Here is a 72,089-nt window from a genome sequence, read left to right as displayed (position 1 = left end):
ATTCAACAAGATAAATTTATAGTCAATAATTCAGTACCTAAAAGTGTAACCAAATCAAACTAGTTGAGACCTTGGAGTTTAAATTTGGTAATAATAGTCTAGAGAATTGAGTTTGGTGCAGTCCCCAATCCCCTGAATCTTTTGACAGCTCTACTCAAAATTGCACTTCTTGAATCTATTAAAATGGGGGAAATAGCCATGATTGAACAACAATTTAAATACAACAAGGGCAATAACCCAATGAATGAACAACACTTCATTTTGGAAAACAATCCAAGAATATGAGCTAACTAAAAGTATGAACTATGCCTATATAGTTCCTTTGAAGTACAACATTAGATTCAACCCAATACCTCTTCCCAATCAACTATAATATTAGTCTTTAATCCAAATGTCATCTTCACACCCTGTCATCCCTCTCTCATCTGCACACACATCTGAATTCACAAATGAATTTGAACTCCTTTATACAACTTCAAACACTTATTAGATCAACTCAATACTACAACTAATAAAAAAATTACACCAACCAATGAAATTCTATTAATATATAGAACACATATAGAACATATTATAATGTAAAGTAATAAGCCATAATCTAGAATAGATAATCATAATAATCTAAACAATATGTTCCCTAACTAGGTCAACCAACAATGAAATCCCCTTTTATGCCCAACAAGAAAACCAACTTCTAAATTACCAATCCTCAAAACAATCTGCAGAAAGACATTAAAGTGCATCTTCATGAAGTATGTTGAATCATGCATAAAAATTCTTCTCCACCAAAAATCCCTAGACAAAATACTAAACCATTGTCTAAAATAGTTCTCTTTAAGTATCATTAGTAACTAATCTTTAGAAAATCTTCTATATTTTTTTTCAATCAGCTTAGAAATGTGTGTGATGGAAAGTATAGCATGTAATATCTTCACAGAAACTTTCTCTATACTGGTCATCAATATGATTACTATCTAATGAATAGATGTGTTGACATCAATGAAAAAACATTAAAGCCAAAATTAACCAAAAAAAATTCCAAATAAGAATCTCAATAATCTCAATTTCAACATATACTTATTCCTCTATACTTTTGTTTAATTTTTTAGATTTTTAACTTGTATGAATGATCTCTTTAATTCAAAAGGATCATATATATGAAGTATTTGTATATGTATATATTCATTATTTTCATTTTATATATAACTAAATTGTTACTATACTAACTAGATCTTATTATGGACTAGAGGAAATAAAAAATAATTAATTAATAAGAAAAATTTTCAAACTTATTCAATGATATTGAATAACTATTTGGAACGTTTATTATAAATATCACTAATTACAATACAAAATATATCATCTACTACAAATATAAATTATATCTTTAATAATTTAGACATTATTACCATTCTTATTTCCAATAATAAGAAGTTAATATAGAAATTTTAATTTTATTATGAATCAATTTATTTGTCATAATTATCTAATTCTTCTAAAAATACAAATTTGTGATAAAAAATACATATGGTACTTCATGCTTATTTCCTTTTATATTTTACTCCAATATTTCATCTTACTTCTCAATATGGTGTGAATTTCTTCATAAAATTTATTACAGCAGTATTCTTGCTTGTTATGCAAGAAAAATAATTTATCAATTAATATGGGATTCTAAACCTGGCCCTTAAGTGAGGCTAAAAATAAGGGACCTTGTTCCAACCCAATTTTTTCATAAACAAAAAGCTCATTCCATCCCCTGAACAAGATAGAGCGTAGAGAAATCAAAGGGAGTGTAATAAACTATGCTACCATAGTAGCTCCAAATTATAAAAAAATTCCACGTTTAAAGTGGGAATAGTGATAAGTATTAAATATTTACTCATTCGTCTTCCTTTTTTTGCACCAAAATCCATTATCCTTTGGTGACCCTTCACCAAAAATCATTTTTGGTTTCTCTGGAATCTTTCATTTTAACCTTGAAGCTAAAATTTTCTAGCTTGTTGATTTCTCCTCAACCACCTCATTAGACAAATGACTCATTAGGGGGAACAAGCGATACTTCCTAAAGAAGACCCAATGTCTAAGCTTAAATCTTGATCATGCACCATCTCACTTGGATGAGCATAGCATCTTCTATAGTGTTAACTTTCCCCACCATGAGAGAGTCATATGAGTCTTCAAGAGTGGTTTGAGTACTATTACTTGGGTGCTCCTTTCAAAATCAATCTCCACATGCTTTTTTTGGGTCAACATCCAAGATTCTACCATTCTAGCAAGAATCTTCTTTCTTCATTGAATAATAGTGTAGAGAAGCCTCTTTTCACCAAGATTTATAGTTTTCAATATTGCACTTTGAACATTAAGCTATCAAGTGACCTATAAAAAATCACCTACAACAGCTCACCTACAACAACCAAGAGGTAAACTCTCATAGTATAACAAATATTTTAAAGAATGTTTTTAGTCTTCAATAAGATTCTCGCTAATAGATCTTTAGTTATATCCAACTCCACCAAGATACAAGGGTAAGTCATAATAAAAATTTAAAGAACCTTAATCCACCCCCAAAATCTTCCACGTAGAGATTCTCCATGGCTTTGACAAATGACTCAAACTATAGTTGTAAAGGGAGACTCAACAACCTTACCTTGATTGGATTAGTGTTGAATGATCTATTGATGGGAATAAATGAGGGAGGTTTTAATATCAACAAATTTTGTTCACATCTAATGATAGTCACAAAGTATTGTGTTTTTGTCTTGTATATTGTTGAAAACTACCACAAATGATCCCCTTGTACAAGGATGATTTGGATATTACCCACTAAATTGAGACATTGGATATCTTTTAAGGCACATAATAATTCTCTCATAAACTCTAGTTCAATTACAATAATGTAGATATTGTATCTAAGCACAAAATTTAATAAGTGTTTTTGTTTTCAAGTACTATGAATATTAAATGTCCATTTGCAATTTCTCTAATCATCTAACATATAATATAATTGGTTATAGAGCTATTGGATTTATTTTTACTTGTTAAAATGATAAACATGTAATTAAAAAATTTGCAAATAAATAGTAACAACTTTAATAACAAATAACAAAAGATATGCACCTAACAATTTTTTAAATCTTTCAATTAGTATATAAATAGACAACAGCTCCAATATTTTTAAGCAGATAAATAAAATTTCAAATATATCAACCAATACTTCTATTACAAATATCAACCAATACTTCTATTACAAAACTATCATTGATTTTTAAATTCTATTATTCTATGAACTCTTTTATTTATTTAAGAGATAATTTAATATTGTTGGTCACAAACTTAATTAACAAGAGTTCTTGTAGAGAGCTACAGTCCCTGCCTTGAAGTGTTGACAAAAACCACTAAAATTTGAAAGTGATAGTTAGAGCTAGCATCTCTTAGAACAATTTAAAAAAAAAAATTAAACAAAAAGGTTGGAAAATAATATGCTAAATTTTTAGAAGGCATTATTATTACATACATTGTCACATATATAAAACTAAGCACTAGAAACAACCTAGCGTATTTGAAAAAAGAACATGAATCAAATCTTTAGAAATAGATATTACTCAAAGATGCGATTTTCAAATTTATTTGTGTGAAAATGATGCCATGTCTTCGAAAACTATGGAAACAAAATATTGTTATGCAGTGGCAGTTGTATACAGGTTCATATGTACAGTCTACTTTTTGCTGGCTACAAATATGGCTTTATGACTATGTTGAATAGACAAGCTTGCAGGTATGTTTTAATGGCACTAAAGTGAGCAAAATGGTACTGTTTCTCTAATATATTTAGTTGGATTTGAGGGCAGTTCCTCCATCCTTGTAAGCTATTGTTACTGCATTTGTTAGTTGTTCCTGCAATATGTAGAAGTGAGATGGTTAGAAAGAGGCATGATGGCCGCTGGAACTTTGTAATGCTATGAGAGAAGAGTGAGCTGAAAATGAAAGATTTTTTTTGAATTTCAAGTTCAATGCTCTATTATGTGTGTTTCTTCACTTTTTTAGAATTTGTTTTTGATACTTATTTGAACATGTTTGATTTAAGATGGCTTTGGGGTTTTGACTTGCAATCAGAAATCATTAATCAGAGCTTCATTTTTAGTATTTTTATCCATGTGGGTTACAAGAGTATATTGCAGAATCTGTGTTGATATCTATATCTTATTTTAGGCTTTTGCCTATAACTTCCAATTAGAGTAATAAGATGATTCTATCAGTGCATATAGTGAAAGGAACCATATTGGACAGTGGCGGTCAAATATGAACAGATTTGACAAAGAATATGGATAAACAATTATGAATTATATAATATAAAAATTAATTGTTACATATCAGTGAATTGGATAACTTGTGGAAATGGAAAAATTATTAGTTGAATCGTCAACTCTAGGAGTTTCATTTCAGCACAATACCTTCAAACTAAAAATGCTCCAAACTATATATTCGTTTGACTCTCTGCAGAACCCAGTGTCACAAACATTGAGCTGCTTTCTTTGCCAAGTAAATGTAAATTGAGTTAAAAAAGCTCTCTAAAAGTGAAAACATTGAAGATATCATCACCATTGATAGAAAGATAAAAAAGTGACATTTTTGTTGAATTTTCTCACACGTTATTGTTTGCCCCTTGAGCCAAACACTCACCCACCTCTTGACATTTGCAGAACGATCAAAAAATTTAATACGGGTAGGTGAGTTTCAAATTTGGAAAAGAGGGGGAAATGTTTTTGGAAAGGAGACAAAAAAGAATGTATTGATTCATTTTTAGTAGAGGAGATTAGAAAGAGAAGAGATCAGAAGTTGTAGAGAAGGAAGAAGAAGAAAGTAAGCGATCAGTAGATCCATTTGTGTAGAAGACAGAAGGACGTTTGTGTTGTGTTTCCGGTTGCACGTGTTTCCTCTATTTATTCTGTAAGTTTGTAAGTTTGTTATTTGTTGAATTTTTCATGTTAAGTAGTGATTGCTCCAGGCATTATTGTATTTAGCCATTAGAGCTGCAAGTTTAAAGTTTTTTTTAAAGTATTCAAGTTGTATAAAGTTTTAGGGTTATTTTAGAGTTTTCTGGTTGTAGCCGAATGCTCTCACATTTTGTAATGATTTAATCAAAGTTGAATAGAAAGCAAGCAGGCATACTTGAATCCATTGTTCTTCTATTCATTGCATTTGAAAAGTTTATTTAGAAGCTTCATACTTTGACTCTCTGATTTTTATTGGTGAAAATATTCATGTTATAAATTTTCACTCGGTCAAGTCTTGTTGAAGTTTTTATTTCTGTAGTGGCTATCGAGTTCACTCGGTACCTTCTACCGAGCTCCACTCTCCAGTGGCTACCGAGTTCACTCGGCATCCACACTACCAAACTCACTTGGCATCCATTGGTGCCAAGTAGTTCTTCATTTGCCGAGCTCACTCGGCACTCTCCTGCCACTTGGCTCATTAAAGTGTTCATTAAAGTGCTGAGCAAAACTAGCACTCGACAATAGTTAGTGCCGAGTGAAAATATTGAAAATTGTGATTTTAATTTTCTTCACAATTTTGTAGTCTATAGAAAAAGACATGTTTATAATCGTTCATGAGAAGTAATGAGTAAGCTTAAGCATGCGCTTCATCAAATGTTTAACTACACTAACATGGACAGACCAATAACAGGCTTTAAAACTTTGAGGCCAGACACAAACATAAATTATTTCTAACCACTCCTTATAGACCATTGATGCAGATAAATTCGCTTATTGAAACCAATTTTCATTTCTTGAGCAAAATGGGTATATGGAAAGGAATCCAATTTCTCTTCTTCAAAGCCTTAGTGGCACACCTAGTTTTGTAAAAGGTTTTCAATCGTACAAACAGGGAATAATAATTTGAAACACTCCTTATGCACTATTATAGTAGAACAATCTAGTGAATTAAACATCTCTAAAGCGGAAATCAAGTGAACGAAAATGGGTATATACTTTGGTATATAGTTTTGCCTGAAAGTTGTCGTCAAGCAATATATTACTTGATTTAATGTCACGATGGATGATACAGACATGGAATTCCTCGTGGAGATATGCCAGTCCACGAGCAGTGCCCACGATAATCTCGAACTTTTCTTTTCAACTCAAAAGTCTGTTATTTTTACCTACATGTAGAGGAATTGACAACAATTTAACAACCCATCATGTTTGCTGTAACGAATGAAAGAATGAAAAAGAGGAAAGATAGGGAATAGCAAACCGAATAAGATTCTGTCAAGGCTGTTGTTGAGCATGTACTCATAAATCAGGAGTCTTTCTTGGCCTTGTCTGCAACATCCAAGTAAACGCACAAGATTTCTGTGATGGACATTTGAAATGAGTTTCACGTTGTTTTCGAATTTCGAAATTGCACGGGGAGAGTGTCCCAATGTGAGCTTCTTTACCGCCACAACTTTGTCGTTTATCAGCGTACCCTGCAAATGTCATGTAACAGAAGATGATTAATTTGAATGAATCAAAACAGAATGCTAATATGGACAGCTAATAAATAACCAGATACCTTAAATACTTCACCAAACCCCCCTTCTCCAAGTTTATTTGCTTTGTCAAAATTGTTAGTTGCCTTCTTAAGTATCTTGAAGTCGAAATCTAGTTCTGGCCCACGGAGTTCCGCGGCTCATTCAATATCCGCTGTTCCATATCTTTGTTACATTAGTAATAGCCAGGATCGAATTGAGTCGCAAGAGTTGCTTCATAGTCTATATTACTATAACATATTAGGTGTAGCCTTATATGAATTTACCTTTCTTCTGGCTTGACCGCATTATCTGCTTCCCAAAGGAAAGGAGACAAGTTATGAGGCTAAATACGAATACCCCCCCACAGCACCAATTATTATCGCCACTCTTGAACTCGCCTTCTTCTCCTTGCCTGAAAAACGAAATGAAGAGAAGAAAATAATCGTAATTAGGCTAAATGTCTGACAGAAAATCTAAACAAGAGCGATTCAGGTAGTTTTATGAAATTTAATTTCTGAAGTTGAAAGTTGCTTATTTTAAGGAAAGATGCAGTAAAAAACATTAAGAAAACTGGAAACTGTTTAATTGAATATAAACAATCTCTAACCCGTGTGTAAGAAATTTGCAAGCTCAACAGTGGAATTGCTTGGGAAGACGCGAGAACATATACAGAATCTACAAGATCTGTTGCATCCACCTTACTTATTGTTGAAAACCCATTTGGAATGACATCTTTTACCACGGCTGCGAGAGCCGAGTTCAGATTAAAAATACAATTGAGCTACATTCTTTTAGCTTATAATGTCTCTGCACCCTAATTTCTAGCTAGCAACCCTAACTTACACTTCATCGCATTAAGATCTGTAATGACATTTGCCATGTCCAATTATTTGCAGCTAGGAAGAAGACCACCCAAAAATTATACATATTTTTTCTATAGAAATTGAAAAAGACTACCGAGAAAAATTAAAATGGCGATAAAAATTATAAAAAAATACAAAATATTGTTTAATATATTCATCTTTATCAAACATAAGAAAAGAATGACAGATAATTCTAAATGCACGATTTCCAAAACCAGAAAAGAACAAGGGGAAAACTATAGTCTCCTGTCTTACGGCAGGGATTAATAAGAATTACTTATTTTCTATTTACGTAAACCTAGATACTGAACCCAAAAGGAGGCAGCGAAAAGTATACTTTTTAAACTGGATAAACACCCTTGTATACACGTGGCCAATACTTATACAATATTGTAAATACTTCTGCAACAAGTCCATTCTTCAGATTCAACACAATATTGTAAACACGTGGCCATTTGTTGTCCATTTGAGATGGGTATAAATCTACACTTAATCTCAACTACTCAATAGGAGCTTCCCCACCTGCACTTCCTATTTCTCTGTAAACCCATGATTTCTCTAACATTGTTTACAATATTTTCATCACTCATGTGCATTCACATTCTCATCAGTCACTGAGATTCATACCATTTTTGTTGGGTATTTTGGATTTGAAAAGAAAACATTCTTTACAAGAATGAGACTTATGTTCATGAACTCTTTTAGTTCTATATTTAATATAGTGCATAAATTCTTTCATAAGAGAGAATTTAACATGTTTGGTAACAGACTTTATACATAAGAATTATTTTAATTTTTTCACTTGTATATACTTTTATTACAAAAGAAAAGAAAAATGTGATACTGATGACAAAGAAGGCAACTAAAGACATATTCTTTGAGCAAGGTAAACAGTGTAAATATAATAAGTAAAGAAATTGAATCAAAGAAGACAAAACACACAATAACACAAATTTATTTTGGTTTAGCAAAACTTGCCTACATCTACACTCCAGTAGGAATTACTTGTATTAATTAACCGATGTATTACATGCGCTGCACATAGCCATTATATAGAGCTTTGCCAATACAAAAGGTTAAGAGAGAGAACGAAAAGACATATGATTGTCGGGCTTCATATCCCAACAATCTCCCCCATGAAGTCTAACCAATACAGTAGTGTGACATCCCTTGCATCCCATTTGATTTTAGAGAAGAATGAATTCTTGAGACGATCTCAAGGCTACCAAACTTTGCTCCATCACACTCTGAATGAGTCTTCTCCACATTAGATCAGAGTTATAAATATCTCTACGTGGTCCATACATCTACAAATTCTTTGCAAGATTCTCATTTCTCAGTCCATCATTTGACCAAAGACCTATGGCAACACTAGACATTTTACAAACTCAGCGGTCTTATCTTCTCTTGTCCGCTTCCACAATTCTTCCATGACAATTTTCTTATGCATGCCTGTGCACTTAAGAATTGCGCTAAGCTCATATTTAAGAGATTTTAAATCTTTTGGTTCATTTTTAGGCTTGTTTTCCCAGCCATCCCACCAATGCACATGGTGGATTCTTCTGCTCTTAGCAGGCACAACCTCATTTTCTACCGAGCTCAAATTTCCAAAAAATTCGGTCTTCCATCTCTGCTCTAGCCTCACCTCGGCTCTGATACCAATTGTAAATATAATAACAAGCAAAGAAATTGAATCAAAGAAGAAGAAACACACAATAATATAAATTTATCATGGTTTAGCAAAACTTGCCTATGTCCACACTCTAGTAGGGAATTATTTGTAGTAATTAACCGATATCTTACACGGGCTGCACACAGCCATTATAGAACTCTGCAAATATGAAAAGTCAAGAGAGAGAACAAAAAGACATATGACTATTGCACTTCATATCCCAACAAACAGTGCAACATAAAAACAACATATTATTGGATAAATATATGAATCTCATCAGTTCTGTGGCAATTGTTATTGTAATGGAGAGGCATTGTCCACATTGTTTTTGTCTTTAAAAGAAAGAAGAAGAAAAAGAAGAAAGAAGAAAAAAAAGAAGAAGGGCTTTGAGAAGTAGTAACAGACACTAAAACTCACCCCGATTCTCCTCCATTAATATCAATAACTCAACAAGCAAATATGTGTTCCACTGAGCCTCCAATCTTGCATTAAATTCTACTACAAATCCACTTTTGATACTTACATAATATTGTAAATACTTTTCCATTTCTTGTCCATCAGAATAATCAACAATATTACTATTGTTAGATGATTGAGATGGGTATAAACCTGTACTTACCCTCAAATATTCGGCCATGCCTTCCACTAAAGAAATTGTAGCTTCTCCATCTCCATCCCATAAACAAACACGTCCCATTTCTCTGTAAATCAAACCCATGATTTCTCCTTCCAAATCTCCAACATAATCTGCAATATATTCATCACTGATATGAATATCATTCTCCTCACTCACTGCAATTGTTCTATAATTGTCTATAGACAATACTATTTGACTAACTTTCTTTCTTGGGTATTTTGGATTTGAGTAGAGAACATTCTGCACAAAGTCACTGGCCTTTTTTACAAGAATGAGAGGTTTGTCCTCTCCTATGAAGGACTCAACTTCCCTCTTGCCCTTGTTTTTGCAGTGTTTATGATGATTACGTCCACTGCTTTTGCAGCACTTTTGTAGTCTGCCCACATTGCTAGAATTGCTATGGCTGAGAATAGAAGAGTTTGCTTCCATATTGATTTGGAGGAGACCATCTTCATCTTCATGTTGGTATGGTTTTCATGGCCTCTTGTGAAAGCTTGGATTCAATCTATAGATAAAGTTTTTGGCTTTTGGGTTGATTTCTTGAAGCTCTCTTTTGCAGGTTCTTGACTGAAAATAAATTAGGTGTCTGACACCGCTTTAAAACATCTGACATTTACCATGTGGTTGGATGGAGCCATTTGATTGGAGAGTCTAAAATCTAATCCCATAATGAATGATCCATATCAAGTTTAAAATTGGAAGATAATAAAATGTAAAGTTATGAGGTTTCGGGTAAAGAGTTTAATAACGATTTGTTAATGCTTGTTATTCTTATTTTTAAGTTTTGAATTCCTAGATTCTTTTCAAATGAAAACTTCTTCATATGTACATGTCTATTTTAAGTCCATAGGATAGCGTAGCTGGTTTGAATTGTGGATTTGTTCATAAGTTCGACTTTAAGGTTTTGAATTTATCAAATGGGTCTGATAGAGGAGCTTCTTGATTCATCTCTAGAAACTAGTATCACTTCAGCTTGTCACAAAAATGAATGTTAGACTAGATGGTAGGGATAACCTGAATTAAAATAGAAAAAAATGTCTATTCTAATAAATGATTGAATTATAGGCAAGAGCCTACAATGTAAGGGTAAATTGTGAGTTTCTTATGGAAGAGGTCTTGGGTTTGAATCTATTAGACATTAACATATAATAATAATTAATCTTAACAATAATAATAAATAATAGATTTCTTACCTATCAAAAAATAAAAATAAAAATAAAAGATTGAAATATACCATCTGATCTACTAAGTAAAATTGATAGCCTCTATGGAACCTTAAATTTACAATTATAAATTAAACAAGTATATAATGGGCGTTTTGTGTGTCCATCAGAATAGATTAGGTTCGTTTTAAGTTTTTATTTGTCTATCCAACTATTAACACATCTAATCTTTATTTTGCCCTGATCACCTTCTCTCTGTGTTATACAGGTGCCACTCATTAGAACTAGTCATCATTTTATTTTGACTACAAAACTTATAGTATGGATTTTAAGGCGAAAATCCTTCATAGATGACATGTTATGACAGTAACATTTCAGTAGGAATTAATCATGTTATATTATCCTAAATATTGTTTTTGATGGGTACTAATAAAAGGATTCCCATTTATGTAAAAACATTAATAGCTCTTACCAAATTTGATCAATTTCAGTGGACAATCGTTTCACTTTTGAATGCACTATCATTGCTTGGAGGCCTGTATTCTTCTTCTTTATTTCATGAATCATAGAGTAAAAGTATACCAGTCTCTCCTTGAGATCAGCGTAGCCTAGCCTTTCTAAGCTCAATCTAAAACATTTCCTGCACGTGGATGTCCTTAGTTGTTTATATCTAAATGTTTTGGAAGATATATGAGGACCTAGGTATTTATAAGTATATTGAAACAGTTAGCTGTGCTTGAAAATTACAAGCAAAGCAGTACACAATGATTTATCAGTTTTAGACTTTTTGAGTTCATCTGGGATTATGTTAAAACTTTACTTAACAATCAAATAAAATGTAGTAATAAATAATATCACCGAATACTAGAGGTTGGACACTGCATTACATTCAAGAATGTGGGAGTCAATACTATTTATTTATTGTTATATTTTGGGGGAACATCAATAATGCTAATGAGAAATATTCAAAGCAATGTTAATTGAACTTTTAGCATCATTTTTTTAAAAATTGCTTATTAATTTATATTTCAAATATCAAAATTAAGTGTATTTACCTTAAATCTGTATTGAGATATAGCTAATGCTTAGTTGTATGAATAGAAATTTCAATAATGTTGCTTAAGTATTCAAGCTTTTCATTTAATATTAAGAATGGATTAGCAGGGAACGCTGAAATAGCTTTAGTTAATTTATTAGATTAACATTAATCATGTTTTGGGTATGTCATTATCATACATGATTGGGTAACTCTAGGGTTATATCTCTTGTATAAAATAATGTGATAAAAAAATATGATTGTGGTTACTTACTAGAAACTCTTCGGTTAATGAGAAAAAGTAGGTTGTAAGGGGACTTGAAACATAAGATATTACATTTAAGCTCCAAAATGAAAGAGTGTTGGAAAAACCAGCAACATCACAACTAGAACAAAAAAATAAATAGACACAACCACCACAACCAGGGATCAAGCTAAAAACCAACATAATGAAGAGCACATAGAGTCAAACCAACTCCTTTGCAAAATTCACCATCTACTCTTTAAAATCCATCATTCAGTAGAATCACCAATTTACAATTCCAGCACCAAAATCTCACCAGCATCTTGATCCACTTTCCCAACAAGCTTATTGAGTTAATTGAAGGTAAATATGATATATTGCCAACTATTAAGAATGCCCTAATGAAAGTTTCCATTTGACTATTCTCCTCTTAATTCCTCAATCTTCTTACTCATCCCTTCTAGACAATCCACATCCACCTTATTATGGTATCTTACTAGAAAATTAATATATTGTTGGGTGTTTCTATAATGAGTGCTTTGTGGATTTACAATTAGATTTCTAATTTGAAGCATATTACCAATCTATATGCAAAGATTGTGCTTAGTTTGCCCATTTGAAATTGTTTGAACAAACACTTAATTGTTAACACAACTGTAAACAATGTATCCAAAGAACATAGGCGTTCATGATGCATTATGGGTTTCAACAAGTATATTTCCTTTAATGAATGGCAGATTGTATTTCTTTTTAAATTTTTGATAATTCTATTTGCCTTAGAGTTGGAAGGTTGTTTTTCTTATTACATAAGTATTGTTTACTATAATTTGAATGTTTCATGAAAGATTTAACTTAAGGTGTAAATTCACACAATATTCTTTCCTTCAATGTGCTGAGTGACATAGAAGAATTCTTGTCTAGGACGGTCTATCATATTCTACACAAAAAGTATTCAATTTATATTTGACCTAGTGGTCTATTATAAATATATGTATACTCATGTTAGCCTAATTGATGGCTTTTGTACTATTTGTTATGTCAAATGTAGTTTGCAGTCCTTGTGTGGTATATCTCTTACTTGATGTACTAATGTATTAGACAAGTTGGCCAAAATCTCGTATTAGTTTGTTAGCTATTGTATTCCACCAATTGATCAAAATTGTTATTGATTGTGATGTAACATCTCTTATTAGAAGGAACAATATATTATTGATTTAATTTATTTGCATAGTTATTTTTGACTTGCCACATTGCTATGTGATTTTGTGTCTATTTCAGAGTTTAAATCCTATGTTGTTTGAACAAGGTAAGCAGTGCAACATAAAAACATATTTTATTAGATAAATATATGAAACTCATCAGTTCAGTGACAGTTGATACAATAATGGAGAGGCATTGTTCACAGTTTTGTGCTCTTTAAAGAAGGACGAGGGCTCTGAGAAGGAATAACAGACACGGCTAAAGACTCACCCCAATTCTCCTACATTAATACTATTACCTCTGCAAGCAAATCTGTGTTCCACCTTGTCTCCAATCTAGCATTAACTTCTGCTACAAACCCACTTTGTAAGTATGTGGTCATTTCTTGTCCATCAGAATAATCAACAAATTGACAGAATAACCAGTAAATTAATTATTGCTAGATCGATCTTAAATAGATATATTCGACCATGCCTTCCATTTCTATGTAAATTAAACCCACGATTTCTCCTTCCACGTCTCCAACATAATTTACAATATATTCATCACCACTGATAAGAATAACATTCTTCTCGCTCACTGCAATTGTTGTGTAGTTTAGTTATTTATAGATAATACTACTTAGCTAGCTTTTTTTTCTTGGGTATTTTGAATTAGAGCTTGCTTCCATATTGATGGTGAGGATATCATTTTCATCTTCATGTTGGTGGGTTTTCCATGGCTTCCTGTGAAAGCTTGGATTGAATCCATAAATGCACGTTTTGTCTTTTGGGCTGATGTATTGAATCTATAAGGTTCCGTTTGGTTGGGGATAATAAATTTGTGCCATAATCAGGTTATCACCAGGTTTTCGAAAACTTGGCTTTGTGGTTTGGAAAGTCAATGGTCCGTTTGGTTGACACGGAAGATGAATATACCGTGGACCCCACAATATTATTAAAAAAACTGTCATAAAATTCAAAACCTGGTTTTAATTTCGAATTCCACCTTTTTGTTGGAAGAAACTTCTTCCAATTTTTGACCAAAATTGGAAGATGAAATTGAAAACCAGGTTATAATTTTAACCAACCAAACACCAAAGTTTTTTTGCAAAACCTGGTTTTACCCCTGATAACCCGGTTTTGAACCTCATCTTCCAGCAACCAAACGGGACCTAAATACAAATAAACTGGAAGTTCTCTGATGCCACTTTAAAACATCTGACATCTACGGTGTGGTTGGATAGAGACATTTGATTGGATGGTATAAAATCTGATCCCACAGTGAATGATCCATATCAAATTTGAAAATGAAACAAATAAAAATAGATTAAAACTTTGAGGTTGTTTATTTTTCTATTTAAATTGTAGTAGTTGATATAATAATTTTGGTGTTTAAAATATTGTATTAAATTTTTAATAGAATATATATTTTGCAATTGTTTAGTAAGGGTTAGTAAAGGGTATTGCATTTTATTTTATTTGTAAATATTATTTTTATTTAATGTTTATAATAGATTTCTTGATCTAGCTTTATGAGGATTTGTGCTTGTGTAAATATCATCTTATCCAACGGTCTTATTTGAGTCTATGTTTTTCTTTTATTTACAATTTTTACATTAATCTTTAAGATCATGTTAATTCATTTGATTTTATTGTTACACAAATTACTATATTTGACTTTTATAATTTTTTGTAAAACGTGTATTAATCATCAAAATAATAAGTATTTACTTTGATCTTTGACAAATTATTTCTTTAAAGAAGACATTTAATAGGATTGAACAATAACAAATAATTCCATTCTTGTCAAAATTTGATATTAATATAATATTAAATTATTATAATACTAAAAATTAGATTATCAATATCATTTTATATTATAGAATAATTATAAACAAGAATTTATTTCAAATGAATTCTGAACATTTAAAGTAATTTTGATCACTATATATATATATATATATATATATAACAAAAAAATCAGAAGAATGGTGAAATAGAGTACTTTGTGAATAAAAAAACAATTATCATATTAGAAAGATGGAGACTTTGATATGAATCAAATAACTTTGTATTTATTTGTCTGTCCAACTTACTTTTAGTTAATGCCACCACAATTTTTTCTAACCTCTCCCCTATATCCAACCAAAGACCTGATATTACCCATCTTCACCATGGATTTTGCAACTTGTTCAAAGAATATTTTCTCATTCTTATCACATGCACTTACAACTGCCCTAGTCAAATAATTTGGAGAGTCCTTTTGATTTACATAGAGATCTTCATTAGAAATCAATAGCCCCTTGAAGTTCTCCAAAATTTGGAATTTGTGATTGTATATTTAGTAGGCTACCAACATATAAGGTTGAAAAAATCTTTTCTCCTCCATCTAGCATGACCAATGGTATGCCCACCTAGCCAAGAATTGATTAGACATGTTAAACCTCTCTTGAACCATCTTAGATTCAATGGAAGTACAAAAATTTTAAAATTAAATGAGAATTGTCTAGAAAGCATATAAAAGATAGTAGATTCTAATGAGTAATGTTTAGTGTTGGCATTGTCATGTTATGGTGATTGAATTGTGGTGGTGTTGTTCTTATCATCTAGATTCAAACTTAATTGAAATGTTGTCATTGAATTTGAATAGAAATGAGCTCTCCCATTTATAACTTCATTTATTTATGAGTTGAAAGCATGAAGAAAGAATAACATTCAGCAAAGTAAATTTGTAATCAATAATTCAATACATAAATGTGAAAACAAATCAAGTTGGTTGAGATCTTGGATTTTAAATTTAGTAATAAGAGTATGGAGAGTTGAGTTTGGGATAGAGGCATTTTGATTGGATCCACTCAAACTTGCACTTCTTGAATTTATTAAAATGAGGGAAATAGCCCTGATTGGGAAACAATCTAAATACAAAAAGGGAACAACCCAATGAGTGAACAATAGTTCATTGTGGACAATAATCCACTAAAATGAGCTAAGTAAAAGTATCAAATATGCCTATGCAATTTCTTTGAATTACAACATTAGATTCCACTCATACCTCTTGTTGATCAACTTTGATATTAGCATTTGATCCAAATATTAGCTTCATGCTACATCATCACTATCTCATTTGCATACACATCTAAATTTGAAAATTAATTTGAACTCCCTTTTACAATTCTTAAATACTTATCAGGTTAGTTCAATATGGGACCTAATAAAAAATTTAAATTACATCAATCAATTTGTAGGAATGATCTCTTTAGTTCAAAAGGATCATATTATGAAGTATGTGTATATATTTTTATAAATAAGTATTTTCATTCTATATATAAAACCAAATTGTTACTATTCTAACTAGATCTTATTATGGACTAAAGGAAACAAAAAATAAAAAGATTAACGAGAGAAATTTTTTAACTTATTGAATGACATTGGCTAACTATTAACAACATTTATTATGAATATTAGCATGTACAATACAAAATAAAAATATTTATTGCAAATATGAATTACATCTTTAATTATTCAGTCATAATTATCATTCTTATTTACAATAATAGAAAAATAATTAAATATTATTATTATTAAAGAAATATTTATTCTTCATAATTATCTACTTCTTCTAAAAAGATAAAATTATGATATAAAATATGTATGCTACTCCATGCTTATTTAATTTATTTTTTTACTCGAATATTTCCTCGTACATCTCTATATGGTGTGAATTTCTTCATGAAATTTAGTAAGAATTATTATTGTTTGTTATGCCAAAAAATAATAATAATAATGTGAGATTCTAAATTTGGCCCTCAAGTGAGGCCAAAAATGAGGGACCTCATCCCAATACATTTTTTTCATTCCATCCCTTGAACAAGATAGAATGTAGAGAAATCAAATGGTATGATATAATAAACTATGAATATACTAAAGTAGCTAAAAACTATAATATTGTTTGATGTACAAAGTCGGAATAGGATTAGTATTAAACATTAACTTATTCTTCTTCCTTTTTTCATGTAGTGCCTAGCCCTAGTTTACATTTTGTTATCATTGTTGAACTCTTTTAGGCCAGTTTTATGCTTGATGATTAGTAGCATTATTTTTGAGATTATTAGATATTGTTTCATATTCAGCTAATTTTACGATGAGTTTACTTGGTACTCTATACTTCATGTATGCATGATGGTTATTACAATGATTGCAGTTATTCAATGATGATTAGCTAGATGGATTATCATATGTGTTTTCTTATGGATACTTACCCCATACTACATGTGTATGGTGTGCGTGCATGTTTTCTTTATGTATGATATTTCTGATGTGGTTAAGGAAGGGAGTCAAAGTCACCTACTAATTAGAATCTACACAATGCACCACTTCCTACCATTGCCTCTTTTGCTTAGTATATATGTGTTTGTAAATGTGTGGATTTTATGTAGATTGTAGGTACTGGGTATCAACTTCCTTGAATTGCCAGGATGAGCGTACCCTATCATATTATCTCAGTGTTAAGAGAGGGGAGATAAATTCTTAAGTGAAAATCCTAACCTTTGAACCCATTTGTCCTAGAAAATTAGGACAAGCATCTAAGTTGATTAACTTTTGAATGAATCATATGACATTAATTCGTGATTATAACCCTTTAGTTTGATCTTGTTTGTGTTTTTCTATGACAGGTTTTCGTATTTTGTCCTATAAATCTTTGATCATTTTTCTTTTAATCAAGTCAAATTAAATGATTTAATTTAATGGGAAATTGTTATGATATTATAATATTTAATTATATTTAGTTAATTTAGAAAATTAATTAAATAAAAAGAGTTAAATTTAAAGATAAAATTATAAGTTTAATTTTTAGAAGGTGATAATATTTATTTAATTTAATAATAATATATTTAGAGTTAATTTTTAAATAAATGCTAAATACTATTATTATCTAAGTTAATAAATATTTTATCAATTAACGTTTCAAAAATAAATTAAAAAGTAAAAAAGATATTTATTTATTAAAATTTTAAGATTACATAAAGTGTGCATGAGATTAAAATCTAATAAATTAATTAAAAAGAGAAGTCAAGTGAAATTAAATAAAGATATTTTATATTTCAATAAACATGTAGCAAGGAGTCCTCTCGGGTGATCGCACAATTAGTGTCCCAAATTTAGGAGAGAGCTCCTTATCAACTTTTGAGGGTTCTTTTTTGAGGGGCTGTGAATTTTTGGAAGAAGGAATTCTTGGGAGAAGGAATTTTTGGAAGAGAGAAGGTTTTGAGGGGAAAATTTTCTCTCACAAATCTTTTGGGTGTAGTGATTTAACATCAGAATCTAGGTAGATTCTTGTGATAAATATGCATAGTTATTTACGCTAGTTTTTTTCTTGTCTTCTTCATGACTATGAATTGTTTATCTGATTGTGTTTGTGACAAATATTGTAATTTGGATCTTCGAGTATGCATCTTTGGTATTCATGAAGATTAAAAAATCTCAAAATTTTATTTTTAGTAATTTTACAAATTGGAATTTAACTTGGAAGGGTTCTAAATTTAAGAATGAAAATTTTAGATTGAAAATTTGAATGGTTCATTGTATTTCTCCTATCAAACTAAAATTGCATATGTTATATGTGTGTGTGTGTGTGTGTGTGTGTATAATATATATGTATATATATATATGTGTATATGTATATATATATGTATATATGTATATATATATATGTATATATATGTATATATATGTATATATGTGTGTGTGTATATATATATATATATATGTATATATATGTATATATGTGTGTGTGTGTGTGTGTGTGTGTGTGTGTGTGTGTGTGTGTGTCTATAAAGTATATATGGGGGGGGGCGGGGGGTATTTTCTGAAAGGAATTTTTATAAATTTAAATAAATTAATAAATAATAAAATAAAATTATATATATATATATATAGTTGGGAGAGGGTGGGAAAAGCCCCCACACTCTCCCTTTTCCCTTATTAATCAGTGGTAGGCATTGTTGTGTTGACTACAATATAGACTGTGGTAGCAACAGTAGTACTAGTATTGTTGTTGAGATCGTAGTTGGCTTGCGGCCGACACCGTTGGTTGCATACTCTTTAAAAAAGGCAGCAAGCCTTTCCAAATAAACAGTAGTGCAAATTTTTGAATATAGTTTTTAAAATTAATTTATTAAAATTTATTTTATTAAAATTTTATTATATTAAATTAATTAAGGCATATTAAACATTAATATTAAAGAATTATAATTAATAATTATTAAATATTAGTAATTTTAATTATTAATTTTTATTTATTTATTTATGTTAATCGTTAACAGTTGAAGCCTTGATTAATTTATAGAAATCCAAAAGTTTATAGTAGTTTGACTCCGTTTAAGCAGGCACTGGTAGGAAAGAATGGAGAAGAAAACCTCCAGTCTAGCCTGGGACAAATGTCCAATATTATTATAGAATTAAAAGGGGCATACCCCAGTGAACTCCACTTTACATAAATAGAAGGGACATATCCCAGTGTTCATTAGTTATAATTCGATTTACAAAATTTAGGGAACATATCCCTATGAGAATGTACATCACATATGGAAAAATAACATACATCTCGCATCAAATTATATGACACTTTATGCTTGAAAAGTACTTCACCAACAATCGATCTTTTCTACATATTGTGCTAGGAAAAAAATTGTTAGAGAACCAACTAACCACAAGAATTCATATTTGAAAACCATATTAGTCTAAAACCATAAGATTATATTAGAATTATCCAATCCTTAAGCTTTAATCTAGTTGAACATACCATAAGGTATAATTAAGCAAGAGATAACCTGCCCAAGATAATAAAATCTTCCCTAGATACTAAACCCTTTATTTAATTAAAACTAAAAGCAAAGATAGAAAACAATCAACAAGGGAAAATGGGAGCAAAACAAAAAAGGAAACCAATCAACAAGCAAAAAACAAAATTATAACTAACTGAAACAACCTTAAGTAGACATTATGGAGGGAAACCTATCCAAAACTAAGCCTATTACAAAAGCTGCAAACATCACATATAATGCTAAAACCTAATTACCAAATCAAAACTAATTATCCAAGATATGGTAAGCAAAATACCATACCAATCCATCGATCACAACAACTCCATAACAAATGGCATCCTTACCAGTGAGAAGGATGTGGTTCGATCCAATCAGAATATAAAGCTAACACCTAAACTTACATGACCAGGAGACAAGTCTACATATTAATTTTGTGAAATGGTCAAGTTAAGGCAAACATAAGAAAGACATGCCTTATGGAACCCAACTATAAACGAAAGCTTGGAAAAGGCTAAAAATTGTTTAGCATTACCCAAATTTATACGTTCATCCAGACCTCCATCTTCCATTGTTGGAATAAATCTATCAAATAACAATTATCCTCCCTCTGTTGCTAAAAAATGAATGCCTTGCTATGATGTGATTGCTTTAAACTGAATCTCATGAGTCGATGAGTACTGGGTTCAGGGTATGAGACAGATCATGTGGGTTCCAAATCCAATTTTTATCAAACAAAACCTTGTCTAATCCTCCCCCATCATGAATTAACACAACCATTGTTAGCACAAATACATGTCCATTGAAGATGTTCAATACATGAAACAAATCCTGAGAAGCAAAACCATGCATTCCGATCTCGAAATAGCAACACTTAAGGTCTAAGCCGTGTTAGTGTAGTTTTTTATTTTTCCTATTTTGCTAGGTTTTTCCTACACTTTTAATAATCTCGCTTAGGTTAATAAAGCATTTCTTATTAGGTGAATGGTTGTGAGGTGTCACCTTCCTACATATGAGCATCCATTAGCTATCTTGGGAAGATACTTTGCTATCTTTAGTCCAATAGATGGTTGCTCCTCATTGGTTGGTGTTGCCACCTCCTCCCTCTTCCTAGCCTATATAAGCATGCTACCTGGCTTGTATTTGCATCTCTTGTTTTTGCATCCTCTTAATGCTATTTTGCTTCCAGCATTTGCATTACTCTCTTGGAGACTAACTCTATGATGCTATTTTGATTTTGTATCATTTGCATTCATAGTTTAGATATTTACTCTTTGCACTAGTTTTCGGGGTTATTAATCTTTTTAGATTCTAACATGGTATCAGAGCTTTTCTATGTGCAAGAGTAGATTTTAGTTTCTTTATTTGAGAGATTCAAGGGAGGCAAATAAAATTTATTGTAGTTTTTTGAAAAACAAAGTATGCTCTTCTCTTGCATCTTTGGATGATCCTGAGAATCAAAAAAGTTTTGACAAAAACGATTTTTCTCTGGGGTTTCAATCTCAAATCTGAAAACCAACTTGCATATTTAGAAGTTTCAATCAGTATTGCAGGTTTTAGCATGCCATTGATGGAGTTAGGAAGCTGATCCAGCATTTGCATGTCATATTTTGGTTGTTGGGGTCATTTCTTGATTTTTGGAGCCATTTTTTACTGTTAAAGGCATTTGATTTACACTATAGCAACATCTTCTGTACATCAGCAAGGAAAACGCTTTCTAGGTTTGTTCCCAGCCCCAAAAAACCATCTAGGTATCTTTTAGATTTTGCATGCAAGCTATATATTTTGCAGAATCGAGCATGCAAAGCTACAGCCATACCCCTCTCCATTGGCAATTGCAGATTTGAATGCAGTTTTCAAATGTCTCATTCTTGCTCATACGGACTCCGATTTTGATGATTCTTGTTATGAACTTGGCTATTCTTTTGTGCTCTATCCACTAGTGGAGTTTTTTTTTTTTTTTTTTTTCATGCATGAATTCTTTACAAATTGTAGATTCTCAGCCGTGACTGTGCACAGTTCTCATTTTGGAAACTTCAAAGGATCATAACTTTCTCATACGACCTCGTATCGAGGCGATTATTTTTTTGAAAGTGCATGATTTTTCGAGTAGATTGCAGTGGTGCTATTTGTTTCCTTGATTATCGTGCCCAAATTTCACTTTTAGCATATGCTCTTCATGAGGGTTTGTAATGCATTGAAATCAAGACCACTAAGTATTTATTTCTAGTGGTAGTTGTAAACACACTAAAATAAAGTGCCAAATCATATTTCTTTGGGGGGGTTCTTTGATTGATTAAAAAGTGGGGGGCATTGTCGTAGCTGGGTTCTCTTCTTTTTAGCATTTCTTCTCTATGTTTCTTCATCATGGATCAAACAAATATGCCCATCCTAACTCCATACAATTACTTTGAGTGGAAATCACGCATGACAATTCAATTAAGGAAAGCTGGATTAAATAGGATAACTATGGGACTTGAAACTGAACCTGCTAAAGATGAAGATAAGCCTAAGTGGTTTAACAAATGTGATGAGGCATTTGGAACATTGTGTTTGTTTGTTTCTCCTAAATTGTTATTTCACATTGAGCCTTTGGATACACCAAATGAAGTATGGACAAAGCTAGAAACACTATTTGGCACACAAGATTCAATGAGGGGTCATATGTTGGAAAATGAATTAATTAGTTTGAGTCCAAGAAATTTCAACACAATCCAAGATTTCTTCACCAAATTGAAATCACTAAGGTTGCAGTTAAAATAATGTGGAATTGAAAAGAAAGATGAACAATTGATTCTTAGTATTCTCTCTAAGCTAAGTTTAGAATATTATGTGTTTGTCTCTACCTTCTATGCTACTAAGGGTGCACTTGGTACTCAATTCACCATGCCATCTTTAGATGATTTTTCTGTCAATCTCACTCGAGAACAGGACAAGCTAATCTAGATGGGCACTCTTAAGTCCTCTAAGTCACATGCCTTAGCAACCAACCAAGGCACAAAAGAACAACAAGGACAATGTAGTAACAACAATAGTAAGGAAAAGAAACAAAAGAATAGCGAGGAGAAGAAGGATCAGATACCGGTTTCTTCAAAAGCAACTATTGATACACCATCTTCCAAGGGCAATAAGCCTAAGAAAGAAAAGGTCAAATGTGCCTATTGTAAAAGACTTGGTCATGATGAACATAAATGTTTGCAGAAACAACTTGATCACTTGACATACATTCTTGAGAAGAATAATATCAGTGTTCCTGAGTCTATCAAACAAAGTTCTAATGAAGGGTCTAACAAGGAAAAAGAAAACAGCAAGGGGAAAGGAAAGGGCAAGGCCCTTTTTGCAGTTGCTTCCTCACCATCCACTTGGGTTCTTGATTCGGGTGCTTCACACCAAATGGCTTCATCTAAGGAAGAACTTGCATCCTTAGAGCCGTGTACTATGCCTTCTATTTTGATGGGTGATAACACTCTTGTTGAGGTGTGTGGGAGAGGGTCTGTTGATGTGGGGGATGGTACATTCCATGATGTTTCTTATGTACCCTCATTGTCAACTAATCTCCTATCGGTACACTAGATCACTCACACAGGTTTAGGCAAGTGGGTTGAGTTCACTCTTGATTCAGTGGAGATATGTGAGTTGCATAGTGATTCTGTAGTTGTAGTTGGGAGAGTAGATCATCAGTCACAACTCTATCTATTTTCTCACTTTGTTCCTGATCCTCCTTCATCTGTTTTTCTCACTCACTCTAATGATGTGAGCAGATTATGGCATGAGCAGTTTGGCCATCTTAACTTCCACTACTTGCATCATCTTAACCAGCAGAGCATGGTCGCAGGGTTGCCTTCTACCTTGACATTGGAGTCACTTGGAATACATGATAGATCTTCTGATGGGTCAGATTCACTTGAGCAATCTTCTACCTCCACTTTTGATGCAGAGAGTGATTCAGAGGACTCACCTCCTTTCTCTCCTAGTCATCATTCATAGGTTGATGATTCTCCTCTAGATTCTCCATCTTCTAGTCCACTTTGGGCTAGACAGACCTTGCAGTTTGCAGGTGATTGGGTTGGGGATCCATCAGACACCAAGAAGACTCGTTTACAATTCCAAGATGCTCTACATATCTTCATTGCTACTGCCTCAAATCCACAATCCTTTCATGAGGCTTCTGGTATTTCTGAGTGGGATATAGCTATGTAGGAAGAGTATAGTTCCTTGATGAGGAACCACACTTGGGATGCTGTCCATTTTCCTAAGGGAAGAAAACTTGTTCGATGTAAGTGGATCTACCAGAAAAAATTTGCAAGCTTTGCTGGGGGTGTGGGATGCTTCATCTTTTGGGGGGGCCTCTTCCTCTCACTTGGAGTCCTAATTTTCTTTGGGGAGTCTCTTTTCTCTCTTTTTTGGGGGAATTTTATGTACATGGGTACCTCATCAGGCTTGACTTGCCAGGACCCATTTCTACATCCACCTAAGCTTCGCTTATGGGGGGGTGTTAGTGTAGTTTTTTATTTTTCCTATTTTGCTAGGTTTTTCCTACACTTTTAATAATCTCGCTTAGGTTAATATAGCATGTCCTATTAGGTGAATGGTTGTGAGGTGTCACCTTCCTACATATGAGCATCCATTAGCTATCTTGGGAAGATACTTTGCTATCTTTAGTCCAATAGATGGTTGCTCCTCATTGGTTGGTGTTGCCACTTCCTCCCTCTTCCTAGCCTATATAAGCATGCTACCTGGCTTGTATTTGCATCTCTTTTTTTTGCATCCTCTTAATGCTATTTTGCTTCCAGCATTTGCATTACTCTCTTGGAGACTAACTCTATGATGCTATTTTGATTTTGTATCATTTGCATTCATAGTTTAGATATTTACTCTTTGCACTAGTTTTTTGGGTTATTAATCTTTTCAGATTCTAACAAGCTAAACATCATTTGTAGCTAAATTAAATGAAGAAATCAAAATGAATTAATAGAGCCCCTTGATAGTAAATTAAAACTAGGAATCCAAAAATGTCAAAGCTTCCCACCAAAACTAATATATATAGTGATTATGCCAGACCGAAGAAAATAATAGAAATTAAAAACATATCATGCCAGAAAGGATATAAATTATAAAAGAAATCAAGAGGATCCCATGATAAATAAGTAAAAGATACTTTGTAATATTATGTTCAATTTAACAATAGCGAAGATATACTTAGTCAAACCAAAAGAAGATGCTTATTACAAAATACTACATCTACAGATACATCAAAACCTAGCCACATATGCTAAAAGATCTAGTAAACCATCTAGAACCAAAAAAAGGAGCTGAGATCCTGATCATCTAAAAACTCTACCTCGGGAACACCATAATGGCCTCAGAGATGTCATTTGGGTTCTCCATCTGGAAGTCAAGGGGAAGATGAAAATTAGCCTTCACTCTGGGGTACAAAAAATGAGGGCTTCAAGATTATCAACGATACACTAGGGTGAATATATGCATAAACTGCATAGAGGTACTCTGTCAACCATAGCCTGTTAACTTCAACTATGATGCCCCTCGAGTGCAAAAGAAATTTGATAGCAGATTCCATTTTGGGCCATTGAGAATAGAATTTGAGGCTCTCTCAGATAATCAAAGAAGGTCTACAATATGTCATATCCAACTTAGAGGAGCTAGGAGGTAGAGCCATATATCTCTTAGGAAATGGAATCATGTATCTGTTATCAATGCTTCTTATGGAATTCTCCAACCCCTTGCACCATGTGGCCTAAAAGATGTCATTGCAAAGTTGTATAATTAGATCGTGATCAACATTTTCTCTGGCTAAACATCCTATAAAGGTCCCTATGTTGTGTCTATTTGTCCCCCAAGTGTGACTTTAGTAAAAAATTCCTTCCCCAATCACCCTCCCAATTGCAATCCTTGACATGTCATCAAGCGAGTTCAAGATCCTATTCTAGCGCTCTGGCTTAACAAAGCCATGAAATGCCATAGTTCTAGCTTCTTTTGTATGGAAGACCATAATATTTGTGTCCATGTTCGTTGAGAGAGTAGGTAACAATGATAGAAAAAACAACAACTAGGTCATGGAGCTTAACATACCCTAGAAGAAAAACAACTGTCACACCTCATCATGAAGCAAACCTCAACAAACCAAATCACGTGTGAAATGCAGAGAGGATGTTAGGGATAATTATGAAACCCATCATGAATTGGAGAGGGAAGATATCCGCCCCCTATTCTAGATTTTCCTTAATAGAACTTAGAGAATACTACTCATAACCTAAGGTGGCCACTAACTTACACTGTCATGATTAGTACAAATAATAATGAAGGCTAATAATGAACTCCGAGAGAGGAACTATAAACCCGAGATGGAATAACTTCAAACATAAACTAAGGATTAAGCTACTAATGGATAGAAAAGAATAAAATAAAATAAAATTAAATTGAAATTGTGCAAGATTAGGATTGATTGGGATTAAAAGGGGTGATTCCTAATTAGATGGATATTAAGGCCATCAGCCCCTTTATTTTCTAATAGATTTTCTTTTGTGTTACCTTCGTGATAAATATGGCAAATGAGGTGCTCCTTGAAATGATCAAGAAGCTTTAGTACAGAATCTAATCTAGAGTTAATGACCCAGTTAGGGGTGGATAGCTTCCTTATGGTTTTCAAAATGATTTGAGAATCTCCTTCAATAACCAATTTGGTAATCCCAACTTCCAAACATAGAAGCAATCCCGTTTCCAAAGCTTCGATTTTTTCCATGTTGTTGGAGGTAGGCTTAATGACTATTGCCTTTTTTGCTAACCATTGTCCAGAATCATTATTGACAATGCATCTGATTCCTACTGCACTAGGATTACCATAGGCAGCACCGTCAAAATTTAGTTTGGCCCATCCCCTCGAGGGAGGTAACCACTTACAATTTATCCTATCTATTTTTTTTTCAAATAGACAAGCGGGGGGGGGGAGGGTGGTTATTGAATTGACCCAATTCTTCTTCATAAGTGCATCCCAATAAGAAAAATATCACTCTTCTTTCATGCATTTTCTAAAATGAGCATTCATGACTTCCACAATGGTAGCCTCTGTTTTTGAAATAAGCTTCTCAACCTTTGTCTCAGAGTTCTAAAAAATGTGTTGGTTCCTCTCATTCCAAATTTCCCAAGAGATAATTGATAGAGAAATTTTCCAAAGTTTGATGTAGACTCCTTTAACTAGGTTGCAAGGCCAACTAATAAGGAGATCCTTGTAAGAATTAGGGTAAGACGAAGACCAACCTAGTTTGGATCTTAGCCATTCCCAATACTTAAGAGAGTAAGGACACTAGTACAACAAATGATTAAGGTCCTCATAATATTGTTTACATAGTACACATCTAGAGGGACCATGTATCTCAAAACTACTTATCCTTTTAGCAGTTAAGATCCTATTTTGGAAAGCTAACTAGAGGAAAAATGCAACTTTAGGTAGACAGGCACCATCCCAGTAAAGCTTGAGTGGGATATTGATATTATCCCATCTTTGAGAGGAGAGTATAGCATTATAACATGCCTTTACTTTATAATTACCATCATTTGCAGCTGCCCAAAAGAGCTTATCTAGATAAACTGATTGCTTGACTACCCTATCAGAAATGATCTTGATATAATCTTCTACATCAACCTAATCGAGTCCCAAGTCATCAACTAATTTTCAAACCCATTTTGTAACACCATTTCTCACAATCTTAGTTTTGTATTTACCAACTTCATTACCCCATTAGGAGATTGACACTTCCTTCAAATGTTTTGGATAGGGTTTGGAAATGAGTGGAGGATGGCCATCCCATGAATCCTCCCAGAATAAGGATTTATTTCCTATACCAACATCCCAAGTGAGAAACTTCCCGATAAGATTGCAACATCTCAGCATAAAGTTCCAACTTTCAGAACCTCTAGGAGGATTAATCATTCTAAAGATAAAGGAGGGGTCTTTTGCATTAAGATATTTGTTGTATAATATCTTAGCCCATTTGTGGTCACTTTCATTGTACAATCACCAAATAACCTTTGCACTCAAGGCTTTGTTTTACCATTCTAGGATATTAATACCAAGTCCGCCCATTTCTTTAGGATAACATATTTTATCCCATTTGACTAAAGAATTTTTTTTGTTTTCATTGCAGTCCTTCCAAAGGAAATTCCTAAGTTTCAATTCCAATTTATTTTGGTAACTTTTTGAGAGAGGGAGGCAAGATAGGGGACAAATTGGGATGGCGAAAAGTATCAAACTGATTTTAGTAACCTTACCTTCTTTAGAGAGCCACTTACCTTTCCATCCCCCGATCCTAGCATCCAATTTCTCAATTATGTTATGCCAAACTTTACAGGATTTGGCTCCTTTTTCAAGCACAATTCCCAAGTATTTACAAGGGAATTGACCTTTACAGTAACCTATAAACTTGAAAATCTTATTTTTTGTATCTTTTCTTGTATTTAAAAAGAAAATTTCAGATTTATCCTCATTGACTTTCTGACTTGAGGCCATCATAAATGAATTTATAATGGATTTGAATTCAGAAGCTTCAACAATAGTGCTTTTACTAGGGAGAATCGCATCATCCACATATTGTTGGTGAGTGATATTTGGCATATTACTCATAATAGTAATCCCAATAAGTCACTTATTCTAATGAGTTGCTGATAAGGCTCTCCCAAAGGCTTCAACCATGATAATGAAAAGAGAAGGTGATAATGGATCACCTTTCCGAATACCTCTAGAGACTTCAAAGAAACCTTCAGGCGTACTATTGATAAGAATCAATAATTACGTGTAGAAATAAATTTAAAAATGAGATTAATCCATTGATGAGAGAATCTGAAGGCTTCTAGAACCTTGCACAAAAATCTCCAATCTACCATGTCCTATGCTTTTTGGATGTCAAGTTTCAAAAACATGCTAAGTTCCTTGCTTTTGTTGGCCATATGGATTGTTCCTTGTATGGTGATGATGCCATCGAGGATGGATCTCCCCAGGACAAAGCCAATTTTCTCTTCAAAGATTAATTTAGGCAAGAAGCCCTTAAGCCTATTTGCAATGATCATGGAATAGATCTTATAGATAGTATTGCATAAGGCTATAGGCCTAAAATCACCTGTAGTTTTAGGATCATTATTTTTTGGGATCAATGTGATAAAAGAAAAATTAATTTCCACTAGGAGAGCACCTCCATTTCTAGAAGCTTCAATAGCTTTCCAAAGGTTGAACCCAATGATATCCAAACATTTTTGAAAGAAAAAGGCCTGAAAACCATCACGTCTAGGGGACTTATTAGGGTTCGTAGCAAACATTGGTGATTTAACCTCATCCAAGGTAATAAGTTTATTTAGAAATTTTTTATCCTCATCTGATATAATTTTAGGAATATATCTAAGCATCTTTTCTTGTGCTTCTATATTTGATCCTTCATAATTGTTGAGTATATTCTTAAAATGAGTTACGAAGGTACCTGCAATGTCACTTGGCTTTTTGACTTGAGTACCAAACTAATTTTTGATGCTAAATATTTTATTCTTAGATCTATAATATATAGTCGAGTTATGAAAAAATGTAGTGTTTTAGTCTCCAAGTCTTCCAACCATTTTTCTTGTGATTTTTGTTGCCAAAAGGTTTCTTCTTTTGATAAAATTAGCTTTTGTTTAGCCATTAATTCCTTTTCCAATTGATAACTTTCATTATTCATGCCATTCTTAATAATTTCCATATTTAGATATTTAAGCTGATTTTCTATTTCTATCTTCTCTTTGAAGATATTGTTAAAATGATTCTTATTCCATTTTAGGATGTGTTCTTTTAATAATTTTAGTTTAGATACAAATGCATACATTTTTGAACCTTCTACTTTATCTTGTTCCCACCATATTTTAATATTTTTGCTAAATTCGAGATCGAGAAACCACATTTTTTCACATTTAAATGGGTTCCTTGAGGGTTTGCGGGGTTCAGAGAGTTCCATTCTAACTGGATAATGGTCTAAACCTATGATAGGTAGGATTGACGATTGAAAATTGACATTGTTATCAACTAACTCCCCTATGATAAAAAAAAATATCTAGATTCTTTGCAATATATGTGAAGTCCTTTCTTCTATTGTTCCATGTAAAGATCCCATTGTTGGTAGGGACATCTATCATTTCATGTTTACTAACCCAAATTCTAAAGTCTATTGATGATTGTGAAAGATGATGGATACCACCAGTTTTTTCTAAAAGGTCTAAAAGGGTATTAAAATCTCCTCCCATCAAAAAGGTATTATTTTTAAAATTGAGGATGAAATTACTAATCTCATTCCAAACCTATTTTTTATCTAGGTAACTAATAGGACCATAAACTTTAATAAGTATAAACTATAAATTAGACTTATGACTCTTTACACTCGAACTAATCAAATTAGGACTAAGATTAAGGCAATTAAGAGTTACCTTCCTAGGATTCTAGATAACTCCTAAACCACCCAAAGCTCCTACAAATTCTTGGAAGAAAGTACTCCAAAGACCTACATTTTGTCTAATTGGCTTCATCCTGATTAAGTTTAGTTTCTTGAATTAATATGATATCAGATTCAAAGGCTTTAAGGTTTTTCTTTACCAACCTCTTTTTGATAGGGGCATTTAGTCCCCTAGCATTCCACGTAGTAAGCTTCATGTCTCTTTGGGAAGGCACTTCCCCTTCCCAACATTAAAAAGTTGATCGATTTTCTACTACTCTTTGCTGAGTCCTTCTGCTTCTCTCAGGTCCTTTAGTGATCTTCTACCCCTTTTACCCTTGGTCTTGTCGTAATTGGGAGAGCTTAAATTGTCTTGATTCTGCTGGATCTGAAGACACTCTGTAACTTTCCCATACTTTAATTTACTAGTCTGCAAATGGTCATCCTTCCCAACTGTATCTTCATCTTCTAGTTCACTAACAATATTGTTGATGATATTATCTTGAGAATCTTTTGTCACATTCTCACCACTAATTCCCATGTCTAGTGCCTTTCTATCTGAATTCAGTGCTTGCCTTCTGGCATAATCCTCTATCTCTATACTCATTAAATCTCTTCTAAGATCATTGCAAGTATAGTTACTGCCCCCTAGTTTGATAATTCTCTAGATTAGATCTGCCTTTTGAACATATGAACATTTTTTGATTATTTTAGAGTTAAAGACTTGAACTAAATCATCAGTAAGTTGCTCTGAATTCTCATCTCTCAAAGTTTTTCCATAAAGGACTACCTCTGAGTAGTCTTCTTTGTCTAGGAACTCTTTTACCATTTTTCCCAAAGAGTCCTCACCTTTTGAGTTATTCTCTTTTTCATGCAACTCTATTGGGGTGAAATGAGAGCTTCTAAAATTTGAAGGAGTTTGCTAGAATTTTGATGACTTTTGATGTCTTTTATTGGTAGGTGTGTTAGCTTGAGGAGTCAGTATCTGGCACTAATTTTCTATGGAGATTTCACATGTAAATGTGTTGAACTCTTTTGAGATTTGCATCAAATAACGTCTGATTTTCCATGTCTTAGATATCAATATCCTTAACAACCTCTGATTCTTTAATTTTCTATTTTGCACACATCACATTGTCTATATCTACATTATCTGTGTTAACAAAAATATTTTCCTTGGTTACTGCTAAAGTTGAGTCATCTCCCATCTACTGAGTGCTTCCACGTAGTGTTGGAGATTCATGCTTCTTTGCTATAATTTCTAGATGTTCTTGTTCCTGATTAAACCCCTGATTACTATTGATTGGGCCCTCCATCTTAGCTGGGAATTCTGACACTAGGTTATGAACAATAACCGATTTGAGTTTACTCTTTGATTTTGAATTGTCCTTGTAATAAGCTCTACTATTGTTTTGCCACTTGGTGGTCTCCTTATTATGCTTATATTCCATGTTCACAGGATCCAAGCAGCATAACAGGGCCTGCGCTTTCCTTCTCTGATCTTTAAGCTCTGGGAATAACCTCTAAAAGTCTGATGTGCTTGGAATTGTTTCAAAGTCTATGGTTTTTCTCTTTTCTAATTTAATGATCTCTGTGATATCTCCTTTCTATGGGGTGGAAACAACATACATATGAAGTTTTTTTGGTAACAATTTTCCTTAAGCCTTGAATTGATTAATTGAGTTTTATCTTAATTAGCATTTTAACATTGTTATCATCCTGATAAGAAGCTTGTAAACCCAAGAGCTCTCCCAGGAAAAACCCTAGGGATTTCAAAATCTCAAAATGATTGAAGTCTAGAGGTATAGACATAATATTAAACCATAATGGACACATTATATCCAATTTTTCTAAATTGAAATTGGGAAACCAAGCAATGAATTTAACAACGTGTCCCATGAACAAACACTTAGAAACTTTAATATATTGATTTTTAACATCTTTGTTACTATATTTTAAGTAAAGAACATTATTAGAAAGGAAAGAAATACTTACCTAAGATCCATTGTTTTCTTCTAACTAGTTGGATAAAAGGGGTAGTTCTTTTCGGTCCACACTAGATTGTATAAATTCCACCTCTTGGCATTCGATCTAGACATCTTCTATAAAATCCCCTAGTAGGGAGATGGAAGGAGCCGCCTCTGTGGGAGACGCTCTACCCTTGGGATCTAAGCAAGCCCTAGGGGTTGAAAGCTCCTGCCGTCAATGTGGAGGGATATATGAACTGTGGTGATCTAAGCTGCTATTGAATGTGTGGTTGATTCTAGGAGGCATAGTTAATGGTGGAAGCTCTACCCTAATAGGATTATCAAGAAGTTGACTTGGCTGACCTTGGGTGATTTGGGCATATTTGGTAAGATGGAATACTCTAAATTGTTCCTCTATAATATCTATAGTGAAACATGCTAGAAGCTGATAGTTGAGAGATCGATGGCATACAAGAATCTGTTTTGGGAGGATTTGACCTCTATTTTGGGGTTTTATATTGGTTTTCTATTTAGCTTTGTTGTATGTTAGAGTCTTTTTTATTTTTGAGTAGCGAAAATTTGTTTGAAGTTTTAACCTCAAACTTTTGTCTCAGCTTTTTCAAATCCATGCGCTTTGCAGTATTATTCTTTTTTTTATGTGTAAGTAGGGGAACACCATGAATTGGAGTCATCTTTCTGCTCTACCATTTTTCACAAGTTCGCATAAATTTTATTTATTAAAAATTATTAATCAATGGTAATATACTTAGTTTTTTATAATTATTAATTAATTTAATTAAATGTAATTTAATTGAGTAGAATTAATACTACATGTTATTCAATAAAGATCTAAATTTATTTAACATTTATTATAATATTGATTTTAATAAAATTTTAGTTTATTTTGAAATTAATGAGTATTATTTCTAATATTTTAAATAAATAATTACCTTTAAGTCATTGGAATAATTGACTTAAAATCGAATAGGGATAATTGTGCAAATCATCTAAATATAAGAATGGGTTAATTGTAAGGGTTAGTTGTGAAACTTATTTACTTGAAACATATATTAAACTAGAAATTGAAACCCTACTGTTTAACTCATCTATGTGTTTTCAAACTCAAACCAAAGTATAAGACTACTTTGTTTTCTATGTGTTGTCTATGTTTTGGGTTTGGGTTAACTAAAGTGTTGATCAATTTTAGGACATCTACCAGAGGCTTGGGAGTTATGTGTTTTTGGTTTTATGATGAATTGATCTTGATCTTTTAAACTCGACCATGGTAATGTGTTGGTATGCTCTATGATGAGTTTTTATTTATTGTTCGATATTGGCTTCCAGTGTTCTTGTGTGAAGCTAAGGTGTTTGAATGATTTATTCTTGGTGATGTCATGTTATGACATATTTGACATAACCATTTGAGTCCTTGATTAGTATTTTTGGGACACTTTCCAGTTGCTCGTAGAGAACCGATGTGTTATTGTGAATTATCTGTTGATGCTTTCCAGTCACTTGTGAAGGGCTAAGGTGATATTCTATATGATTCTTTGATTTGTACTTTTATGAGCCTAGGGTATGTAATATGTATGTTAAGTTGGGAAGTGGCTTGCAATGGAGGTCGGGGCCCAAAGTGGCTGCTAGGGTAACCCATTGTAAGTAGTTTAATAAGTCATAAAATTTTATTAAATGAGTTTAAAATGAATTAATAAGATATTGGTACCACAGAAAGTCTTTAAGAGGCCAGAGGATTAAAAGACTAGTCAGGTAACCTCATAGTTGACTCGTTAGTATGTCTTGTCAGTATGAAAGGATACTAGTGTTGCATAGAGTCACTAGGAAGCTGGAGGATTAAAGACTAGCCAGTTAACCCTAACATTGATTCATGTGATGACACTTGAACACTAGCAGTATAGATTTCTTATGTGTCTTTGTGTGCCTCTGGGTCTAGATATCGATTTATCTTGGAACCTTTGAGTTAGATTACTTTTAGGGTTTCCTGGACTTAGATATTACCTTTGATTTTTGGATTGATATCTTGTTTGGGACTTGAGACTATCTCCTCAGCATGGTGGGAGTCGGACTTTTTGGGTTACCAGACAACTAGGTGGTAGTGCTTTTTACTCTTTCCATTGAAATTTGTTCGTTGATGCTATGACTCGAGTTCTTCATCTGCTTTTCCTTTCATTCTATTCTTGCATGTTATGATGGATGGTTATATTTTTATGATGGATTTTTTCACTTATTGTATTGTACTTTGTTTCATGGATCCAAAAGGGATGATGTAATCTGTTTTTATAAATGTATATTCTTTTAGCCTTTCATACCCTATGACATGTATAGTAGATGATCGAGCATTCCAAATTTTATTGCCAAGTGGCATTCAGAACAAATGTATATTATTTAAATGGACTTGGACTTGTAATTATTCTTTCATGTGGATGTGGTATTTATTAGACTTAGTGTTAATTAAATTCAAATGTGACTCAACATCTTGGTATCCTTAAGGAATGTAATTTGTTATGTTTGCTTATGTATGATTGTATGTAATTGCTTCTGCTACTATATGTTCAATGTGTATGTTGTTCTTTTTTTAAAAAAATGTTTGGCAAACTTAGTAAAACTTTAGGTTAATCCTTTTGGATCCCTTGGCAGGGTGTTACATCTCACACCAAAATTCATTATCCTTAGGTGACCCTTCACTAAAAATCTCTCTTGATTTCTCTTGAAACTTTCATTTTCTCCTTAAAGATTTTTTTAAATAAGCTTGTTGATTTTTCCTCAACCATCTCATCAAACAAAGGGTGGGGCAGTTTCTAAAGAAGATAATGTCCAAGCTCAAATCTTGATCATGCAACATCTCACCTAGATGAGTATTAGTATCTTCTATAGTGTTAACTTTCCCCACCATGAGAGAGTCATATTAGTTGTTACACGTGGCTTGAGTATTACTTGGGTGCTCCTTCCAAAATCAATGTCCACATGATTTTTTTTGGGTCAATACCCAATATACTATCATTCTAGCAAGAATATTCTTTCTTCATTGAGTAATAGTGTAGGGAAACCACTTTTCACCAAGATTTACAGTTGTAGTACTACAAATTGAAAACTAAGCTATCAAATGAACTATAAAAAATTACCTACAACAACAAAGGGGTAAAGTCTCATAGTATAAAAAATATATTAAAGCATGTTTGCAGTCTTCAATGAGATTCTTGCTAATAGAAGTTTAGTTAAACTCAATTAAGATACAAGGGTAAGTGGTATAATAATAATTTAAAGAAACTTAATACACCCAAAGAATCTTCCCCGTTGAATTCTCCATGGCTTTGACACATGACTCAAACTATAGTTGTAAAAGGAGACTCAACAACCTTATGTGGATTGGATTAGTGTTAAATGGCCTACTGATGGGATTAAAGGAGGGATATCAAAGTATCAAAAAATCTTGTTCACATCTAATTATGGTCATAAAGTATTGTGTTTTTGTTTAGCATATTGTTGAAAACAGCCACAAATGATCCCCTTGTATGAGGATAGTTTCAATATTACCCATTAAATTAAAACATTGGTTATCTTTTATCCATTTATGCAACTTGGAGAGGTTCTGCTAGAATAATAACAAAAAGCTTTCCTCCTCGCCCCACTTTAAATCTAAAGTCATATTGTCCAAAGGCTACCACCTGAAAGGTGCATAAAAAATCTCTCATAAACTCTAGCTCAATTACAATCATGTAGATACTCTACCTAAGCACAAAATTTAGCCAAAAAAATTGTTGTAAATAAATGGATAATACATGACCATTTGCAATTTCTATAATCATATAAAATCTAATATTATTGATAGTAAAATTATTAATTTTTTTTAATTGTTAAAATGATCAAACATTTAAAGAAAATATTTACAAATAAATAATAAAAAATGAAAAAACATATACACCTAGCAATTCTTTAAATCTTTCTATATAAATAGACAACTCTAACATTTTTAAAGAAATAAATAAAATTTCAAATATATCAACCAATGCTTCTATTAGAAAACTATCACTGATATTTAAATTATATTATTCTATGAACTCTTTCAGTCAAGAGATTATTTAAAAAAAATCATGAGAAAATTAATAAATAAGAATTGCTTAATTGGCATTTATATAACCTAGATACTAAACACAAAAGGAGGCAGCGAAAAGTATATTCTTATAATAGGATAAACACCCGTGTATATACATGGCCAATACTTGCACAATATTGTAAACACTTTTGCAACAAGTGCACTCTTCAAACTTACACAATATTGTAAATACGTGTCCATTTGTTGTCCATTTGAGATGGGTATAAATCTACACATAGTCTCAACTACTCAGTAAGAACTTCTCCACCTGCACTTCCTATTTCTTTGTAAACCAAACCCATGATTTTTCTAACATTGTTTACAAAATTTTCATCACTCATGTGCATCACATTCTCATCAGTCAGTGAGATTCATTCCATTTTTTTGGGGTATTTTGGAATCGAATAAGAAAACATTTTTACAAGAATGAGACCTATGTTCATGAACTGTTTTAGTTTCATATTCAATATACTGCATGAACTCTTTCATAGGAAAGAATTTAATTTTTTTCGCTTGTATATACCTCTACCACAAAAGAAAAGAAAAATGTGATACTGATGACAAAGATGGCAACAGAGGATATATTATTTGAGCAAGGTAAACAGTGCAACATAAAACAACATATTATTAGATAAATATATGAATCTCATCAGTTCAGTGACAATTGTAACAATAATGGAGAGGCATTGTTCATGTTGTTTTTGGTCTTCAAAAGAAATAAGAAGAAGAAGAAGGGCTTTGAGAAGAAGCACCAAATACTAAATACTTGTGAGAAATATTATAAATTTAAATTACAACTCACAACCCTAAACCTAAAAAAAATTTGCTTGGCACTTAAAAACTGCTTGGCACATAAAGGTGTCGAGTGCTAGTTTTGCTCGGCACTTGAAGCTGCCAAGTCACAGATTGCTTGGCACATGAAGTTGTTGAGTGCCAGTTTTGCTCGAAACTTGCACGACACTTGATGGTCCAAAGTGATAGGCAACAGGTGCCGAGTAAGCTCAGCACACAAAGGAGAAAGCTCAACACCAATAGAAGCCGAGTGAGCTCGACTCATAAAGGAAATGGTTGGCACCCACAAAAAAGTGAAGAGGATGCCGAGTGTTCTATTCCAAACTGAAAAATTATAACTTAGATAAATTCAACGTGAATGCTTTCACTATTAAAACCAGAAAGCCAAAGCTTTAACCTTTCAAACAAACTTGTCAAATGCAATGAATAGAAGAGGAAGTTAGATTCAAGTATGCCTGCTTGCTTTGTATTCAACCTTTCATTAAATTATTACAAAATCTAGGAGCATTCAGCTTCAACCAGAAAAATCCTAAAACAACCCTAAACTGGTAAAATTTCAAACTTCAATGAACTTTAAACTTGCAACACTAATGGCTGCATACAATGGTGCTTGGAGCAATCACTGCTTCAATAGGTCAAATTTGACAATGACAAACTTATAGAGTGAATAGGAGAAACATGTGCAACTTCAGGCACAAACTTCTTTCCTTCTTCCTTCTCTGCTCTGCTTTGCAACAAATGATCTACTGAATATGCTTGAACTCTATGAATGAATTAATAAACATTCATTTTTGTCACATTCCACTTTCCCCCTCTTTTTTGATTTCAAAAATCTCACCCATTATATTTATATTTTTTGTCTATTCTGCTGGTCGTCAGGTGGTAGGTGGGCATTTGGTTCCAGGGGCAAAACAACCACCACATTAAATATTCCAACACTCCCCTTTTATCCTGAGCCAAACCAAAAAACAAGGATCATAGCTGATCCACATCAACTACACCAAGACACTCTCTTAGGTGTACAAAAGTTCCAATGCCTAATGGCTTTGTGAAAATGTCTACTAGCTACTGCTCAGACTTCAAAAAATTTATTTTGATATCCCCATTCTCCACCAACTCTCTAATGAAGTGATATCTAATCTCTATATGCTTGCTTCTCCCATGGAAGACTGGATTCTTAAACAATGCAATTGATGAGATGTTGTCACAATAAATTATGGTTCTATCCTCTTTCCTTTCATTCAAATCTATCAAGATCCTCCTTAACCAAATAGCTTGACATGCTACTGCATTTGCTGCTATGTATTCAGCCTCTGTTGTAGATTAAGCAACAATGGGTTGCTTCTTGGATGCCCATGAAATTGCACCCGATCCCATATGAAACATGTATCTGGAAGTGCTCTTCCTATCATCTATACTTCCAACCCAATCACTATCAGTATAACCTACCAACTTGAATTCATTTGATGCAGTGTACAAAATTTTAAATCCCTTGGTACCTTTCACATACCTTAGGATCCTCTTTCCTACTTGCCAATGGGAATCCTTTGGTGTTTCCTACTTGCATTAGGTCTGGTTGAGATGCAGTCAAATACATTAAACTTCCAACCATACTCTTGTATAGTGTTGGATCCACTCTCTTGCTAGAGTCTTCCCTGCTCAACTTTAGACCTACTACTGTTGGTGTGGGGGCTGCCTAACTATTTTGAATTTTAAATCACTCCAAGATCTGCCTTGCATATTTTTCTTAAGAGATGAAGATGCCATCATGCATTTGTTTTACATCTATGCCTAGAAAGTATTTTAAGAGACCTAGGTCTGTGATCTCAAATTCATTTTTCATGGCCTCTTTGAATTCACTTATTAGAGTCTTGTCATTACCAGTCAAAATTAAGTCATCTACATACAATACAACAATCAATACATTACCATCTGCTGCCTTGATGTAAAGAGTGGGCTCACCATTGCTTTTGCTAAAGCCACTACTCATCAAATATGAGTCAATCCAATTGTACCATGCCATTGGAGCTTGCTTGACCCCATAGAGAGCTCTCTTCAATCTATATACTTTGTTCTCTTCACCTGCAACTTCATAACTAGGTGGCTACTCCACATATACTTCTTCTTTCAATACACCATTTAGGAAGGCAAACTTCACATCCATTTGAAATACCTTCCACTTGTGCTAAGATACAATTGCTATGATAACATGCATGGTTTCCATTCTTGCAACAGGGGCATATGTCTTATCATAGTCTCTTCCATACTGATGTTTGTAGCCCTTGACTACCAGCCTTGCCTTATGCCTATCAATCTTGCCTTCAGCATTACATTTGGTCTTATAGACCCATTTCACTCCAATCACTTGTTTCTTGAGAGGCAATTTAGTTTACTCCCATGTCTCATTCCTTTCTATAGCATCTATTTCTTCATTTATGGCCTTACACCATTTCTTCTCCTTAATAGCTTCTTCAAAATATATTGGATCACTATGAGAAAATAATGCAAAATTAACACTCATCATAATCTTCATACATTTCATCTTGGTATATCTCCCTAAGACTCTTGGTCTTTCTTGGTAATAGGGAGGAGAGTGTGGGATAAAAATCTTCACTACTGCTGCTTTTTCGACCAGCTCGGTCTTCACTGTTACTCGACACTAACACTCGGTCATGCCTAGCAGAGCTCGACAATGACTGAAGTTGCTTGCCTTTTCTTCTATCTACTCCTTCTTCTTGCTGTTCATTAGCATCCTCTTCATTCATAATTGGCACTTTACTTGAAGTGCTCAGTGACTCATCAGTTTGACCATACCAAGACTAATTTTCAAAAAATTCCACATCTCTTGCAAGAGTCATCTTGTTGTTCAATGGGTCATACAATCTGTATGCCTTTGATTCTGAGTTGTACCCTGTGAAGATACACTTCACACCTTTGTCATCTAATTTCTACCTTTGTTCTTTAGGCACATGTGCATATGCAACACATCCAAACACCCTTAGGTCTTCAACTGTCCATCTTCTTCGTGACTATGCTTCCATTGGAATTATGTCACAGACTGCTTTTGTAGGACACCTATTAAATAGGTAAACTGCTATTGCCACAACCTCTCTCCAAAATTCAGTTGGGAGACTTTTCTCTTTCATCATGCTCCTTGCCATTTCAACAATGGTCCTATTCTTTCTTTCAGCCACTCCATTCTTCTGTGGTGTGTAGCTGGCTGTGAGCTCTTTCTTTATACCATGTTTCCTACAAAAATTTACAAAATAATTGGAGGTATACTCCACTCCTCTATCTGATCTTAGGACCTTGATATAGTGTTGACATTCTCTTTCAGCCTGGGCTTTAAATTCTACAAATTTATCAAATGCTTCAGATTTATTCTTTAAGAAATACACCCATGTCCTACGACTGAAATCATCTATGAATGTCATAAAATAAGTACTCCCCCCAATGGAAGTAACTTGCATAGGACTGAATAGCTCAATATGCACTAACTCTAATGGATATCTAGCCCTCCTAGAATTTCTAGAATTAAAGGGAAGCCTATGTTTCTTGCCCAAAATAGAAGCCTCACACTTGTCACATGAATTTTATATATGTGGCAAACCTTCTACCATTCTTTTATTTGACAATAAATTTAAACTAGCATAGCCAAGATGACCATACCTGAGGTGCCATAGCCCTGAGGGGTCTTCAATCACACTCTTTAGAGTTGATTGTGTGGGAGGTACAACAAAAACTTGAGATGAGGAACATGTCTCTATCCTTAAGGGAAAAATTCTATTATTTATCATTTGAACTGCTGCAAGTAGGTTCTTGCTCCCATCCTTTTCATGAATGACACACATGTCATTCTCCATCAGCACTTTGTATCCATTTTGAATGAGTTGACCAATGCTCATCAAATTGTGCTTCATACCAGGGGCAAAATACACATTTTGTATTGCCTTATTCTCACCTTTCTTGGTGCGAACCATAATAGATCCTTTGCCCACAATTGGTAGGGTTCCATTGTTTCCTATTTTAATCTCAGATTTGAAACTCTTGTCAATGAATGAAAACAAGGTTTCATTACCACTCATGTGGTTGCTACATCCACTATCAAGGTACCAAACCTAAGGGTTTCCTTCTTCACCAACATTACACATGATGAAGGCAGTGGCATTGTTTCCACTTCCCATGTTCACATCAACCACATTTTCTTGTCCTAACTGATCATTTTGCTTCTTCCAACATTCACTTGCATAATGCCCATATTTATGACAATAGTAGCATTCTACATTACTCCTAATTGAGTTGTAGTTTTTCTTACCTCCTCTTGAATTATTTTGTGAGCTGCTTGCTCCATCTGCTCTTCCTGAGCTTTCTGTTGCAGCATTTCTTTATCCTCCATTACCTTGGCCTCTACCTCTAGAGTTTTTTCCTGAGCCATTTTTTCCTCTCCCCCTTCCTCTTAGATTTGACTAAGACTTGAATGCTTACTCTTGGGAAGATGAAGAAGTAGATCTGTTGATCCTATGCTCATGGGTTTGAAGTGTACTCATCAACTCATCCATTGTAAAAACAGTGAGGTCTTTTGCCTCTTCTATGGTCATGACCAAATTTTCATATTTATGAGGTAAACTCCTCAATATCTTTTTCACTATCCTCTGCTCTTGATAGTCTTCTCCATTTGACTTCAGTTGGTTAATCACATTGGAGTTCCTTGAATTGAAGTCTGCAACTGATTTATTTTCCTTCATCTGAAGGTTCTCAAACTCCCTCCTTATATTCTGTAGCTTTACAGTACGAATTTTATTAGTCCCCTCAAAGTTCATCTCAAGGATATCCCAAGCTTCCTATGCATAATTTGCTGCTGCAATCTTTGGGAATATTGTCTCTGTCATTGCTACTTCAATCAAACTTAATGCCTTAGCATCCTTCCTCCTCGACTCTTTCAAATGAGTCTTTTGTGCATTTGTGAGAGCAGCATACTGAGTTGGGTCTGTCACATCATTGAACCCATTTATAAAAAACTCTCATAAATCATTTGCAACCATTATGGTCTTCATCTTCTTTGCCCATGTATCATAATTCTGTCCATTGAACGGTGGTGGCGATTGCCATATCTTTCCTGCATCTCCTACCATGTCAAAATATGCCAAGAAAACAAATGCCCTAACTCACTGTGGATGTGGAGCCTCAAAGCTCTAATACCATGTGAGAAATATTATAAATTTAAATTACAACTCACAATCCCAAACCTGAAAAAAAATTGCTTGACACTTAAAAATTTCTTGGCACATGAAGGTGTCGAGTGCCAGTTTTGCTCGGCACTTGAAGCTACCGAGTCACAAATTGCTCAGCACATGAAGGTGCAAAGTGCCAATTTTTCTCAGCACTTGATGGTGCCAAGTGACAGGCAACAAGTACCAAGTAAGCTCGAAACACAAAGGAGAAAGCACAACACCAATGGAAGCCGAGTGAGCTCAGCTCACAAAGGAAATGCTCGGCACCCACAACAAAGTGAAGAGGATGCCAAGTGTTCTGTTCCAAACTAAAAAATTATTACTTAGAGAAATTCAACGTGAATGATTTCACTATTAAAACCAAAAAGCCAAAGCTTTAACCTTTCAAACAAAATTGTCAAATGCAATGAATAGAAGAGGAAGATAGATTCAAGTATGCGTGCTTGCTTTCTATTCAACCTTTCATTAAACTATTACAAAATCTGGGAGCATTTGGCTTCAACCAAAAAAACCCTAAAACAACCCTAAACTGGTAAACTTAAAACTTCAATAAACTTGCAACTTGCAACACTAAAAGCTGCATACAATGGTGCCTGGAGCAATCACTGCTTCAACAGGTTGAATCTGACAATGACAAACTTATAGACTGAACAGAGGAAACACGTGCAACTATAGGCACAAACTTCTTTCCTTCTTCCTTCTCTGCTCTGCTCTACAACAACTGATCTCCTGAATATGCTTAAACTATATGAATGAATGAATAAACATTCCTTTTTGTCACATTCCATTTTCCCCCTCTTTTCTAATTTCAAAAATCTCACCCACCATATTTATCTTTTCTGTCTGTTCTGCTGGTCGTCAGGTGGTAGGTGGGCGTTTGGCTCTAGGGGCAAGACAACCACCGCATTAAATATTCCAACAATACTCACCCCAATTCTCCTCCACATTAGATAAAAATAAGTTTGCAAGTAAATCTGTGTTCCACTTCGCCTCCAATCTAGCATTAAAGTCTGCTACAAATCCACTTTTGAGACTTTCACAATATTGTAAATTTACTTTGCCAATAGCTGCCCATTTGAATAATCAGCAATATTACCATTGTTAGATGTTTAAGATGGGTATAAACCTACACTTACCCTCATATATTCAGCCATGCCTTCCATTAAAGAAATTAGAGCTTCTCCACCTCCGTCCCATAACAAAACATGTGCCATGTCTCTGTAAATCAAACCCATGATTTCTCCTTTCAAATCTCCAACATAATCTACAATATATTCATCACTAATATGAATAACATTCTCCTCATTCACTGCAATTTTTATGTAATTGTCTATAGACAGTACTATTTGACTAACTTTCTTTCTTCAGTATTTTAAATTTGAGTAGAGAACATTCTGCACAAAGTTACTGGCCTCTTTTACAAGAATGAGAGCTTTGTCCTCTTCTATGAAGGTCTCAAACAACTTTCCTCCTTCCCTTGTTTTTGTAGTGTTAATGATGATTACGTCCACTGCTTTTGCAGCACTTTTGTAGTCTGCCCACATTGCTAGAATGACTATGGCTAAAAATAGAAGAGTTCACTTCCATATTGATTTGGAGGATACCATCTTCATCTTCATGTTGGTGGGTTTTTCATGGCCTCCTGTGAAAGCTTACACTGAATCCATAAATACACTTTTTTGGCTTTTGGGTTGATTTTTGGAAGCTCTCCTTTGTAGGTTCTGGAAGAAGAACAAGTAAATTGGAAGGTGTCTGACACCACTTTATAATATCTGGCATCTATCATGTGGTTGGATAGAGCCATTTGATTGGGGAGTCTAATATCTGATCCCACAATGACTGATCAAAATTTAATTCTCTTTCTATGATCAAAATTTAAAATCAATAAAAAATAAAAAATATATATATTTATATTATTATAACAATAAAAATTAAATTATTAATATAATTTTATATTTGAAATTAATCAGTCATTTATATCATTTATTAATTGTACAGTTTATAAAATAATTATAGACAAGAATTTATTGAATTTATTTCAAATGAATACACTAAACATTTCAAAGTAAACCATGAATAACACTATTTTATTAAGTTAAAAAAATAGAAGAATAATAAAATAGAGTACATAGTGAGTAAATAAACATGCAATTGCCATATTAGAAAATATGGATTCTTGAAAACATCCAAGGAGGTGATATTAACCAAATAACTATATTGACCAAATAACTTTGACTTTATTTGTCTGCCCAGCCTTATTTTTAGTTCATGTGACCACATTTCTTTCTAACATCTCCTCTATATCCAACTAAGGGCTTGATGTTGCCCATCTTCACCATAGATTTTGCAAATTGCTCAAAGAACATCTTCTCATTCTTAGTATATGCACTCACAACTACTCTAGTTAGATAATTTGGAGAGTCCATTTGATTTCCATAGAGCTCCTCATCAGAGATCAATAACCCCTTGAAGTTTTCCAAGTTTTGGAAGTAGTGACTATCAGATTTAGTAGGGCTACCAACATCTAAGGTTAAAAAGATATTGTCTCCTCCAGATCTTGGGCATTGTAATTTCAAATCTGTTGAATAACTTTGCTCCATTATCAAATTTGGTTTCCCATAAAGCCTTGCCTAGAGCTTGTGCATCTAGAGTGACCAATGGTGTGCCCACCAGCCCAAGAATGTATCAAACATATTGTTAAACCTCTCTCGATTCATTTCAAATTCAATGGAGATAGATAAAGTTAATTAAATAAGGATTGTCTAGAAAATATATAAAAGGTAGGAGAATCTAGTGAGTCACATGCTCTTTCTACTTATAGCAGCATGGTTGAGGCTGCTCCTATTTACTTTGTCAAGGAGTTTGATGCTCTTTCTCAACAATTCCTTTAGACTAGTAATTTGTGTAGCACTAAATGGAGGTTGATTAGCTAGGAGACTGTATGCCTCAAAAGGAGGGTGATCTTGGTGTTCAATCAGCTCTCTTGAGTAGTCAAGCATTGGTTGCTAAGCTTTATTGGAGATGGTGCTTTGGACAACATCAAATTTGGGCTTGTATTATCACTCATAAATATTTTTGTGGTGCTGATCCTTGCTCTGTTTCTACACTTCCTCTTGAAAGTCATGGCTCAATGGTCTGGCATACTCTGAAGACTAGTGTTGTGTGAGTCAAGAGAGGTCTATTCAAGATATGTAATGGAGGCTCTAAGGCTTTTTTTTGTTGTGATGCTTAGGATGGATTCCCATCCATATTATCCATGTACCCTCATCTTTAGACTCTTTGTGATTCTTTTCATGCTATTGGATGGGATAAGGTGGCTCATTGCAAGACTCCTTATCCATTGGGACCTATTGTTGGCTATAGATGGAAGCACTCTTTTGATTAGCCTCCTGTAGGAAAAGACATGGATCATCTGGAGCTTTCTCAGATTCTGGCCTCTAGGGAGTGTTCCTCTTTGCTAGGTCTCGATGTTTTGGCTTGGGAAGATAGTTTGTTTGGTAAATATCATGTCTTTGTTGGGTATGAGGAGATAACTAGACAATTATTTGGGGATGTTGAGGTCCCTTGGTGGAAGCAAGTTTGGAATAAAGTTTTTTGGTCCAAGTGCAATTTTTTCATGTGGCTAGTGGCTCACAACCGCTGTCTTATGTGGGATAATCTTTGTAAACATGGATTTCAAGGCCCCTCTTATTGTGTTTTGTGTGGTAATGTGAAATGCCCCCTTTCTGATTTTATATGATATTTAAAGCCTCTAATTAGATTTTTAAAATCAAACAACCAATATTTCAAAGATCCACCAATTTCTCAATAAAACCCAAATTGGGTATGCCCGAAATAGTGCCAAAAACTTCACAGCTTCACATATTATTAATAAATTTGAAAGTGGGCATTTTTATAAAAATTTCACTAGCATAATGGCCTACAAAATGACATTTCTAGATCTGTATATCATCTACACAACAACTTCCAAACGGAGGACAAAGACAATGCTCATTGAGCTCCTGAAAATAACACAAAATAGCCTGGAAACACCACAAAAATACTAATAATATATCACAAAAGTATAACCATGAAAAAATACATATATTCAGCTCTATTTTAATATCTAAATGTTTGAAATATAGCAGCAACCCAAACCGATATGAAATACTCAACCGGAAACACCAAACTCTTACAAAAAAACACACCAAAAAACTCACACTGTTCAGCACAAGGGAAAACTCTGCATGAGCTTGCATATGGAATGGATTAAAACTCCCATCCTTAGCCTTCCTAAAAATCTAGAAACTCCCATCCTTGGGTCTCCTTCTCCATAGGTTTAGCAGCCTCCGAAGAACAACAAAGCAATGAGCAAAAATCAAGTTCTAGAATGAGCCCAAAATGCCTCCAAATCCCTTAAAAGAGGGCATAACCCTAATTCACGATCAAGAGGGTTTAATAAAATATATTTTAATAATAATTTTTATTTATTAGTCCATTGGTTTTCAAAGAATAGCCCCTTTTGCCGAAACTTCACCTTTTTGAGCCTGCCTGCCTTAGCAAAGATTATTATTTTTAATTATTTGAAAAAGGGACATGACAAGTCCTCCCCTCCCAAATATTGCTTGTCCTCAAGAAATGAAGGTTGGAATGCTCAAGAATGTGTGCTCCTTCCCAAGTTGCATGCTCCAGTGGTAATCCCTTCCATTTGACCAAATGCTCTATGATGCTCGTATTTCTCAATCTTTTCTCTCTTGTATCCAAAATCTCTTCTGGTATCAAAACTAATTTTCCTTCATCATCAAGAGGTGGTAATTTTGTAGATACTATGGTTTTCTGGCCTAGAACCTTCTTTAGGCAAAATACATGGAAAACATTATGTATTTTTCTGTTTAGTGGGAGGTCCAATTCATAAGCTACCTTTCCTACCTTCTTAATGATCTTATAAGGCCCATAGAACCTTGGCTTGAGCTTCTCTACCCCACTCCTCTTCAAGGTGCTTTTCTTATATGGCTGCAACCTAAAAAATACCAAATCTCCCACCTCAAAAGATCTTTCAATCCTTTTCCTGTCAGCATACAACTTTTGTTGGTTCTATGCATGTTGTAGATTATCCTTGAGGGACCTTATTATGTCTTGGCTTTGCTTGACGAAATCACTTGTTGCAAGTACTCTGCTATCTGAAAGTACTAGACCAACAAAGGAAAGGGCATCATAACCATAAAGAGCACGAAAAGGAGGCATACCAGTAGACATGTGATGAGATGTATTGTAACAATACTCCCCTAGGTGACACAATTTCATCCAAGCATGTTGTTGATTTGAAACATAGTTCCTCAAATATCCCTCTATCCACTTATTAACTATCTTTGTTTGTCCATCTGTTTGAGGGTGATAGCTAGTACTAGGAGTGAGTTCAGTTCCTGCCAAATGAAAGAGCTCATTCCAAAAAGAGCTAAGGAATCTACTATCCTAGTCACTGACAATGTTTCTAGGCAAGCCATGTAATCTAAAAATTTTCTTGAACTACAATTTGGCCACTTGTGATGCCTTGAAATCAGATGTGATAGGAAAAAAATGCGCATGCTTAGTTAGTCTATCTACCACCACATATATGCAATCATTACCATGAACCTTGGGCAACCCAATGATGAAATCCATGGAAATACTTTCCCATTTTTGTTCAGGAATAGGAAGTGTTTGCAACAACCCTATAGAAAAATTTTGCTCATTCTTGCATTGTTGGCATACCATACATTCCTTAATATGTTTAAGGACATCCTCCTTCATACCCTTCAATGAAAACCACTCTCGAATTTTCCTGTATGTCTTGAAGTATCCTTGATGACCAGCCAACCTGGACTCCTTTAGAACTTATAATATGTCCTAAATATAAGATCTTTGTCAAACCAAACACACATTTAGATAGCTTAGCATAGAAGGATTGCTGCTCCAAGATTCCCAAAACATTGTCTATGTGCTTTAGATGCTCTTCCCATGTTTTACTGTAAATCAAGATATCATCAAAAAATACCAAAAAATATTTTCAAAGATGCTGGTTGAATACCTTATTCATACAAGATTGGAATGTTGCAGCTGCATTAGTGAGGCCAAATGGCATAACAAGAACTTCAAAGTGCCCATAATGACATCTAAAAGCAGTCTTTTCCACATCTTCACTCCTCATTTAGATTTGATGGTAACCTGATCTTAAGTAAATTTTTGAGAAGTATACAACACCATGTAACTCATCAATGAGTTCATCTATGTGTGGTATGGGATACTTATTTTTTATGGTCTTCTTGTTTAGAGCCCTGTAGTCTATACACATTCTCATTGTACCATCCTTTTTCTTGACAAGTACGATAGATGATGCAAATGGACTAGAGCTAGGCCTTATGAATCCCATGTCCAAGAGTTTCTTAATAGTTTTTTCAATTTCTTCCTTATAACCTCTTGGATGGTGGTATGGGGTTGTTATAATTGGTTTGGCACCCTGTTCTAACTCTATAACATGCTTAAAACCTCTATCTAGTGGTAATCCTGGAGGCAAGTCATTGAAAACTATACTATGATTATCAAGAATATTTTGAATTTCAAAATGGAAATTACCTTGATTCTTTGGAGAGCTTGTTGGATGGATTATGACTCCTACTGCCCATGCTACTTGTCCTCTTCGAAAAGTCCTCTCCATCCTCTTTGCAGAGACTGCCTTAAGTGTTCCATTCAATAAGCCCCTCAATAAGACTTCTTTCCCATTGAATGAAATTTAGACTCCATAGTTTGATGGTTCATGTAATAGCCTCCAATAGAGTGCAACCATTGAACACCCAATACAAGATCTGTCTCCCCAATGCCAACAACATAGAAGTCATCACATAACTCATAATCTCCTAAGGTCATCTTGAGTTATTTCACCACCTATGTGCAAGGCATAGTGAATCAATCAGCTATAGTAACATTGAATCTCTCAAAATCTTCTACTTTAAGCCCTCTTTTCATGACAAATCCCTCATCAATAAAATTGTGAGTTGCCCCATTATCAAGAAGAACTACCAACCTTTGTCCTGCTAGTACCCCTCAAATTCGAAAGGGATGGTATCTTGGGACTCCTGGTAATGCTACTAAAGTGCCATCCTTACTATTTTTTCTTTTCTTTCTCTTCTTCTTCCTCCTCCTTAGTGTCATGAAATTCATCATGCTCATGTGAATCAGATTCTGAAGCAACTTCAATATAGTGCACTTGACCTTTCCCCAAACATCCGTGTCCTAGAACCCACGGTTCTCTACAAGTGAAACAAAGCTTTTTCCTTCATAATTCACTTCTAGTCTCTTCATCTACCTTCTTTTTTGCCACATTTATCACATCTTTTGGTGGTAGTGTTGGAAAAGTCTTTTTCTAAAAATTTCCCTTATGTTGCCAAAGATTTGGGGGTTTTTGATTAGTGACTGGTTTCATAGGCATGCAAGTTTCAAGTTACAAGCTTCTTTTGATAGCTTCTTATAAGGTTGAGGGTGAGAATGCCTTAACAAAACCCTTAACAAAATCTTCCAAACCATCAAGAAAAAGATAAACAATCCTCTTTTCACTCATATTAGGTACCATAACAGCCACTTTTTGAAACTCTTCTATATACTCATTAACTAATTTGGTTTCCTTCAACTTTGACAATTATTTAAAATACACTTCATCATCCTTGAGGTCAAATCTATCTATCACTCTTTGACTAAAATCATCAAATGTAGTTACCTGATCATGACCTTGAGTAGTCATTCCATGATACCACCAATCATAGGCTCCATCTTCCAAGTGTAGACTCGCAAATTGAATAGCATCACTCTCCTTCATGGGATTAAGTGTGAAGAAGGTCTGTAATTTTTGTAGCCATTCTCTAGCTGAAATTTTATTTGTTCCATCAAAAGTAAGTGCTGTAAACTTGCTTATTTTATTTTTGAGCTCTCTTCCACTTATGTCATGCTCCCTCCTATACTCTTTCTTGGGCATCAAAGTGTTCATCATATCCACATATTCTCTAAAAGGAACCAAACTATGAAAGTCATCATCTAGGCCATTGTAAGTAGCTCTTAATACAATCAAGTTACCTATAACCTCTTCCACGGGATTAAGGGTTGGATTTGGTACTAGTGGCTCATCTATAGGCAGGGAAAATAGTTTTTCTTGATTTGGAGGGTGTGGGTTTCAGATTTCTTGGCTCTTCTGAAGTGCTGCCTTTCTCATTAGTAAATGCAACTCCTTGCAGTTTTTCTGTCAATATTCGCAAAGCCTTTCTAGTTTCTGCCAAACTATCCACTGTTTGCTTTTGAGTATTCTAGATGTCTTGGAAGAATTTATTTGCCATCTCATTTGGGTCAGCCATACTTTTTCCTTCCTTGGATTTTGTACTTTTTCTTTTAACTAGAGGTTTGATCAAATTTTTTTTATTCTTTTCTCGCTGTGAATATCTCTTTTCTCTTTCACTTAGTTGCATGCAAACTTCTACAAACCTTTAGGCTGGCAAGATCATAGCTCTGATACCACTGAAATGTTCCCTTTCTAATTTTATATGATATTTAAAACCTCTAATCATATTTTTAAAATCAAACAACCAATATTTCAAAGATCCACCAATTTCTCAATAAAACCCAAATCGAGTATGTCCGAAATAGTGCCAAAAACTTCACAGCTTCACATATTATTAATAAATCTGAAAGTGAGAATTTTTATAGAAATTTTACCAGCATAATAGCCTACAAAATTACATTTTTAGATTTGTATAACATCTACACAACAGCTCTCAAACAGAGGACAAAAACAATGCTCATCGGGCTCTCGAAAATAACACAAAATAGCTCGAAAACACCACAAAAATACTAATAATATATCACAGAAGTATAACTACAACCAAATACATATATTTAGCTTTATTTTAACATCTAAATGTCTGAATATAGCAGCAACCCAAACCGGTATAAAATACTTAACCAGAAACACTAAACTCTTACAAAAAACACACCCGAAAATCCACAAATTTGCACTGTTCAGCACAAGGGAAAACTCTGCATGAACTTGCAAATGGAATGGCTTTAAAATTGCATCCTTAGCCTTCTTAGAGACTTTCAAACTCCTGTCCTTGGGTCTCCTTCTCCACAAGTTTGGCAGCCTCTGAAGAACAACAAAGTAATGAGCAAAAATCAAGTTCTGGAATGAGCCCAAAATGCCTCCAAATCCCTTAAAAGAGGGCATAACCCTAACTCACAACCAAGAGGGGTTAATAAAACATATCTTAATAATAATTTTCATTTATTAGTCCATTGGTTTCCAAAGATTAGCCCCTTTTTCCGAAACTTCACCTTTTTGAGCTTGCCTACCTTAGCAAAGATTATTATTTTTAATTATTTGAAAAGGGGATATGACATAATGGGGAGGAGTCTGTCTCCCATATGTTCTTCTATTTCTCCTTTCTACTCAACTATGGCATCTTTGGTGGAGTGTTTGGGGTTGCTCTTGTAGGCATGCTTCCTCTTTGCCTAAGTTCTGGGCCAACTTGGGCGGTGCTCCCACAAAGTCTTCTCCTCTCCATGTTGCTTGGATTGTTGTCCCATCATTCATTCTCAAGAATATCTAGCTAGACAAGAATCATCAAATCTTCCAAGATGTTTGGCTTGGTGTCATGCATCTTTGGTGGAAGATCTCACATTCTCTTCAAGAAACTATTCAAGTGAAGTGTTTGCTAGATGGGGGTATGGATCTGGTTGATCTTACTATATGCAATTGCCTCAATTTTTATCTTCAGGATGGAGTTGTAGCATAAAGGTATCAAAGAGTGACCAGGAAGCCTTGGGAACAGAGGAAAGCTTGGATGAATCAAGATGGGCATTGGACTCCTCCTCCCCATGGAGTTCTAAAAATTAACACTGAGGAATCCAGGCCCTATTAGTATTGGGATAGCAGCTTGGTGCAATTCTGGGGATGTTAAATTTTTTTTTTTCAGTGCATAAGGGTGATTACACTAAAAATCTCATCGAGGATCAAGCCATTTTATATGTTGTAGAATATTGTTGTTTGCGGGGATGGCACAAGATTATCTATGACTCTAACTCTCAAGTGGTGGTGAACTTGCATTCCTTGCAAGAGCTTGAGGATGTTAGTTGGTAGCTGACCATTGTTGTTAATTAGATTCTTCTCCTTTGTAGCTCTCTTGAGTTCATTAGGTTTACTTGCATTTTTCGTGAATGGGACAAAGTTGCTAATTGTTTAGCCAAATGGGCTTCTCATTATGCTTTAGGCTGGAATATTATGGATAGGAGGCAACTTCCCTTTGAGATGGTGCAAGAATTTGATGAACTTGTTGCTCAGGATAGAGCCTCTTGTTGAGCTCTCCTTGTTGTAATCTTTTCTGTCTTAATAAATTTTTACTTCTTTTCCACTAGTGAGTAACATTTAGTGTTGGTATTTTCATGTAATGATGATTAAGTTATGGTGATGTTGTTCTTATATCAAATTTGATTTTTGGATTTGATTGTGTATTTTTTTTAGCATCAATATTCCGGATCACAGTCAATGATCCATCATCAGGGTCTATGATCCATCATCAAGTTTGAGCATCAACATTTTGGATTACACTCAGAGATCCATCATCAGGTTTCATGATCCATCATCATTTGTTACGGAGTGTGACCTAATGATGGATCATAGAATGTGATCCAAAACATTGATGCTAAAAAACATACACAATCAACTCCAAAAACAAAATTCGATATTAGAAATGAATTGTACTAATCTAAAATTTATAAATAATGTTCTTGTCATTAAATCTTGTTTAAATACTATCACTAAATTTAAATAGAAATAAGATATTCCATTTATACCCTCGTTGCTTCATTAATCAAAATTGAAAGATCAATTTATAGTCAATAATTTAGTACCTGAAAGTGCAACCAAATCTAGCTGGTTAAGACCTTTGAGTTTAAATTTGGGAATAACGGTCTGCAGAGTTGAGTTTGGAGCAGGAATATTTTGACTGGCTGCACTCAAACTTGCACTTCTTGAATCCCTTCTTCCTAAAACTAAACTCCAATCTGGCCCTCCACTCTGCTCTCTCCACCATTGGCAAACAACCCAACAAAGAAATGCACATCAGTATAATAGAGCCATTGAATCAAGTGAACTATTAAATTCAGTGACATGCAGCAGTAATGCAATCAATGGAAGTATTTGACAATGTAAGAGAAAGTGCATAACCAGAAGAACAGAGTCCCTTGCTGCACTGGATGGGATGACAAGATTAAGCACAAGACACAACCCCTGGGCACTCTTTTTCCAACTCTAATTTAATTTGATCAACCACATCAAACCCTCTGATAGAATTGTTATTGGGCACTGCTGTCTTTTCTCCCTTGAATGTTGGAGTGTTATCTAACAACACTGAACCATCACAACCCTGTCATGCACAAACACAATATTGAGAAGATATATTTGAATTTTGAACCACAACACTCAATTGGCACTATTTGTAAAAAGAGCTCAAGCATATTTTTGGGGACATTTAAAAAAACAATCTTACATTTATGTTGTTTGTTAAAAGTTCAAAGTAACACACAATTTGAAATGGTAGGTTGTCAGTGGCTCCGACTGCTGCATCGTACTGATTCTGTGAATGTTAAATCTTTCTGATTCTATTTCTTGACTTTCATTAAAAAAAAAATAGATTCTTTCAATTCCCTTTTTCTATCTTTATCAAAAACAAACAATTTATAATATCTAAAGTTCTAAACCCTTAGCAATGTACCAGTGATATTTCTATATAAATCAATGATTCTGATTGCAGTTCTTTATCCATGGGTGGTCTAAAATATTGGTGGAAAGTACAGTACACAATCAAATTCAAAAGTCATAAAAAATAATAAAAATAAAATTGTTACATATATTTGTACCTGAACAAAACATTATTGGAAAAGAAGACGAAGTAAAGAAGCAGCCATGCGAGCCTCTTTCTCAATAGCCTTCTCTACCACGGACTTGATAATGGACAAGGCATTTGGTAAAAAATGTTCCTAGAAACTTGGGCTTAAGTCATAGGGATGAACCACAGCACAAACTGCCATTATAAGCATAAAAACACACAAATTCCTCCCAATTGTGGTGCTGATCATAAAAGTATTGTAATTCACCATTTTCAGCTGATGATGATGATGATGCTGAAATTCTATTTTGTACAATGACCAACATGCCACTCAGTCTTTATAAATATTATAGACATTCTTCGTGAGTTTGGTTTGTGTTTAATGGATATGTTTCCATTCGATTCAACAACTCTTCCACTACACCGAAACATTATTCTCCGATTTGTACAGAGCGGCTCAAACTAATACTGGAATGTTCTGTCCTTTTCCTTGACAAAAAAATTCTTTAACTATCACGGACTCTTTATATATAAACAATGGCTTCTTTCAAGTTCGGACAGGCTATCCTACCACAAAAAAATTACCAAAAACAAAATAAAGTCAAATTTTTTTTTTTCCAGATTCATGAAAATGTAGTGATTTTTTTACAATTTTTTTGTTGTTTTCAACTACAAACTATGCAGATCATGAAAATCATGCTGAAATTTCAAAAAAATCCATGATGCTTGGATCTTTTGAAAATTGATCAACTGTACATTTTTGTAGGAGGAAAGCCACATCCCTTCTAATCAGCATTAATGATATCACATACACTTTGTGCTCTTTCTAGTGGCCTTTTTGTGTCCTCTATTCAGTGAAGAATAATCTTATCATTCCTATCATACCAATAATTTCTAGTTGTGTTTGAAATAATTGTTTTGCAATTTTTATGAAAAAAAAATAGAGCCACTATTGATCTCTATAAAAATTCAATTTCAATCTGTCATTAACTTTTAATGTAGCTGCAATCAATCAATTGTGTATAATTTAAAATAATAAAACTAATTTGTATTTTATATATAATTTATAAATAAACTCATTCTATAGTATTTTGTGGCATTAACGTGTTCTGGTAATTTGATTTATTTAATTCATTTTATTTCTTGTATATCTAGGTTTGTGATGTACTTGCAAATAAATTTATTTCTCATATTTTTTTAAATAGATAATTATGATTGCATAAATAAAAATTTATCTATTTGTGCTTTAGATTCATCTCTATATTTTTTTATCATCAATCTTTAGGATCACACCTCTTGTTCCTTTATATTTCTCTCTTACGGCTCTTTCATATTGATGAAGGTGTTAAGTATACAAGTTTAGTTAGTGCTTAGATATGTTGATGATGTGTTGTATTGATGATAGGTTTGTCATTGATGATAACATATATGTTTGAATGTCGAGAGACAGGGATCCTATACATCGCAAAGGTTTATTAAGTCGATGAAGTTGGCACACAATGGGTTAAGTTTTGCAAGATTAGGATCATGTTCATAGTTGATTTTAGATGCTATAGCTATGTTTGCTTACGTTTTTATTAAGTATTGGATGAGTTACAGTTCATTTGGTAAAGACTTGTAGCAGAACAATGTGCAAGAAATTATGTCATAGGTAGTTGTTGGTAGTTTGATTGTATCTTTCCAACAAAGTGGAATCAAGGTGTCTAAGCTTAGATAGTCTTTTAAGACATGTTCATGATGCTATGTTCAAGATAGCATATATTGGAGATCATTATAGAGAGGTTGTGAAAATTAATTGTGCAATATATTTTACTGGCAATTAATTGTACAAGTGAAACATGTTGATCCTTATTGGATAAAGTGTTAATTATATTGTAACATGTGGAAAAATTATTGTATATTCCTTAGTGTGGTCATATGTAATTAATTGTATATTGGAAAAGCCTTTAAACACCTTAATAGGATGACCTAGTTAATCAATTGGATAGGGTATAAAGGAAAGATGTTTTCCTTGGATATGAGTGTAGTTGTTGTGTATGGTAATGTGTTGTATGGTCAGGGGATGCAAATTTTATTAAAGTTTAACAAAGATGGAGTTGGGTGTTGGATTTGGGCTTCAAAGGAATTGTATTGGCAATTAAGTTACAGTATTGGTCAATTCAACTTATTGGATTTGCTATCCTAAAGAGCTACTATTCATTTTTTACTTAAGTGGTTTGAATAGTAATTAGTGCAGTTGTCTTCCTACAAGCCATTAATGTAGTTTGAACCTCCTAACAAGGGTTCAAGGTCTCCTAACAAGTATCTATCCTTTAATAGGGACTATTGTATACTTAATTACAATGTATTTGACTCCTAACATAGTCACATCCTTTCACAAGGAACTTTTATAATAGTACAATATCTTGTGGGTTCCATCCCCACTAGGATTCTCTCAATGATCAAGGGCTTCCCCTGTTAAAAAATCATTATGTCACTTTTTATGGTTTATCTCTTATTATGCTTCATTTTTTTGGTTATTTAAGTTGGATATAAGTTTATTGTTCTCACAAAAAAATCACCTCCCAGTCATGCTGTTTGGGTAGACTTTACTTTCTAATTAAAGGATCTTGGAATATAATAATACTTTAAATAAATTTAAAAACTTTATAGAAATAAATGAAATTTAATATTGAAAATTATATCTTATAAATATTTTTATCATATTTTGTAGTTCATTTTATCTCCTTTGTAATTGTAGTGTTTTTGACCCCATGGTAGGCTTTTTCTCTCTTCTAAGATATTCATATCCTTTGCTAATGAATCTCAAACTTCTCTCTCTCTCTCTCTCTCTCTCTCTCACACACACACACACACACACACACACACACACACACACACACACATTTTTAGATCTCTATTTTTTCTATATAACTTGTATGCCAACTATATTTAAGAACCACATGCAAACGTCCCTAAATTCTGTTAGAATTTTATCAAAAAAAAAAGTCTCCTTGGGGGCTTGAGGATGAGCTAGTCAACCCCTATTTGAAAGGTGACAGTCTAGTCCATGCACCCTCCAACATCCAAAATTCGATGCAAATAGAATTAAGAAAAGATATTGCAAGATCAATATTGCATTTGGCTAACTTTCCTTTAAAACTTTATAAATCTGATATCTATCACCACTAACCCTTATCTCTACAAATACATGAATCACATAAACATATACTACAATGATGTATTAGATCTAATCTATTGATCACAATCATAAACATGAAAGTAAATGATCGACGCATAACACAAATATTTGGTAACCTAGAAACCCTCCAAGGTGAAGGTAAAACTAGATAGAGATGACACCCACAAATCTTCATTGCTACAGTAATAAAGTTCGCCTAATAGGGCTACAATTTTGATCACTTCTAAATGGTCTACCTTATGAGGGGTCTTCCCTGTTAACAATTATAAGACTTACTTAGTATACCTTGATTAAAGGATTTGAAACTTACAACAAAGTAAGCACTATGTTAAGATATTTACATTGGCCTGTCAAGACCTCCCTGCTAAGATATTTAAATTGATTCACTCTACTAAAAGATGTATTAATACTTGGTCCTTTAGTTAACACTCTAATTCTTGATTACAAATCTCTTCTTTCCAAGTTTTGATCCTTTCACTAATCTTATATAACTTTGTTTTGCACTTCACTGCTCTGCTCAGTTGCTCTTCCTTGTTTGACCTCTAGACCTAGCTTCAAGCATCCAAACTTCACTTCTCGCATATACACTCTCACCATCATAAAACTAGGGTTTGGATCCTCCTTTTATAACTAGTTGGAGAAGGTTATAGATCAAGATTAATGATCCATATTTCTCCATTTTGCTCCTTAAACCTTCCATTTTTATGATTGGTCAAACACCTTGTATAGACATTAATGATCCATGCCAAAATGCGTAATCATCTCCATAAATTACTTCTCAATCATAAAAAATGCATTAAGTTGGCCAAATATGGTTTACCTTAGTGTTTGTGCAATTCCAAATAAGTATGTTAATACTAGCTTGCTTGGCACATGAACACTCTTTCACTTGTTAATGACTAAATTTTGTATAGCTTGACTTATACTATCTTTTATCACACTCATCATACATAGGAGTACTTGGTACTCATAGAATTGCTCGAAAATAACAACTACTCAACCCTGACTAGACTATGGACATCTCTAAATACATTGCTCAGCCTTAGTAGGATGGCTTGGTCATGGTGATGACCGACTAACTTTTCCATGTAAATGAAACTGTTTGAAATTAATAGGCAACAAGTGTTAGGGATAAACAATCTCCCCATTTGACATTAGTGGCAAAAACACTTTGTCATTATGTTACATTACATCCAAACTGAAAATAGTACTCCTCCATAGACTATGACTTGGTCTTCATAAAGACTTTAATATGTTCAACATATATACATGTCTTCAAAAATGAGTACCCAATACAAAATTTTCAAGGAGTCATACCTTTAATATTCATCTCCATAAATTATCCTTTAAGTTATAACATGTTTTCCTCATACACATAAATACATCCCCCCTTGTTTTTGTCACTTATGGTTGTTGGGGTGAAGGGGTAAAACCATATTTATCCAAAAATGGTTTGTGAATCTGTATAACCATGGCAAGTGCATTATCCCAACTTTTTTTAACCTATTCCAAAATTGAAACTTTAATCCCTAGTTGAGCAACTAGGTCAACTAGGTTTTTTGCAGTAGTGTATGAGGATCTCAGTTTCTTATGTCCTTTGCAAATGGTAACTTTCTCTACATTGCCTCCAAATGAGATATCAATAGAGACTAAATAGAAATCAATTTAGCTCTTATTCTTCCATCTATGGCTTGTAATTCAACCAAACCCCCTTAAGCAAAAATCAGTCTATTAAAATGGATAAAGCTTGAACTTGAGTCCATGCTCAACGAATGTCTCGTGGTCTTCAGATCTAACTACAATTTATCAATCCAATCTTGAATATCTTGTGTGAGTCTTGAGACATCAAATAATGTCTAAAATAATATTTGAATATTCTTCACTACTCCTATATTATTTACAAGGTTAGAAAGTTCAATTTTCCTTATAGCTATTTCGGTTGATACTATCTCCAAAACTTGCTTCTCAAACATTTTCTTATACCAGTACAATAATTTCTCATTTGCATCTATATCCTCACTACTAATCTTCTCAACAATATGAACTAATTGGTCTATGATAGGAACTTTTTCATTAACATCCTTAATATGACATGCATCAGAAAAAATATCTTTTATTTCTTGAAGTAAATGTGTGTTGACGTTCTCTTCTTAGCTCTTCCTTTATCAACATTTTGACCAAAAGGTCTTGCAATATTTGCATCTGCTCATATGTTATGTTATCAGTGTCATATTTCAAAAGCACTATAACTTCATATATTGTTACAAGCTTGATAGGTGACCTTTCTTTCTTCTTCAACAATTTCTTCCTTTGTGTACTATTACTTGACAATACTAGCTGAAGTGAGTGTGATGAACATCAATTGTCAATCTTGTCTCTATTTTCTTCTGCTACTAACCCTATACCTTAGTCACTGCATCACTTGGTTTCTTTGTCTTTTTATTTCCCTCTATAAAAGATCCTAAGACTGGTGTTTATATCTCACCAATAGTAGAATTATCTACTTGTGCATTCATCACATAAATTAGACCCTCTGTTATCTACTTTTCCTTCGTAGGATCTTCACTTTTCTTATCTCCAATTGCCAATTCACTATGTTCCTTCGGATCTATGACTAAAGTCTTTTCTTTCATGCATTCCAATTATTCATTGAAGTCAACAATAATAATAGTTGTTTTAGTAATTGATATACTTACATGTTGCTTTGTTCCTTTCTCTCCAATCTTAGGATATTCCTTGATTTGAAGAAGATGGATGTATCAAATAAAACATCTTTGATGAATTTAGGAGCTTGCTCCCCTTTCTTATTCTCAGTAGACACTATTTACTTTATATTAGTTGACACTGGAGTCACATTGTGCAATGTGTTGTCAGGGGTTTCACCCTCATTAGTGACTACTTTGTCTATTTTTACTTGCCTTGAGCCATCTTCTCCATAGTCTCAACTAATTGCCTTGCATCATTATAAAAATCCTCTATATTGTCCAGTTCAACTTTTTCATCTTCATTTTCCTCTTCTACAACTGGTGTCAACAATCCAAATGCTTTCTTCCACATCAACTTTCTCTCGTGAACTACTTCCTCAATTATGTTTCTCAAAATTTTATAGCCTCTTTTCTTCAGAAAAAATTTCTTTGCAAAATCTCTTAGGGCTATAGACATATGAGTCTTCCCTAAATATGGCATTATTTGGGCTAGAGTTGTTTCCCTTATTTGTCTCTCAGTAGAAAATGCCCATTTTCATTTAGAATCCATTTTATTATACAATCTCTCTGGTAGTGATTTACCTAATTCATTGTCATATCCAAAATTGCTTGTTCAACTTTTTATTTATCTCCTTTATCTAAAGAATCATATTTTGCATGCTTAAATCTAGGAAGACTTCTAAACTTCAAATATTTTAACATACCTTGTCTATATCCTAAGGGGGTTTCTTGGGTAAAATATGGAATTTACTCAAATCATCAAATTTTTCCCTTTCTCCTTCTTCATCATCTTCTTCATCATGTTTGACAATGAATTTTATCCTTAGCCTCTTCTTCTATCCTTTCTCAGTCTCCTTGGCCTTTGATTTCTTCTTCTTGGGAGATGCTCCCTTTACTGGCTTGGTAATCTTCACAGTTCCTTTCTTGGGCTTGACAACAACAAGAGATATTGCCTTTGATCCCTATCTTCATAGAGAAGGGTGGTGTGAGCACTTTCTTGAAACTCCTCTTGACCTTAGGATCAATAATTAATATATTTTTTCCTTTTGGTGTCTAAGGCTCAGCACCACCAATTCCTTAACCTTAGATTCATCTTCTTCATCATCACTCTCGGAGTCTTCCTCTTTTCTTTATGTGATTTACAATGGTGCCTCTCCAATTTTTTCTTCTAAAGCTTCTATCATTTTCTTTCTTTTTATGTCCATCTTTGGAACCTTTTTCTACATCAACATCTTAATCTTTGCAATGTCATATGTGTGGAATAGCTGAATTCTTATCAATTTCTTATGACAATAATGTTGTCACTACTGCACATACGTCATCAACATTTACTTCATAATGCATTGATCTTAACCATGCAACCCTTGGTATAACATCTTGGGCATAGGTATAGTCAGTATCAAACATGAAGCAGATGTGATAATAATAATGATGAATGACCAACTTAGGGTTTCTCATCATGTTCTTCATTTTCCTCTTAAATTCATCAAAACACCCATATAGAATTATTGAGCAAAAATTTCTACTAATTATTCAAAGTAACCATTGATCTTCTTGGTTATAGACCTAGTCTTATCCCACACAACATCTTCAATGGTTAGAACAAATTTTGTATAGAAAAGAATAGACATAATATAAGTGAGTCAAACTTACATGAGGTGTTCTTTTCTTTTCTGATGGCTCCTAGATTCTCAACTAGTTGCATCAACTACAACTCGGCCAAATCATAACATGTGATCCTTCTTTACAATTTTATAATTCAAATCTACTACTACAAAAGGCATGCTATTCAATCAACTCAACTAATAGAACTTGTGAGAAATCACTCGGAATGCAAACTCAACAACAAGATCATCAATTGCATCAACTGACATCCCTTGATAATTCTATTTTTCCTTGATACGTTCTTTAATCACATTTTTGGCTTGACATTACACAGTCTTCACTCAGTCAAGGGTAGATATCCAGTGACTTGGTAGACAAAGATCACACATGTTGAAATTTTGATATGTTCCTTTCACATTTTAAATTAATAAAAGGTTAAAACAATATTATACCAACTTTTAAGGTGAATATCATGATCATTTCCCTTGTCTTGAAAAAAAGTTCTTGAAGATGTGTATTTTAACAATTTTCCTATAGCTAGTACTAAAATATGTTTCCCTAATAGTTCTCCTCTAATTACAGACTTTCTCTCACATGTTTAATATTTTGGTGGATGGTATAATTACTACTACTCAAGTTTGGAAAAAATCTCCTCGGGACTCCCTCAATTTTACATCCATATTAGGATTCCCTTACCCCAATGTGATCAAATTACTCATCCCCTTGTGTAAATTCCTTACCAACTAATTATGTGATGGACAACAGAATTACTGCTACTCGAGTTTGGAAACAATCTACTTGGGAATCCCTCATATTTACATCCATATTGGGACTCTCTTTCTCCAATGTGATTGAATTACTATTTATCATATGCAAACTCCTTACCCATTACTTAATAAAAATGTATTCTTCTTTTTTAGTTTCACTCCTCTTTATTCTTGTTATCCTTTCCATTTTTCTTATGCTTCTTTTTATATTATCATATTTCTTTTGATTAAATCATTTATCTTTCTTTTTGTATTTAAGGACAAAATAGATGGTAGAATTAATGTTGCTCAAGTAAAGAAATAATCTATCCAAGACTTTCTTGTGGTTCTCATCCATATAGGGATTCAATTTCCTTAGCATGGTTGAATTACTCTTTCCCCTGTGCAAACTCTCTATCCATCATGAACTTAAACACAAAGGAATTATACTTGTAATGTCCACTTCTACTAGGTGGCTTTAGAATGATCCCAAAAAGAATATGAGAATTCTCTAGAAGTCAAACCTTGATATAAGAAATCATGTTTAAGCCAACTTGTAAGTATCATTATTAAACTCTATTAGTAATTCTAGATTACATCCATCATTTACTCACAATATTTTTAATTATATTAGACTCCTTGCAAAAGAATAGAAGATAATGACATTATCTGAGAGTGTAAGGTTCTTCTCTAATCTTCTTTCCCCTCCACCATAGGATCCCCCCTCTTCCCACCTTGTGGATGAGATCTTGGATTTCATTCCTTCTTTGTTTATGTAACAAGGTAATTTGATTCTTAAAGCCCCTTTTACTCTTTCTAAGATTCATGGTGTAGTGTTTTTTAATGCTTTCTAATAAGGCACCGGGCCCTGATGGGTTCACTACATTATTTATTCAAAAATGTTGGCATGTAATTTTTTTTGAATTGCTTGAGGCTCTTGAAGAATCTAGGAAAAATGTCTCCATTTCGAAGAACTCTAATACCACCAATATTGCTCTCATCCCAAATGTTAATGATCCCTATTCTTTTGTTGATTTCTATCCTATTTCTTTATGTAACACTATCTATAAGATTATCACAAAGGCTATTTGTTTGCATCTTAAGCCCATTATTCCAAAAATTATATTAATAGAACAAGGGGGTTTTGTTCCTAGTAGAGAAACAACTAAGGGGGCTATAATAGCCCATGAGACCCTTCATTCCATCAAAGAACATAATATTTCATCCTTTGTTGTCAAATTAGGTATGATAAAGGCTTACGTTCAACTGAATTGGTCTTTTCTTCTTCTAGTCCATCATCAGTTTGGTTTTTTTTCTAGGTGGTGTAAATGGATTAAAGCTTGCATTTTAGGTGCACGTTTTTTTATTCTCATTAATGGTGCACCAACAGGGTTCTTTGCCTCCTCCCAAGGAGTTCATCAAGGTGACCCTCTTTCTCCGTTCTTGTTTATCATTATGGCAGATGCCCTCAGTAGACTTATTAACTCTTTTAAAACCAAAAAGGGTTGTGGAAAAGTATCAATATTGTAGGTACATCTTTGCTAATAACCTATTCTCTTTTTGCTGACAATACTTTACCTTTTGGATCATCTACATATCAAGAAGCATAGAGTATGAAGAAAGGCATTAACCTATATGTACACAAGTTTCAAGTCAATGTATCAATGCAACTAAATCCAAAATTTATGTTTTTAATACATCCCAATTGGTTTTTCAAAGAATAATCCATCTTCTTGGTTTTCCCCATGATCATTTACCTTCTACTTATCTTGGTGTTCCCTTTTTTATGGGATTAAACAAACCCTCTTATTGGAAATCTGTGATTGATCGTATCAATAGTAGAATTAGTGCTTGGAAGGTTTGTTGGTTATCCCTCTTGGGTAGAATTTTTCTTATAAAAATTTTTCTTTCTACCATTCTTAACTATTACTTCTCCATTCTACAAGCACGCAAAGGTATCATCTCTCAAATTGAAACTTTAATCTGCACCTTTCTTTGGTCAGATAATATGAATGGTTAGAAGAAAATACCACTAATTTCTATTCATGCCATGTCAAAATCCTATAGAACATGAGGTGTTAGACTTCCCAACATTACCAATAGGAATAAGGCTTTTGGTGATAAAATTGTTTGGCAAATGTATGAAAAACCCTTTGCCAAATGGTGTCACCTTTTGCAAGAGAAATATTTAGATAACTTGGAACCTTCTAGAGTTCTTATTGTGCTATACCCCCTAAAGGGTTTTGTCATTTGGGATTTCATGATGGCTTCTCGAGAAGTTATTACTTCATTCATATCATGCCAAGTGTACAACGGGGATAGTGTAAATTTTTGGTTTGATTCATGGAATGGGTTCCCCCCTACCACTATTGATTCTCTAAAAGACTTTTCAAACATAGTGATTCAAGCTTTGGGGACATCATTTTCTACTTATCTCTCAACTATTCATAGGTCCGCAAGGCTAGTCATTTGGCAAGACCCCTCATCTCTTCCTATATCCCACAATTAGGCTACCTCTTTCAAACAATTACTAGCTAAAAGGAATTTCTTTATGTCTAATCATCTAAATTGCCTCTTTTGGGTTCTAGCTAAAGAAGGTAGATGCTCTATTAAACTAGGATACTTGGCTCTCCAACACTTTTGAATTCTATTGGAATAGCTTAGTTCCACCAAAAGTAGGATGCTTTGCATCGCTTGCACTAAAGAATCAATTTTTAACTAGTGATCATCTTCACAAATTGAATAGTTATGATCCCTTTAACTGTGGGATATAGAAACAATAGATCACGTCCTCTTAAACTACACTTTTACCTGAGATTGTTCATATTTTGTCCTTGATAAGATTAATTTCCATATGCTATTACCTAATTTTTGATGGGATTTATTCCAAGTGTGGCCAATCTTATACTCTAAATCAATGTTTTCATGTCTTTGAAAGTGCATGGGCACTGCATCTATAGTATGGAAAATTTGGTGGGAAAGAAACAAGAGAATTTTTTGATAGATGTCATCTCCAATACCTTAATTTTTGGAAGGATCAGACAGATCAATTGTTGAGCTTGTTAATGCTTTAGTAAGTAAGTATAAAGGTAAACATATTTTTTCTTCTTGGGATGGCTATGTTATTTAGTGGTGGAAGGGTTTACTTTTTCCTCATTTTCTTGCTCCATTTTGTTCATCCAAGATTCCTCTTATTTGAGCACAAACCAATTGGATCCCTCCAAGTGAGGGTTATTTCAAACTCAATTTTTGTGGGGCCTCTAGAGGAAATCCAAGCAACTCTGGCTATGACATAGTCATTAGAGATTTTAAAGGTCATGTGATTGTAGCAAAATCATCTTCTCTCCTTCAGTATACTAATAAAAAAGCTGAGGCCTTGGCCTTGCTTTTTGGTTTGGAACTTGCAAAATCACTTTCTATATCTAAGCTACATGTTGAAGGGGATTCATCAATTATCATTAATGTGTGTATTAAACATCATGTATATAATTGGCTCATACAATATATACTACATCAAGTATGGTCTCTTCTTGATTCAATCTTTAAATGTTACATCATGCATACTTATAGAGAAGGCAATCTTTTAGCTGATTTCTAGCTAATTTGGGCACTAACGGGGTTTATATTAACTCTTTACTTTCCCCACTTAACCTCCTTGATCTCCCCAACTTGGTTAATATTATGAAAAAAGAATATGTTTAGAAAAAGGCTAAGTCCTCCTCATATTTTATTTGATAGTAAATCATTACTTCTCTATGATTTCGCCTATTTTTTCTTTTATGGATCTCACTTGTTCTTTTCAGATATTATATGCATTTTAGGGTCTTGGATTACACTTGCATCAAATGGCTTTCTAATACCATGGTCTTAATTGAAGTTTTGGATGTAGATTAGTGTTTGTAATCTTTGTAACATTTTTCACTATGCTCTAGGTCTTGTCTTTGGCACCAATCAATGAATTGTACTCATATGATTTTTGGTCTCTTTGTAATTACTATATTCTCGATCTAAGAATCTCTAGGACAAGATTCATTAGTGTTTATATATACTCTCTTGATGCAGTATTTCTTCTCCTACATTCATTTTTTGTTTCAGGCAATGACTGGAGTTTTTCTTTTCTAGTTCTTTTCTTCAAGAGCTTTTTTGAATCAGTTATTATTAATATAAATATAATGCTTTTCCCCAAAAAAAGAAATTTAGACTCAATACTATTTTCATAATTACATTTTGTAACAATATTATAAATTGTTATAATATTTAAGTTAAGTTATTTCCCTCTCGAATAACCATATTAGTCACATAAATCATAATATTATTTAAATAACTATTCTTTCAATATATATCTTTAATGTTTGAAGTTATATAAATTATCATCACATACATTGAAAATTCATAATATCAATCTCTAAATATAAATGAAATAACTAGTGAGAGTAGGGCATGCCTTATATGTTGTCTTTTAAGATACCTTTCTAAACTTGGGTGGTGTCACCAATCTCAAAATATATTCATAGATCATTCACATGGTGTTTTATGTTACTATATTGGCAAGTCCTTTGCGTATATGGAATACCACTTGAGTGAATTACAGTCATTGTGCATTATTTTTACTAAGTTCATTGTTGCTTATGTAAAACCCATTTTTACCAATCAAACTCTATGCATGGGCCACATCCACGTTGTCTAGTCAATTAGGACTCTTAAGTCTTTATTGCCATGTTATACATGACCCTTTCTTTTTCTTTTCTGGCATGGCCCTCTCACCATAGATCTGTTGGACTAATTTCCAACATATCCCTTTGGGATTCGTGACATGGCTTAACTGCCTCCTATGTTCTATAAGTCTAGTGGTTGTATCGGGTGTTGACAGGTCAATCTTTTGATGTAATGATAACTCTAGCTTGTAACAAGTAGTATCAAGGTTTGCTCACAAGTTTGAATCTCCTCAGGTAATGCTGAGGGGGGCATTGTTGGACTAACTGCCAATGTTTCTCTTTGGGATTTATGACATGAATTAACTACCTCATGTCTTCTATAATTCTAGTGGTTGTATCAGGAAATAATAGGTCGATCTTTTGATGCAACAACAACTCTAGCTTGTAACAAGATCTATGGTTCATGCACTTATCCTTCTTGTTCTATTTCCTTTGCAAGTTATTAATCCTATATTTTTTTTATCAAATCTAAGACCACCATTTACAAATTCTATATTCTCTTCCATGCGCATCTTCTATATGCTCCCCACATTGTGTAACTCCATGTTTCCTTTTGATGGCTTGTTATTGGCATCGACTATGCTCTAGATGAAATTGACCACAAGTTTTTTTTTTTTTAATTACTCTTTAGATCTCCAAAAATATAGTGATTTTTTCTCAATTTTTTTTTTTGTTTTTTAGTATAGAACATACAAATCATGAAGAACAAATTCTAAAAATTTCAACAAAATTTGTTGTGTTTTTAATTTTTTCAATTTTGGTCAGAGGTGCATTTTTTCTGGAGGAGAGTCACATCCCTTGTTATTTTCTTTGCTAACATGGTGTAATCCATTTAGAAATCTTTGATGGGTGAAGCCAACAAGGCCCTTAGTTTCTTTAGTGTTTATTTTTACTTTTTTGATCCAATACGACTTACATATAAATTATGATGTGATTTTATTTTAATTTCCAGTGTGACTTTATGTGTGTGTGTGTGTGTGTGTTTATTCCTTTATTTTATTCTACTTACCAACTATCCAGTCTGATTATCAGGTTTATAAATAATATGAATATTTTAGATCGATAGATCTGGACTTGGTTATAATCCCATATAGATATTTTTTAATACCCCTTTACTGTAATCTTCGCATTTTTGCAAAAAAATTGATGATCCAATTTGGATCATTCTAATAAAGAACAATATTAGAACAAATGCCCCTTAACTATAGTCTTGTAGAGGGGTAATTGAACATGACCAAGTTGAGACTCCTGCTTTCTTTTATCCATTTATACAACATTCAGAGGCTCATTTGGACCCTTTAGAGAGTACCTTTTCCTCACCCCACTTTCAATCTAAACTCCTCTTGCACATGCCTACCACCTAAAAGAAGAAACATGAAACATAAAATCTCTCTCAAAAAGTCTAGTTCAATTACAATGATATAGCTATTATACATTATAAATATTTAGTAAAAATAAATTATTGTCAAATGCTATTAATAGTACATGTTAATTTACATTGTTTCTAATTATCCTTAAAAATAAATAAGGACAACTTTAGTAACAAATGATAAAACATATGTACCTAATAATTCTTTAAATCTTTCTAATATGTCTACAACTCCATTACTTTTAACATACAAATAATACTAACCAATACTTCTATCTAATTTTTAAATTCTATGTACTGGATGAACTCTTTCTATTATTTAAGAAATAACTTAAAATTGTTGGTCACAAACTTTAAAAATAAGAATTACTTATTTTCCATTTATATAAATCTACATACCCTAAAAGAAAAAGAATGTGATACTAAACACAAAGGAAATCAATGAAAGGTATATTCTTTTAAGAGGATAAACACCATTGTATATACCTGGTCTGTTGGAAAATTTAATGCAGCATTGACGTTTGCCCCTAGAGCCAAATGCTCACCTACCCCCTTGACATCCATAATAGATAGAAAAATTAATACGGCTAGGTGAGGTTTTCAAATTCTGAAAAGAGGGGGAAACTGGAATGTGAAAAAAGGAATGTTTTATTCATTCATTCAGAGTTTGTAGATCAAGCAGATCAGAGAGAAGTTGCAGAGCTGAGCAGAGAAGGAAGAAGGAAAGAAGTTTGTGCCTGCAGTTGCACGTGTTTCCCTTGTTCACTCTGTAAGTTTGTTGTTGTTTGAATTTGTCCTGTTGAAGCAGTGATTGCTCCAGGCACTATTGTATGCAGCTATTAGAGTTGTAGGTTTAAAAGTTTATTGAAGTTTGAAGCATTATCAATTTAGGGTTATTTTAGGGTTTTCTGGTTGAAGCCAAATGCTCCTAGATTTTGTAATAGTTTAAATCTTAGATTGAATAGAAAGAAAGCAAGCATACTTGAATCTATTTTCCTCTTCTATTCTTTGCATTTGACAAGCTTGTTTGAAAGGTTAAAGCTTTGGGTCTCTAGTTTTAATCGTGAAAGCATTCACGTTAGATTGTTTCTAAGTTATAAATTTTATTAGTTAGAGCCGACCTTACTCGGCATCCATTGTCTTCTTTGAGTGCCGAGCTAACTCAGCATCTACTACTTTTTCCTTTGTGTGTCGAGCTCACTCGGCACCTGCTTCCTATCACTCGACACCATCAAGTGCTAAGCAATCTGTGACTCGGCACCTTCATGTGCCGAGAAAGTGCTGAGTAAAACTGGCACTCGACACCTTCATGTGCCGAGCACTTTTCAAGTGCTGAGTAAAATTTTTAGGTTTAGGGTTGTGAGTTTGAGTATTAATTTTTAATTGATATTTCTCACATGGTATCAGAGCTTTGAGGCCCCACATCCATAGTGAGTTAGGGCATTTGTTTTCTTGGGTTATTTGACATGGCAAGAGATGCAGGAAAGATATGGCAGAAGCCACCATCTTTTAATGGACAAAATTATGATACATGGGAAAAGAAGATGAAGACCATAATGGTTGCAAATGATTTGTAGGAGTTTGTGGTAAATGGATTCAATGATGTGACTGATCCAACTCAGTATGTTGCCCTCACAAATGCACAAAAGACTCATTTGAAAGAGTCAAAGAGGAAAGATGCAAAGGCATTAAGTCTTATTGAAGTAGCAATGACAGAGACAATATTCCCAAAGATTGCAGCAGCAAATAATGCAAAGGAAGCATGGGATATCCTTGAGACGAACTTAAAGGGGACTGATAAAGTTCGTACTGTAAAGCTATAGAACATCAAGAGGGAGTTTGAGAACCTTCAAATGAAGGAGAATGAATCAGTTGCAGACTTCAGTTCAAGGACCTCCAATGTAATTAATCAACTAAAGTCAAATGGATAAGGCTATCAAGAGCAGAGGGTAGTGGAAAATATATTGAGGAGTTTACCTCATAAATATGACAATTTGGTCATGACCATAGAAGAGGCAAAAGACCTCACTGTTTTGACAATGGATGATTTGATGGGTTCTCTTCAAACCCATGAGCATAGGATCAGTAGATCTACATCTTCTACTTCCCAAGAGCAAGCATTCAAGGCTCAGTCAAATCCAAGGGGAAGGGGGAGAGGAAGAAATAGCTTAGGTAGAAACTCTAGAGGCTGAGGTTGAGGAAATGGAGGACAAAGAAATGTTGTAGCAGAAAGCTCAAGAAGAGCAGATGGAGCAAGTAGCTCACAAAATACTTCAAGAGGAGGTAAGAAAAACTACAACTCAAATAAGAGTAATGTAGAATGCTACTACTGTCATAAATATGGGCATTATGCGAATGAATGTTGGAAGAAGCAGAATGATCAGTTAGGACAAGCAAATGTGGTTGATGTGAACATGGGAAGTGGACCCAATGTTGTTGCCTTCATCATGTGTAATGTTGGTGAAGAAGGAAGCCCTGAGGTTTGGTACCTTGACAGTGGATGTAGCAACCACATGAGTGGTAATGAAACCTTGTTTTCATTCATTGACAAGAGTTTCAAATTAGAAATTAAGATGGGTAACAATGGAACCCTACCAATTGTGGGCAAAGAATCTATTATGGTTCGCACCAAGAAAGGTGAGAAAAGAGAAATACAAAATGTGTATTTCACCCCTGGTATGAAGCACAATTTGATGAGCATTGGTCATCTCATTCAAAATAGATACAAAGTGTTGATGGAGAATGACATGTGTGTCATTCATGAAAAGGATGGGAGCAAGAACCTACTTGTAGCAGTTCAAATGACAAAGAATAGAATGTTTCCCTTGAGGATAGAGATATGTTTCTCATCTCAAGTTTGTGTTGAACCTCACACACAATCAGCTCTAAGGAGTGTGATTGAAGACCCCTCACGGCTATGGCACCTCAGGTATGGTCATCTTGGCTATGCTGGTTTAAATTTGTTGTCAAATAAAAGAATGGTAGAAGGTTTTCCACGTATATAAAATTCATGTGACAAGTGTGAGGCTTGTATTTTGGGTAAGAAACATAGGCTTCCCTTTAATTTTGGAAATTCTAGGAGGGCTAGATATCCATTAGAGTTAGTGCATACTAACCTAGTCGGTCCTATGCAAGTTACTTCCATTGGAGGGAGTACATATTTTATGACATTCATTGATGATTTTAGT

The 72,089-nt window shown here is 33.7% G+C and overlaps 1 pseudogene; it reads right to left on the bottom strand.

The window, feature by feature from the left end:
- Positions 1-44,959: 44,959 nt before the first annotated feature.
- Positions 44,960-69,465, bottom strand: LOC149549467 (peroxidase 49-like; annotated as a pseudogene).
- Positions 69,466-72,089: the final 2,624 nt, after the last annotated feature.

Source organism: Cupressus sempervirens, chromosome 7 (genome assembly GCF_028749045.1).
Source record: "Cupressus sempervirens isolate cs-2001-9-10 chromosome 7, ASM2874904v1, whole genome shotgun sequence".
In the NCBI taxonomy this organism is placed as follows: Eukaryota; Viridiplantae; Streptophyta; class Pinopsida; order Cupressales; family Cupressaceae; genus Cupressus; species Cupressus sempervirens.
This window is presented reverse-complemented; position numbering and strand designations above follow the sequence as displayed.